Below are 69,389 nucleotides of genomic sequence, written 5' to 3' on the forward strand. Positions count from 1 at the left end.
TGCGGGCGCGCCGCCGTTTCCAAATCATTTCTTCGGCTAAACTCATTGTTTCATGCTGTCCATCATGTGTGGTATAGTTTACTTACTAGTAACTTAACATGTAAAAGTATATTGACCCGCATTAAACCTCCACTGGGTGATTAGTTTAAACCGTTATGTTCTTTTACGCGAACCGTTAGCGTTCAAAAATTCGAAACGAATGCATGTGTCGCGCTTTGCATAGCTTCAGGCGCTTAATGTGAACCAGCAGGAAGAGGAGAATCTAGCCCGGGGCCTCATTTACTCTTTTACCGGGGGGCTTCATTTGGGATTTTACCTATAATTTTCCCAGAAATTTCAACTTTTATTAATTTTTATTTTGGTAAAATCCGAAATGAGCCCCGCATCGTCGTTATTTTTTCCGTTTGCACCTGAAAGTTATCCAATAGATGGACATCAATTCAGATTGAATATTTTAACCTTTTTTAATATTTTTCCATGTTTGCGCCTGAAAGTTATGCAATAGACTTTCAGGCTCAAACGTGGAAAAATATGTCGACGCGAAGATGATGAGGCCTCATTTGAGATTTTCCAAAGAAGAGCCAAAATAGATGCATGGGTTGAAGGAACGGATTCGGATTCGGAGATCCGGATCACAGACCGGATTTGATTTGGATGATTTGAATACCCCTACATGGATTTGACTTTTCCACCACTAGTATACAAGTTCTGTCATCAAAAACGGCGCTTCAGCGAAAAACAGTCGTATCTTTTACCGCTTGTTTGTGCCTGGTGTGCTCCTGATGGTAGACGCTTGATGCAATTGAGAAACAGTTTGGTATTCTAATATTTCAGTTAAAATCATAGTCTGCAAATCGTCGCTTACAAGTAATTGTGTGTCGTAAAACTATGGCTGATGGTAAGTTGAAAAACGTTCCGCTGCTCACCGACGACGGTAGCGGCCGGCATTGTGAGGTTAGGAAGTGCATCAAACGTAAACCATATATATTTGTGATCCGTTCGTTCCGTTCAGCTACACCCGACGATTTGTGGACGCCGTACAAGTATCTGTTGAACAACATAGAAAACTACCTTCTACCGCCCAATGACTTCGCCGACACGACGCACGCCGTCAGCCTGGAGGGGCTACTACGGAAACACAAGCAGAACTTTATCTCTCTGCTGAAAAACCCGCCCAAGAATGCCAAATGCCGGGAAGCGATTAAACAAGGCATCACCGATGGCATAACGCTGCCCGACTTTGGTCACACAATGCTGTCGAAGGAGCTCGTCGACGAGAGTATTATTATTTCGGATATGTTCGACGTAAACGAGTACGTCGCACTGGAGCTCCTGTGCACATCGCAGCAGCAAACTGTCAATCACCCCGGGTTGACGCGTGGTTTGGTGGCTGTTTTACTGTACTACGATGGACGCAAGTCGCTCGTGGCAAGCCTGAAGCAGTTGTTCAAATCCCGAGCCGGCGTGTCTTGGTGTACGGATGCGACGCCGGACGTTACCCAGATCATCACCACGTTCACCGATGGACTCGTAGCCGATGGTGTGCTGGAGCGAATTATTGATCTTTTGCAGCAGCTGGACATTACGAAGGAATTGGACGTGCTCACGACAAACCGTGCCCTCGGACCACCGAAGCATCACCGGCAGGTGCTGGATTTGTTCGAGGAAATACGGCTTCTACTGGCGCAGTGCGTCTATTTCTGTGCTGCACAGGCCGGTTTGCCACGGAATGCTACGATGAAACTTATCCAGTACCTTCGGGGCTACAAGTTCGCTGAATCGGGTGGTGGCATTGACGATGTAACCGTGACGCTACAGATGAGTCTGCTGTACGCCCTGGATCTGAGCGTCCTGCAACGGCGGGAAGACGGAGAGGATCTCGTTAAACAACTTCCAATGATAAAAGATGAGCTGTACTTTGACTTCCTTCTCGATGCCCTTTCGAATGGATGGGAAAACGATGGCCTGCATGCGCTCTCACTGTTTGCATTCGGGCTATCGATAGCAACGCTCCGTCTGGCACCGCAAACACTAGTCCAAGATATGGCCAAATTCATCGACCAAGATGAGCTGCTCGTCAACGGGGCCCTGCAGGGGAAGGTGTTCGATTTCCTGTACTACACGTTCCTCGAGTCGGAGCTTATCTTCGAGACGGAATTTTTCTACCGTCGCATCCACACGCTGTACACGGACTTTATCGAGCTGATGCACTCGAAGGTCACGGAACTGCGAGGCCGAGCGGATGAGACGGCGCGCACGGTACAGCTCTATCAACAGCAGGGCATTGAGCCACCGGCGAACCTATGCCGTAACTTTGAAATGTTGCTGCTTTCGGTGGGTAAGTTCTACGGCAACGATCGACTCGCGCTGCACCTGAGCGTAGATTATTGGGGGCCAACGGAGCTAAGCCATACGCTGCAACCACGTTCCTCGTCACGATCGGTCTGCCTGTTCAAGTTCATACGACTTGCGGGGGAACTGTTGCCACCGACGCTTTTTGTGCCGTACCTCAAAATGCTCGCCGGACTGAGCTGCAACGCGCAGTCCGCCCGCAGTGCGTTCAACCTGCTTAAGCAGGGTAGTGCCTACTCGGGAAGCAACACCATCTCGTGGGAACACTTCTTCAACTCGCTCATCGCGTACTACCAAAACCTGCGGCAGGAGCAAAATCCCCACTCTGAGACCGTCTATCGAAACCGGATGATTAGCAAGAGCATCAGCCCACAGGAGATCCTAGGGTTGCAGGCCGTACTGCAGGTTGTACAGGCGGTCGCCAAGCACGACGAGTTGGCCCGGGTTGCTCTGTGCGAGCACGTCTCCTGGCTGCCGCTTAACGTACTGGTCGGGTTGATAAGTTGCTCCGTACCCATTCAGCTGAAGGCAGAGATCGTACACACGCTCGCGTCACTGGCTGGCTGCTACGAAAACGCCATCCAGCTGTGGCACAATCTGGAGGACTCGCAAATCATCAGCACCGTGCCGTCGACGAGCAACTTTCTGACGCGCGGCGTCAAGTCCGAGCTGGAGGAGGTCGAGAGCCGCAACGAAACGTTTCCGCTCACCCAAGCGATGCTCGACTTCCTCTACTCACTGATGCGCACCGCCGTGCCGGATAACTTGGGTGAAGGTACACGAGCGCCCGGCGTCCATCCGTACCTTTCGTACGTCGTCGATACGGTGCTGTTGCGGCTGTTCAACCGAAACTACAAGAATCCAGCGGAGAAGTGGCAGCTGGCACAGAAATGTCTTCTGATTGTGCATATGTTTGTGAAGCAATTCAACTGTAACTCGCCAGCGTTGACAAAGGAGCAGCAGAGCAGGGGACAGCCGGCCGATTACCGCATACTGCTCAATCTTAACACCAAGTCCGAGCTGTTACGCCTCATCTTGCACATCCTGGACGAGTCGGTCTCGTGCTTCGATGCGTACGCGCCCTTTCCGGGCAAGAGTGCCCTCGAAGCATCTTCGCTGCTATGCTTGCAGATCATCGTTCGAGCGCTCAACCTGCAGGAGGACTTTTTCAATGTACACCTCAATTCACCCAATCCGGTCATTTTGGTCGGCTTGAGCAAACTGCTGCTCGGCATGAATCCTCGCAGCGGTAAGGCGGACCATATGCTCAACATCATGAAGCACATCACCTACAGCACCTGGCTGCCGGAGAACAGTCTCGTCGCGCTGCGCATCCTCACGATCATCATGGCGCAGCCGGACGTAAACCAGCTCATCCTAAGCCTCGTCACCCAGAGCGAGTCACTGAAGAACGAAATAAGGCAGGGCTTCGTCGAGTGTTTGGAGGCGGATCTGAACGTTTCTGAGGAACCCGAGGCACCTACGATAGCGCCCCATACACTGCACACGACGTTGAACAGCAAAACAATACTGGCGGAAGATGACGCGACCGGCAGCGGTCAACAGCAGCAGCAGCGGGGATCTCACGAAACGTACGTGACGCTCTGTATCAAGAGTGCCGTGCTCCACCTGATTCAGGAATGTCTGCAGCAGCCGGTGACTCCGAATTTGGCGCACTATTTACTCGGGTTCGACCTGAGCAAGGATCTTCATCTGACGAACCTTCAGCAGCCAGGAATTATGAACTTCCCTAGCAACTGCTCCAAGTCGCTCATCACCCTACTAGATAAACATTTGGAGGTAATTTACACCGATGCATATTTATAGTATAGTAGAAATTCTAATCTTTAGACATTAATGAATCTCCTAACTTACATTCGAAGTGATTCATGAATCGTTATAATCCAAAAACATTCATGAATATTGTTAGCCTCATTATACTGCATGTAAGCATGGATTTGGTGATAAAAATACTACGCGAATATTTGAAGATTCATGAATCCCTCTTTCAAAGTTTCAGATTCATTGCAAAGAGATTAATTTAAATCTGAAACATTATACAGTTTCTATGAGCTTAGTAATTTTTTTGTCCCTGCTAATTCATTTTTTGCATCATTATTCAGATAGATTCAAGAGCACAACATTTATTATTCTATTATCTAAATGCAATTTGGTGCAGTGAAAGTATCTAGAGGATTTAATCACTATCTAATGCCATAAAAAACACTGTATGAGGGTTTTATTAACGTTTTTCTTAATTTCTCTTCTCCGTGTAACAGAATATCAAGTCCGGCAGTAGTCTTTCGACGAGCTATAGCAAATTGATGGAGTATGCGTACCGTTTACTGTACCACATTTGCCGCAACTTCCACACCTCGGAAGTGTTTCTGCGCTTTTTGCGCTCCTGTCAGGACTTCCTGTGTAGGCATACGGCCGCCTTGCCCTTCCCGAACGCTAAAAACCCGTACCAGCTGAACCAGATGACGTTCCTGCTAAAATCGATCGTGATCGAGCTGAAGCTCACGAGCGAACGGAGCCAAGCGACCCAGTTCGAAACGATCTGCAAAATATTGCTAAAAACAATCAACGCACCCGCGGTTGAAGCGGAATCGGCTGGAGCGGGCAATTTTTACACCAATACCACCACCGTAAACCAATCGCTCAACTCGAATGCGGACCTGTCCGCGATGACCGTGGTGGCGAAAGAGTCGAGCGAAACGGCCAAACGGCTTCTCTGCATGCTGCTGGACTGTGTGAACTTTGAAATAAAGTCGCTCGAGGAACCGAGCTGGAACTACTTCAACGGGCCGGGTTTACACGATCTGTTGCAGCACTGCGAGGTGAGTGTCTACCCGGACAGCCGGATGCGGTTGATCGATACGCGAAAGCTGCACTCCATTCTGCGCGACGAACTCGACTCGATACATACGCTCGCGTCGGGTCAGCGGGCTCACATCGTGCAAGAAATTCGCACGGTCCTCCAGTACGTGGTTCAGCTGAACGCTCAGCGAAGCTTGTGTAACGCCACGACCAAGTTCCTGGACGCCTGGGGTCAGGTGGCGGAGGTACTCGTTAGCGTCACGCCGACGCTGATCATGTCGCTCGAGACGAAACAGATCATCATCACCGAGATCCTGCAGATTCTGCTCAGCAAGGCCCTGCCGAACCAGGTCATGGCTGAGCTGGCCATCATTGCCTCCAGCACGATTTCGCTGCTGATGGTGAACCTGCGCAGCTGCTTCATGCTAAAGTCCGAGCAAATGTCACTGCAAGTGCTCTCGTCGAAGCGCACCGCGAATGGGAGCATCGGCGGTGGTGGCGGATCGCTCGTTGGTGGTGGACCGAACGAGGAGTTGAACGTGTCCGGCCTACATCATCAGCAACCGGGGACAACATACAGCTACCTCGAGCGGGCGAATGCGTTGAGTTTGAAGTTTATCCTCAAAAACATCCTCGATTGGCTGCTGATCAGTAGCGATGGGTCACCCCAGTTAAAGATGAACCTATACGTTGCGCTGCTCAACTACATGTACATCATCAAGGGGAATCAGGAGGGTTTGGAGCGCAGTCGGAAGTTGCAGAAAGACAACGACGAGTAAGTATTACATTAGTATTGTAGCTATGAATAGGAAAACTGACTTTTTTTCCTTTGTATCTATGAATAGTCAGTTCAGTTCGTACTAGGAACGAGTCAGTTTCTTTCAGGATTCGAATACATGCCGTCGAGGGTGCGCTTCTTGTTACCAATATTGTTGTGATTATTTATCAGCAAATTTCTATCTTGAAAATTTAGATTTTATTCCTTAGTTTACAATTTTTAATTTAAATTAACTTGAATTTGATTTGATTTTATTTGCATTAACAAATAACAGTAATTATACAGTCTATTGAAGCATCGCCAATTATGCGCAAAGCATCCGCAAACTTTAGAATACATTCTTAACAAAGCATAACATTATCTTAACCCCATAAAAGTTAGGGAATCTTTTCAAATGCAGTCACGTTAAACAATACAATATGCCTTTGAACAATAAGGCTGAGCAGCCAAATTCTACATTGTACAATATTTTGGTATGAGTTTGGAAAGTTCTACAATAGATAAGTTTTTTGCTTTTCTCGTGGTCCTTTTTCCTCGTGGTGATTAAACATTTTGTGCCGGTTTATGGTTTGAATTGTCGGTTAGTTCCGTGAATAGAATTCTATTGTTTCTTTCTATACCACAATTTATCTGTGGCCTTGAATTATTCTTTATTTGAAAGCTTAAAGGTTTTTCTGTCTTAACAAAACAATAACAATAAGTAGGTTGATAATCCTTACCTTTCGTGAAAGAGTGTAATGAATAAGCTTTTGTTATTTTGTTTCAGGAATGGATCATTTTTAAATACAACAATTACCGGCACCAGTCGAAAACTGTACAACGCGGAAACGGAGGACTCAAAGCAGCTCAAGATGATAATGGACATTTTTAACTCGTTCGGAGATAACTTGATCAACGTAATCTGCCAAGACTGCACAACAGGTCACGATATCTGCAAGATGCTTGCCATGTCCTGTCTCGACATGCTACTCAGCATGGATTCCTCGGTGAACATAGTGGAGTTTGTCGCGCGTCACGGCTATCTGTCACATATCGTCAACAGTCTCCTGAAGAACGACGGTGACCTCTGCCGAATACTGCAAACCACCCCGAGCAGCTTTCGGGCACTGTATGTGTACGAGTCGAAGATGGCCCTACTAAGCCGTCTCGCACGGTGTCAGGTAGGTGCCAGGTTGCTCCTCGAAGAGCGTATCCTCGGAGTGCTTGGAAGCATGAAGGTGTACGACATGCATCCGGACGTGCAACTTATGCACGGCAATTCACAGCAGCACACGTACGCCTCAGCCATGGCGGCGGCGGCTGCAGCCGCCTCGGCGACACTCTCGTCGTCCTTCATTCCCCCGGTCGAGGTGCGATTCCAGCAGATTCTGTTTCCCGCTCTCAACCTTTGCGATGCGATCCTATCCACGCTGGGGCAGGAAAACAACTCCGCCCTCAGCCAGATCATACACTTTTTCCTCTCGCACAGCGACATGATCGAGACGGTGCTACGCGTCGGCTCGCCGTTGATGAATTTGGGTCTGCTGAAGGAGCTAGCGGGTGTAACGAATTTGATCGCGCGTGCCGCCAACCAGGAAATCTACGAACTGACCGACCCGAATGCAAACCAAGCCTACAGTCAGCAGATGTTCCGGTTTCAAAAGTTCATGCTGGCGTTGCTGCCGCGCTTTATCGTGTCCGAGCAGACGCTAAAGGATCTACACCAGAGCAGCATGCTGGCGCAACCGTACGGTAGTGGAGGCGTCGGTATTGGTATCAGTAGCAGCGTTAACGCAACGCTCAACAACGGCGTCAATGGAAACGATCAGAAACATCGGTCGCAACATCTGAAGTACTTCCTCGAGGTTGCGGCAAACCTTGCGCTGTACGTGCGCAACTGCATTTCGAACCACGTGGTCGACCATCGGACGATCAACGTACTTTTTTCGCCGCACTACACTGGAAGCGAGGGAGCGTCGGCAATGGTGCCGGCACCACCGCGACCGGATGCTCTTCGATCCGCCACGGAAGCTTCCTCCTCCGACGTACCGCACAGTCTGTACGTCGTCATAACACAGCTTCGCTGTGCGGTGGAGTTTTACAACCACGAGCGCAATGTGCTGGAAAGTTTGCAGCAACAGCGCAACTCACTGCCAAGCATCGATTTAGACAAAAACAGTAAGTTTAGTTCATCCTCTGCTATATTGCAATTGCATATACACTTCTCTGATTTCTGATTCCGGTGGAATTCTTGTTCCATATTCCAGTTCAATTGCAACACAGCATGCTGACGGAGCGCGTCAATGAGAAGCAGGACGAATTGCAGCGAATCGTATTTATTATCGAGCACTATCTCTACATTCTGTGGGCCCACCTGGACTTTTTTATGCTTCGCTTAATGCCAGTCAATACACGCATCGGCAGCTCGACCTACTCGGGCCACAGTGAGTGCACCCACTTTTCAACTACGGAAATGGCGTTTTTTTTAATTTTTACTTTCTTCTGTTCTTGCAGATTTCCGAGCGGACAAACAAGAGTCTAGTTTCAGCGTATCGAACGAGGACATTGTGGCGCTCAAGAAAGCGCTAATCGGTGTATTTAATGAGACATTCTGCAAGCAATTGATCGAAATTGACCAGAAGCAAGCGGAGAAGGGATTCGTGGCTGCCTTTATCAGACGAATCAAACAGTCGATACAGTTCGTGCCGTTAAAGTGATGATACGGTGATGTGCAGTGTTCGACTCATGTGGGAAACTTATTACTGGAAAAACATGTTCCAGTTGACCGGTTTTTTTGTGGTAATAGAATGGTAGAGTGTCTATAACAAACCTAAAGCCTATAGGATAAAAAGCGAAACGAGTGTTACGATCATGAATGATAATGTATTACGTTCTAAATAAAACTGCCATTGTTTATAAGAGATATTTCAATTTAAATTTAAAGTCTACACGATATAATGCATGGTTTTCTCTCCCTTTCTCATGTCCCTGATAGAATATAATAATACTAACGATCGTTAGTATATTTTGATAAGTACAAAATCTTTTTTTTTTCAGCAAAACCTGAATACACCCCATTCTGTGCACCCGAAACTTCGAACTCTAGGGGTTTCTCTATCAGTTACATTCAGTTTTCTGGATATGTAGAATAGATGTGAAAATGAAGAAAAAAAACGCTGTTAGTCGTATAAAGTTTTTTTATTTGCAATGTTATTTAACCGTCACCCGTTCAACCGCCTACCCGGGTAGTTTTTGGAGTTTTGTTTTGTTCTAACTTTTGATTGGATTGACGTATCGGCATGAAATTTTTAGAATACCTAGAAAAATTCATTTTCGATCGTTTTGCTAAAGAAAAAAAAATTTCCAAGGAATTTAAATAATTTTTATTTGCGTTTTTCGATTGATACCCCTCAAACGTTCAACCGGACTACCCGGGTAGTCCATACATTTTGTATGGGAGACTCCGTTTTGCTGTACTTAAGACTTAATAACTTTTTATCTAGATGTCGGATCGGTTTGAAATTTTCAGTGAAGATACTTGAGGGTGTTTCCCAAAATATTGTGTAGTTTTTATAATTTTAAAAATTCATTAAGTATGTTAATTTGAGGTTCCAAAAAATTTCACCATTCACATCTACAACCATTTATCTGTGTAGTTCATATAATTTATATAGAAGTTTGCTTTTTCTGTATTTTAGTACTGATATATTTGCTCGTAGATACTTAACTACTTGAAATGTTTTGGAAAATTGCATAAAATATTGTAAAAATTAATAAACTCTCACTCGCTTCATGCTATCTTCATGCTTCAACTGGGAACAAAGTTTTGTCCGTTATTTAATTCTTTTTTCGTCAGAAATGCAGTTCCTAGTAATTCTTCTATAAGTCTGTTCGGTTTTATCTATTCAAAGAATTGAGTTTTTCCATAACGCTCACTTTTACTTAACTTTTGTTGTACTTTGAATCACACACATAGTCGACTAGAAACGGATTAATAAACGTGTTTGTGGCGCACATTTTCTGAACAAAATGATGTGTAGCATACTTGTGTTTAATATTAGACTAAGATTTTAATGCCTAAACGTAAGGCATAAATGTTTAAATTATCGGATTCGTGTTTTCGAATGAAACAATCCTACTTGAACATTTCTAAAACATGTTTAAACAAATTTAATAAATTTCTGAAAATTTCAAGTAATTAAGATTCAATGATTAAAGATACGTATACTGAAATACAGAAAATGCAAACTCTTATCTAAAATGTTGAAGCTACACAGGTTTCGGTCATAGATGTGAAGGGTGAAATTTTTTGGAACCTCAAATTAACATACTTAATGAATTTTTAAAATTATAAAAAACTACACAACATTGTGGGAAACACTCTCAAGTATCTTCACTGAAAATTTCAAATCGATCCGACGTCTAGATTAAAAGTTATTAAGTCTTAAGTACAGCAAAACGGAGTCTCCCATACAAAATGTATGGACTACCCGGGTAGTCCGGTTGAACGTCTACGTATGTAGGTTTGGTTGAACGGGTGACGGTTAAAAATGTTGCTCGAAGGAGCAAAAATTTTCAAACAAATGGGATAATTTTAGGAACAAGGTTATTTTAGCATAGCGATACATGCGGTAGAAGCTTTGTTGGAACAACCCTGTATGAAAACGTCAAGTCGTTGTGTCATCTTTGAGGTGAGGTTTGTTTTAGTGATGGGGAACCTGAATCCCTACAGGGATTCGAATCCTTCGATTCAAATCCATTCTGAGATCCGGGCCTTCGAATCCGAATCCCAATCCGTCATATCATGCATGCTCATCTAACTCGGGGTCCACACTACAGCGCGACGTCCCGTCACGAAACGCGACGTCACCTGACAGGCGGCCGAACTCCATACAAAAAAAATGTCGCACAAATCGCGCTAGTGAAGAAACAGCGAAAAACGCGACGTCACGCTAGTTCTTGTCAAATGTCAATTCGAAACAAAAACAAACCGACGCTGGACAAAACGTAAACAAACCGAAACACAAACGCCAACAAAACTAGCAATATTCTCCACAAAACATCGGATTTTTCGTTGTACTATTTATTTTTAGCCTTCACAAATGAAATTCAGTTATCAAACTCCGTTTTAATTGATATTTTTACCAACATTTTTTCGGGTGCCGAAACGTAAACAAACTGCTCTTCAACAAGGAGGAGATGACGGAGAAATATATACTTCCTACGGTGGGCCAAAATATCGTCGTTGTACGTTTAAGATTGTTTTCTCAGTGAATTTCTAATGTGGAAGCGCCAAACTCACTCAGGGTGCATAAAATACGTAGCTAAACAAATATCATGCATTACTACCTCAAAATTCAATAAAAAATATTAGCCGAGTTTGCGCCCCAATGTGATACATATTTCCACATACTCTCCTACCTCTGTCGCGCTTGGCTTGCGCGATTGTTCTGCCGAAACTGGGCTACTTTTGAAACGGGACGTCGCACTGCAGTGTGGACCCCGAGTAACACGCTTTCCAGACTGCACCGTCGCGTAACGCGACGTCGCCTGACAGGCGCTGAACTCCATGCAAAAAAAAATCTAGCGCGATTCGCGCGACATCACGCAAGGTTTTTTTTATATGGAGTTCAGCTCCTGTCAGGCGACGTCGCGCTGTAGTGTGGACCCCGGGTAATGCCGATTTTTCATATGATGTGTTCAATTCAATGAATAATTTACATAAGAATATCAGTATAGTTGAAATTATTCTTCTAATTGTATTCAAACGCCACGAACAATCTAGTCCTTTTTGGAATATGCAGACTAACTGATTTACCCGAGTTTATTCCAAGAAGAGTAGCATTTATTATGTTTCAAAAACAATTATGACAGCGTTATCATTCAAATTGAATACATCGTGGGTCACCGAAACAGGGAAGCAAGTCTTTTGTGATGTTTTTCCGCACTTTCCCGGCGGGGACTTTATCGCGGAACGAACATGTTTGATGTTCTGATAACATTCTTCACAAATAGAGCCTCAGATATGATTGATCAGATCGGGTCCGCGACAGCCGAGCGGTAGCGCCGGTTAGACAATCGGCCCATGAGCGCTGGGGCTCACCACCTTGACGGCGTGGGTTCGAATCCCAACCGAGACCGGACCCTCCCCTGTACGAGAGGACTTGTAAGCCCTTCACGGGGCAGGCATAACTAAGAGGTCGTCACGCCAAGAAGAAGAAGAAGAAGAAGAAGAAGAAGAAGAATTTAACTTAATAGAATGAATGAGTCTACATAGTTTTGAGACACGCGCGCGTAAATGAGGACAATTGGTGGTCATGGCTGTACGAAAAGAACTAATAGTATCTACACATCTCGCTGTAGTTGGGTCCCTTTCTGTTTTTGATAGTGGCACCACATTATCAACCAATGGTAATTGGCGGTGTGAACTACAAACAGAGCAGAAATACCCTTTTACACTCCGGAAGGTGGTGCCTCGTTACCTTGGGGGACTCGGCGATTTGCCTTTCGAGGTGATTGCTCGGGACCGTTGTATGCAAGGAACAAGATCAGGTCCCTTAAGTAGTACTGGTGGGTTTCACCACACTATCAACCATTGATAGCTGGCGGTGTTAACCAAATCTGTGTGAAAATACCTGCCCTACTCCGGAAAGTGGTCCCCTTTTGCTAGTTGGGAAATCTAAGATGTACCTCTTTGTGCAATTGATGGCGACCGTTGTATGAATGGAACAGAGTTGGATACGATTGTTCTGGAGAGTAATGCCCCAATGCCCCCTCTTGTTTGATAATTTACGAGAGATACTTTCGTCCCTCTCAAACCTATGTAGGGGTAAGCGGTAGGACTCATCATCATCATCATCATCATCATCATCATGTAAACAAATCAATGTCGGTCTGGAAATTGTTTATCGTAATCTGAATCCCCAGAATCCGATTCAGAATCCGGTAAAAATGGTTCGTGTAGCCGCGTTTTGCGGTATCAATGCTGTCGCCAGTCAATGCAAGCGCAAAGTTTCTGACAGTCTATGCACGCGTCAGTCTCTGCTGTTTTTGTTTTTGTTATTTCAGTTATCTCAAAAATCTTCCTTCAAAGCAAACAAGATCTTACTTCAGTTCACACAAAAAGTAAAAGATGGCTAATCTGTTGATGAGTGAAGTGTGGTTAACTACCCGACCGCGGGTCATCGTGTTGAGTTCCCAAAACTTGGAACAAACTTGGAAAATCCAACGGAAATGTAATTTAGTTTCATCACAGGGAAATACATCGCAAATAAGTTCATCTATAGTGAATTTATAATTTATATTCTAGCTATAAAATGACAAAATATTACCGTAGCTGCAAAATAAACACGTAAATTTATCACCGTATGTCCGTTTATTTTGTTTTTGAGATTTGTTATGTTTACATTTATTTCTTCTTCTTATTTTGGCGCATTTGAGTTTGCGGTTAGCTGCCAAAAACTTTGCGGGTGCAGTTTTCAGCTCACAAAGCTGAAAAGTTTTTGACGTAATCGTTTCGGCTGTTCCCCTCTTTGCGCCGCAAAGTTTTTGAGTTTGCGGCTCGTGTAGCGGGGTGGTTAGAATACGTCAAATGGGAACCAAATCCTTAGAATCTGTCAGATGGGATTCGAATCTTTAGAATCCGTCAAATGGGATTCGAATCTTTGGAATCCGTCTAGGAATCGAATCTTCGAATCTTCCGAATCCCGATTCTGCCAACACTAGTTTGTTTTGTTATTCTGAGGGTCGTGAGTTAGTTGCAAGTTAGTGGTTAAAGGTTCAGCCGAAATAGGTGCATCGCCGTCCAAGGTGATAATCTACAACCAATAATCAATTTCTGGCCATATTTAGCATCATCCGAGAAACGCATCGGGCAACAGTAAGCTATCTTTTTGACGTTGAGTCGAAACACAGCGGCGTCTGTGTCCAGGAAGGTTTTGCTTCCCTACGCCCAGGATGGCGTCAATTCACGACGGCAAAAAGTGAGGTGAAGTGCGAATATTGTGTCATTCCTACAGCAGTATTATTGGCTGTGGCTTCCAATAGGAGTAGTTGCCGGTGTGTTGCTGGTGGTTTTTGACTGGCCTCAAGCGTTGACGCCCGAGTACGCAAGTTACTCTGTTTTACCCCTGGCTTGCATTAGGCGGGGCAAAACGAGCGCTTCGCGATCCGCACAAGAACGACCACCAGCAAATACAGGAAAAACCGAAAAAATATACACGCGTGTGACCGTGGGAGTTGTGCAAAGCAATTGACCGTGATAAATTCTGTCGCCAAGGTAGCGGTGCGCTTGGTTGCGAAAGCAAATCTCTACTATCGCCGCAGCATCATCAGGAACGTGTGTGTGTGTGTGTGTGTCTGTGTGTGCGTCTTTGTATCTGCCTTCGTCTCGTGCATCAAGGAGTGTGATTGAAGGTGGCTTCGAGTTTTCCCGATTAAAAGATCTGTGGTTCCATTCTAGCGCTGTGCTCACGTAGTGGAAAATAAGCATTGAAATCCAAAAGGAGGAAAAAAATGATAGTGAATGCGGTGGCCGCACACGGTGTTATCGATTGTGTTTTCCGCACCTAAGGAGTGTTGTAATACCAGCCGCTGCTACGTGCAGCCATTATTCGATGCTCGCAGCAAGCATTGGTTGAGCGAAAATTCGCGAGTTCAAAACACTACACATCCCCAGATGAAATCGGTGCCGCCTGTGTCGGTATGCGCGATTGACCGGGAAAAAAGGGTAGCAAAAGTGAAAATTCAGTTTCATCGGGGTGGCGTAAATTCATAAATCCTCCGTCCCAAAGCGTGTGTCGGTGTGGTCCGGCAGTGTGACGTGCAGTGAAACGCGGTTCGCTAAATAGAAAAACCACCGAACGGGAAAAAGGTGGACAAGAAAAGAGGGGTGAAAAAATTGGAAAAAAGAAGCGCGTTTTTCGGGGGCAAATTAGCGAAACATACACATACACATACTCACTCCCAATAGTAGCAAACTTTTTCGTTATTTTTGTTGTTGCTGCGGCACTATGCAGTGCTTAACGGAACGTTCGCATTTCCACCGAAGAAGGCAACCGCGACAACAGGTACGATGGGCGCAACTTTTCCCTTACTATCTAATCGCAATCTTTTCATTGAGACCGGGTAGGGTTACAGCTGGCATGTGTGGGGTATGAATTACAGTAGGTATAGATGAACGCATATCATAATTAGGCAACTATAAGTCAACTCGTTTATCTTCAATCGTGGTGCAGTATTTTTCCAATCGTTGGCAAATAGAAAGAGTTACCATCGAAGACACATCCGGTGGCATGTAAGGTGTATCTTTACCTCTTACCCAGCATAAAATCAAACGGTTGTATGGTCTCCTTTGCCTCCCAAACGTACTCGTACGTATGCAAGTACGGAGTTTAATTGGAGAGCATGATTATGCCACCTGCAGCACTAGCAACGTAGGGCATGCTCGACTTAGCCATAACGCTGGAGGTGGTGATTGAGAGACAGTTTCACTTTTCTTTTCTCTGCCGCTGAAGCCATGCTGTTTTTCTTGTCACCGGAACAAAACGATCCGTTCGATAGTTAAAAACATTAAGTGGTGTTTTGGACGGGAAAAATTTGAGCAAAGTTGGCCTGAAGGTTGTAGTATGCCGCCTACAAAAAAGCACTTAAACCGTACCGTAGCATTTTCCTTTACACCATCGCTTTGAAAGTTGTTTAATTCCAACGCACTACATGTACATACACATTTACGATCTGTTCCATCATCCGGGGGTAATTCATAAACATGGGGGAAGTGTTTACATAATCCACCGATTGTGCTATGAGACGAGTAATCAGTATTTAATGATAAGCAGCTTTTGAGTCAGCGATTGATTAGAAATTCATCGCCATGCTTCCTGGAATGCCTTTTCTGGTGTCCCGATGGGAACTTCGTTTTGTTGTCTAGAATTTTACGCTGTTGTCAGAGGCTGGCATTCAGCCACCGAACAATTCACAACAAACAAAGCAACTTCTCAGAAGTTTGTCACGTTTCACAAGCAACCTCTTGATTTATTATCGTTTCATTCTTTAAATAAATTGAAATCTTTTGTATTGCGAAAATATTCGTTTTTCTTTGATTGGTTAACACTTTTTTTATGCTTGTCATTCTCATATGAATGCCAACTAACAATTGGATATTTTTTTAATGAGCATTCTTTGGAACAACTACAATTTCATATGCTTGGGAGCGAATATGGAGTTTTTCTCTTTTTAAATTAGCAGTATTATGAGATATAGGGATATACTACATCCAGTTTAAAGATTATTTGTTTCAATCATTTTTTTATAAATGAGCTGCACATAGCCCTTTCCTTCTATTTTTGATTTGATAACCCCTTTTTCCTATAACTATCATTTTCAATGCTAAGTAGGCTTGAAAATGAAAAATTTGCGATTAGAAGATTATCTTCTCCACCGAGTTATTACTTTTCCCTACTGTAGGCTGTAAGTCTCGGGCATGTTCTACGAAATTAAGCTGATAAGAAGCAAACGTGTCAGGTGCGTTCCGGTCCAACACAAGAATTCTTAGAACGATAACCCTTTGGAGAGTTTCGAAAGAATAAACAGTTTTGAGTCATATACTGGCTCAGTCAGTTTAAACTACGACCCGTGGTTGATAATTGAATGCGGCCGGGTTTTTTTTGCTGCGACGAGAACAACACCACTGGCAAACGAGGTAATTTTTATTGCTCCAGCGTCATCCATAAAGCCAACATCATCCCGTAGGTTTGGTCGCGAGAGGTCTCGTGAAGCGAACGATAGTAAGTGGTGTCGTTAACTGCGAAAGGGCAGCAAACAAGCTACAGTGTTGTTTGCCTTTGTTTGGCTACGGTCAGCTGGAGGCTTGGAGATAAGAACAATGTGCAAGGGTAGCACTAGCTGGCCTCCATCCTTTTGAACCCGCAACTTCATATCCTGACCGTGGTGCATCAACATGCAATAATTAAATCCGGTTGACGGTGAATCTACGGTGAGTTCTATAGTTTTGTTTGCTGGGCCTCAACACTCCCAGTTCTTCAAAAAACTGTTACTCTACTACCTCTTTTAACACGAGCCTCGAGTGTATCACAAATATCCGATCCACCTGACCGGGATGGGTTGTGTACAAGAATGGCCGAACAAGCCGGGCACACGACACTCTCATCAAAAGGGTAGGAAAATAACCGCCCGCTAGATAACATCGGCGGGTGTGTGTGTGTGTGTCCTCGTGCTCGGAGTGCGCAACAGTAAAAATTGCTACTCCCCATTCCTAAAAAATCCACGGCCGGAGGCGCCCTCTGTCTGTTGGAAAGTGTTAATTAAGTTTGCCCAAAGTTCAGAAGACGACCGGTCCCGATTTGGTTGCCTGCGACTGGAAGGTTTCGAAGGGTGGCTGGCTATGCCGTTCCTGTCCGCGTCCCTCCCCCCCTGTTGCAAACCACTCTTGTCCGGTGTGTCTCACTTTATTTGCCTAACTTGTTGAGTGTTGCAAAGAGGCAGCCACCGTCTGACCAGTTCGACACTGGGGATGTCCGAGTTTGTTTTTTAGTCTTTCCCGGTGCCGGAGAACTTCACTAGAGAGCTGGTAATTAAACCCACCGGAAAACGTCGGTTTATTTCGTCAAATTACCCTCCGTGACACCTTGGACGTGACATCCTAGGGAGCGTGATAGTGATTGCGAATGTCCAACTCTCAACACAAACTAGTACTACGAAAATGTTGGTGACTTTCACTAACCGTGCTACGGTTTGGGATGCCAAACGTTTGTTGGTGTGTATACACTAAGAACCAAGGGCAAACGAGGGGCGTGGGAGAAGTCTAACTGAAGGTAGGCAGGGGTTCAATTACCCAGCACACGCCGTCGCGTCGTGTTCTGCCGCAGTGCGGTGAGAAAATTGGACCATGAAAAGCTGGACGGGCGGTCGTTGAAGGAAAGGCCCAGAAAAATTCATTCTGGCGTCCAAAAATTTCATCACGACTCGCACACCAGGTAAGCGCAGTCAAGGCAGCATGGAAAACATGCAATCCTACGTGGTGCCTACCATCTCGTGGTGGACCGTTTTAGCTCCCCTTCACTAAGGCGAACCTTTATTTACTTCCTTGGATCCTTGGCTCCTTGGTCTAGCACGGTTTGGTTTGTCCCCGCGTGGAAGGTCGAAAACGAGCATAGAGCTCCCCCAAACACACAGACACACCTTTGTCGTGCCGTGCCACTGATCGACCTCGGTTGGGTAACATCAAAGGGCAGTCGGCAATCTTCCTTCGTAACAAAACACCACGTCCGTCACTCCCAGACGAAGCACCCCCCAGTGTGCCCCATTTTCATTTCTCTCCTTTCCGATGGCGCCAATGAACATCGACCGTAACGAAAATTGCTTCCCACCCCTCCTGTGGCAGACGGAGGATAGCATGAGTCGTCATGGTGGTGTCCTTACGCGTCCGCATCCTTCCTGAAACCACCGCTAGCTGCTCGCACTTGATCCTTGGGAAGGATGTCAGAATTATGTCGCGTTACATAATCCTTTCACTTCAATCGATTTAGCTTCGGTCGGCAGCGTAGTAGCAGCGTATCCGGTAGACCACTCGTTCGTTCGGCCGGATATTGGAACCCCGCTGCGTTGCACTATGCAGCTCTCCCCCCCTCCCCGCCCCCTACGTCGAGTTGGTGGAAGCCCACATCCAGCAGTAATAATCTTTAAGGAATGTAAAGGAAGGCGAGAATATGTACATATACCTAACGAAATTGTTTTATTTCTCTCAAAATACCACAAACGGTGGGCTTAGTCGGTCAAGTGTTTGGATAAAACTTATTGAGCCTAGAAAAATAATTAATTTTGAAAATGTCGCCAAAAGTCCAATCAAATCATGGTCTATTTTTTCCTTTGATTTGAGTTTAGTTTTGTTTGCACTGATGACTGCATACTAAAGAGGGAACAGGTGAACTAGAAATTTTATACACATTTTGGAATGAACAAATATAAGAATGTTATGGTAAAAACTCACATATCGCTATCAACAAGATGGATATAAACCACAAATTTCAACAACATTTTATAGTAACCATGTTTTTTGTAATGGATTTAAAAACCTTGCTTGGGTTCTTGATACCCATATTTTGCTTTGGTTTTTTTTGCCGCTTAGATTGTTTCTACAACAAAAAGCCACCCTACGTATCATTTGTTGCAGAATTGCTCAAAAACTGATATCTTTGATGACGCAAATTTGTCGCACATTTACGCCCAATTTTGGGTACGGAGAAAGGGATAAGTAACTAAATTTAATTCTGTTACGGCAACTACTGAATTTTTTATGTATTATTATTCTATTTTTATTTAGTATTTTAACTTCCCTTTAGTCAATTCCCTTATACAATGTTTAATCATACAAAACTGTTTTTTTTTGTATTTCAATGAAAAGTTTGATTTGGCGAAAAGGCTATTTTAGAAAAAACTAACAGTTAGATCCAGATTAAAAATGAAATAAAGTAATGTGCTGTTTATATTTAGGTTTTGGTTGCTATATTTACTATCTATGCTAATTACGGTTTAAAAAAAAGAAAAGCTTAACAAATAAAAATAGCAGTGGATAGGATATGGGTAAAAAGGGTATTTTTTTGTTTTATGAAACTACTTTGAAATTTATATAAAATACGTTTATAAATAGGAAAATAAACTGGTCAAGATCATTTCTTGGAACTAAAAAACAACCCTTCAACAACACTTTTGGTTGTTTTAGAAGATAAAATTATCTAATTCAAAAAGGTTTTATCAGTTAGCTGGGAAAAATAGGAAATCTTAATTGCATGTTTGGTATATTTCAGTAAAACAATCTTGAATAATAGTCAAGGATGTCTAAAAAACTCCGGATTGTCATTAATTTCGTGTGTGTTAGGATAGGATGTTTTGGTTATGAATGAAGTATGTCTTAGGTTCATGTTATTGGGTTCCAATTTTTCGGGAAAACCCGATGAGTTAAATATTTAATGCTCCTTTGCGGTATCCATTATTGAACACTTACTTGTTCTGGAATTCTCACAGACGTGCAAATCCTCTGCGATAAGACCTCACACGCCCATTAAGCGTATAATGCAGCCAAAATGTCAGAGATAAGCTACGGAAATAGAACCCGGCAGACACAATCCGGACCTGTTTCAACGATATGACGACTACTGATAACTCTCAAGCAATACGAATTTCTCTGCGTCGGCAACATTCCGCAGGGGAAGATAAACTGTCGATCGGTGGCCGCACAAAATTGCTCAGTCCCGAGGTCGAAGTTTACATTTGCCAAGTTTATTATCCTTCCCGGTTCGGTTCCTATACGGTCGTAAAATATGCTATCATTTCTATGTCAAGTGTTTTGTTGAGAAATCTGTCAGTGTAAACAAACCGGCGGCGTGCTTTATTTATTTGCCACCAACTCTTATCGGAACCCGGGAGAAGGTGGGAAGGCCAGTACCGCGTACTGGTATGGACCGGCGCTTCCCCATCAGGGGTTTCGCCTACGGCTTATCAGTCAGACTGGTGACATATCTTGACACCGATCGCTTCTCCCGGACAAGGCACAAAAGTGCATTCGCGTGGGACGACTTTGCGTTGCCTCCGGTGCAATCCGCCGAGTGTATGGATGAGCATGTTTTAATTGTGTCACAACTGCTCGAAGTGGTAGACCTCGCTGGTGCAATCTAGCAACATTTGGTTGAATATTATCTTTCTCTAGGCCGGCTAAAAGAAGCAGTTTGTACTCCTCATACTTCCATATTGCATAACGCATTATCATCAATCGAATGCAGTGCCGAGGTATCTACATTAACTGCAACTTAATTACACATAGTTCGAAACGCAAAGTAGTGTATGTGATTCTTTTGAATGCAATATCAATTACTTGACATTCGATACGTACGTCGTCCAGGGCCAGAAGTTGCACCTTCGTTGATGTATTCTAATCGCGGCGGCTGAACGCCTACCACCCGCACGCCTGGCACATAGGGCTGCTGCATTTAAATTGCATTCATCTTCGAGCGACACGAAACCGGGTCTGGGTTTATTTTTTCTCTACCCATTGCGTCCTCTGTCTCGGCCTGTAATTAACAGCGTCGTGTAATGAGAGTCGAGTGTTCTGTAGGTTGGTAATAGAAGCACATATATATGTAAGCTGGTATAAGCGATGAATACAAACAAGAGTGTGTAATAGATCTTGAATTTTAAGTAGTGCTGGTGACAAACACTTTTTTCCGTACCATGCGTAGAAGAAGAATGCTTGCTTTTATGATTGTATTTCGGACAACAAAACATTTTGAATATTTGAGAATATTGGGTCTTATGGAAATAAAAAGTTACCGAAAACTATTTTCCAATTGGCGTCAAGGAAAAAAATTTACTGCTTTGGTCGAACTTTTTATGTCAACAAACTGGGACGATAAAAAGTATTTGTTTTATGTATCGGTGATTATGAACACATTTTTGAAGTATTTTCTCCTATCTGGCAGTTGTGCTGTATTTCGTTGTTGTTTTTTTTAGCCACAAGTCTCAGTTTTGTGATGAACTTCGGCTTGATAATCCAACTAGAGCTACTCTAGAGTAGATTTGAAGCAAACATTGTTTTATTATTTCCTTTAACAACTGTTATCGCAGAACATTGTATTTGTTCCATATTTTTAACTTTTTGCACACTTGGCAAACTTTTCAATTCTTTTTCTTCTTCTTGGCGTAATGACCAGCTTCAGTCGTGCCTGCTCCAAGAGGGGCTTCTATACTTTTTTTACTTTGCGTACATGAATAGTCAGTCCTCTCGTACCGGGGAGGGTCTGGTCACGTTTGGGATTCGGGCTGATTTTCTAATCGGCGTATCCATACGGCTGTTGCGGGACTCATGTTTCCAACTGACTATTTTATGAAATTACTATAAACAAAAAATGATTTTAAAAATGTGTAGCTATGTTCCTTTCTTGTGTAAATGAGTATATTCCTTTTTTGTGTTCTTTAAAGTGTAGTTAAATGTTTTCTTGCAGAGTATCTGTTTTTGAAGATATTATCAAAATTCGCTAGGTTTTCAGCCAAGTTCATAAATATAGTTTAAAAATTGCCTCGTTTGTTGTTGAAATGTTAAATATAAAATAACTTTTAACTCAATTGATGGTGCTTAGTAAAATAAATTCCTGCAAAAGACAATTCAAGTTCACGGATTTAGAATATAATTCTATCTCGTGTAGGTAAAGTTTTTGAATGCAAAATCTTGCATCGTTGCTTAACAGAGTCCTATGACTTCATGGAATATGATATGTGGATCACCAGTCATAAATAACATATTGTAGCATTTCTGGTTATAATCTTCCAACCGGAACAGGCTGACAAAGTGATGATCGCCGCCTAACAAGTCCGTGTGCTTGCATGCTTGCAATAATTCGACCAAATCATATCACCACCGATCATCGCCGTCATATCGGCTATTTGTTCTTGCTCGAAACACTCGGGCCGGGGCGCGGGACTACATTCAAATCGCATTTCCCTAATGAGGCGAATGTGTAGCAACCGTCCACGTGTACTGCAGCCGACCAATAGCGCCACCATGGCTAGCCACACCACTCTCACCCACGTTTGGGAGTACACGGCACTTAATCCTTCCTGCCGATAGCCGAGCGTCAAACGGCGCCGCCATGCTGCCCACCGTGCGGACGCCTGACTTGTGTTAACACGCACCACAAATTTTCCGACATGCCGCCCCGTTCGTTTGTGCTCCGTTCTCCAGGGAAGAGGGGAAGAGAGCGGGACCCCACTTTACCGCGGGGTCGTTCGATGTCGTGATTGTGCCGCGTGTTGGTGATGGGGGGTGGTGGCATCCACCACAACTAATTTGGGCACTTAGTTGCGGTAAACGGGTGTCCTAAAAGGACCTGCCTGTAAGGTTTTTGTTACGCTCCGCCAGGGATCGCAAAGGGAGTGCGGTCCATAAAAAAACGATAGTACGTTTGGGAAAGGTTGTGGTTTGTGAACTGAGCGCTCTTTACATGAGAATTCAACTGCGTTTGAATTGAGCATGGAAAAGACACGTTTATTATGATAAAACATGTTATTGAATAAAAAAAAACTGATTAGCGCATGAAGAATGTGAAGAATGGTGTGCGTGTGTAACTTTTTAACGCGCTTTGCTTGGCGTGAGCTCAGGTGTTGGCGTACATGCCGAGCTATGCTGCACCCAAACACTCCCTGGTGTTTAGACCAGGGGTGGGCACACGTTTTAATATCTGAACCGCGAGTCAGATATTAAACCATTTTTAAACGGAGCGATTTAGGACAATAATTAAATTAAGTATAAGTTTTTGAAATCGAAACGAAACAAAATACTGATAGAAGGTAAAATATTTTTTTTTTAAATTTTCTTTTAATCATTAATTGTGATACTTATTTTCGTTAGATTTAAATCCTCACGAACAAATTTTGTAAATATTTTTTCATGTATATCCTTTGCAAAGATTAGATTTCCGAAAGAGTCCATAAGTAAGCAAAAGACTTTGCTTTTCATTTCACTCATTATTATAATTTTGCTGTGTAATTTGAATCTTTGAATAGAGTTCAAGACATCAATAAGACGATGAAAAGACATCAATAGTTGATACTAATCCTTATCCTAAATCATTTTACCTTAACGATGTTTTGAATATTGGTGGAATGCCTGGATCAGAACGGCCTGTTCGCCCGGGAGCAGTCGGGATATCCTGAAACATATTCCTGTGAAACTGCACTGAATCTGGTACTGAACCTGATGCTTGCGATATGGAAGGGGTTGATGGATAGTGGGGAACCGGAACTCCTATTCTCGTGGATCTAAAGCGGGCATTTGAAACAATGTCGAGACTCTTGTTCCTTACTCAGTTGGTTGAGTGATTATCTGGCAGGTAGAATACAGAGAGGGTCCGCGACAGCCGACCGCGAGTTCGCGTAGCGCCAGTTAGAAAATCGGCCCATGAGCACCGAGGCTCACCACCTAGACTGTACGAGAGGATTTACTATCCACGTACTCCAAGGCAAAAAGTCTTGTAAGCCCTTCAAGGGGCAGACATGACCAACAAGGTCGTTACGCCAAGAAGAAGAAGGACATAGAGGACAATTTTCAAAAAATCTGTCTCAGATCCTATTGAAAACGGCCTTGGGGTTCGTCTAGGTAGTGTTCTTGGACACTGTTATATTTACATGACACAGTAATATTTATATTGCGAAAGGACATGAAGCAGGCAGATTCCTTTTTGAAGGAAGACTTAAAGGCTCTGGATGGCCGACTGAAATACAAGAAACTCGCATTAAACATTGGTAAAACACACTATATGATAATGGCGACGATGGAGTGGATCGGGCAGGTCTCCATTCCTATCAACACGGAACCAGTTGACTGAGTCTCCCAGATTAAAAATCTGGCAGTTACTCTGGATGACGGGCTGACATTCAGTGCACACACTCATGGGGTCATCACCAAGAGTGGTGTGACATGTTTAAAAGAAATGTAATTTGGAAATTTGAAGATTATCTTTCTGTAGGAACTGCGGTTTGCTTAATTTGCCATTCTTGGAATGTGGTAACTCCTCTCCAAATGTTGGACAAGAGATCGGGTACACGAATTGCCTAGTTTATTGTATAGAAATAGCTTAAGCTAACTCCGCCATTCTCAAACCTATATTGGGGTAAGAGGTGGGACTGATTATCATATTGTGAATCCCTCCCCCCCCCCCCCACCCTCCCCCACACCCTATCCCCGTATGCAAAGGGAAAAAGTCTAGTAAGAACTAACTGTGCTAGAGACGTAGGACATTTCAGACGAGAGGTACGAGACAGGGAAATTTTAGAATGATCAATAGTAAAAATGCGATTGGATACTAGGAAATTGCTTGATATTGAACACGTCATAGGAATAAACAGTTACGATATTGTTGGTAAGTTGCATTAAAAATTCCATATAGCCCTGGTACAATCAGCCGGCGGGCCAGACTTTGTCGACCCCTGGGCTAGACACTCCCCGAGCCTTAGAGTTTATCGTGTAATCCCGTGTAGGCTCGGCTCATGTGGCTTGTCTGCTCTATCAATGTTGCCAATGTAGCTATTTTTTTTCAACGAGTGACATTTAATTTATCCTTCACTTTCCCCTTCCGATGCGGAAAAGCGCACGAACGGCCATGGGCCATCGGACGTTAGTCAATTATTCTACGAACCATTGATGGTGAAATTTGATAGGATGGCGTCGACTCACTTTTGGTAGGATGAATCATTTTTGATCAACCAAAAAATAAAAACATAACCTCTCGAGTCCAAAATCGCTGAAACTCCTCTGCTCCTCTTTGTACTATCGCCAAATGTACGGTGCAGCGGAATACGGGGCTAACTGAATCTCTCATTCTCCCGGTTTCGAGGTTCAGGGCACGAGTTTGCGTTGCGCTTTATCGCTAATTTTGTTTGTCTGTTGATATACAAAGCAAATGTTGACGCCCGTGTGCGCCAACAAGTTCCCCACTTACAGTACATGATTCTCTTTCGTTTTTTCTCACTTCTATTTCATGCTTCCCAATCGGACGACGTTATTTATTCTTGGCCACTGACATCGTCATACAGTATCCGTACGTTACCGTTCTATCGTCGTTCGACACTGCTACCATGGTGGAGGAGTGCCCTGAACGGCCGTAGGTAGTGTATCGAGCCCAGATCCGTCGTTTCCAGGTGTGTTCTGGAAACCACCCGAAGTAGTACCGCCAGCAAACGGGGAAAGGATAACCCCTGACACCGTCCTACCATTTCTTTGGCCTCGAAAATCATAGACTCGGTACACCCGGTTCGGGATCGAATTGACCCCTGAAGGAAGCGTCAGAGAACAGCACACGCATCTCCCCCATCCGGTCAGAGGCACAGCAGGGTCACCATAATTACAGCGACGGACGGCGGTTATCGCCGAGGAAGGCAAAAAGGGGAACCATGAGAACGAAACCATTCCTGGTGATACTGACGTGCGTGCTAATGACCACCTTTCTTCTGATCCTGTTCGGTTCCGCCGGTCAGCAGAACGACTCGCTGAAAAATATCGTCTCCCAGACGCATCAACATCTGCGTAATTTTAAGGTAAGCAAAACGAATATATTAATATCTTAATCCGGCAAGCCTTCAATGCAATAAAAAATACAATTCGTTTTATGTTTGTACAGCAAAACCTTCGCGAATCGAACTCCGACCGAAGACCCGAAATCGATCCGAAGTATCTGGCGCAGCTCGGGTTCACGCAGCCCCTGTACAATGGCACGCGGGCAAACTTCACCGTCGTCACGTACGCCCTGCCGGGTGAGCTAGCCTCGACGCTGCTGTTCGTGCAGAGCATGGCGTTCAAGCTGCCGACTCAGCCGCTGCTGGTGTACGATCTTGGGCTGGAGGAGTCGGACCTGCACACACTGCAGACGTTCTGCAACGGCTCATCGTCCGGTGCGCCGCACTGTTGTGCTGTGATAACGTACGATCTGAACAAGCTGCCGGCACACGTGGCAGACCGGAGTATGCACGCGTTCCGGCCGGTCATTATCCACGATGCGCTTGCCCGCTCGAAGATGATCCTGTTCACCGAGAACAACGTGCGGCTGAAGGGCAGCAATCCGGCGCGCGACATCGAGGACGTGCGGTTGCGGGCGGAAAACAGCAGCTCGGGCGTGCTGGGTTGCGCGACGAAGCAACCGGTCACCAGTCGGACGCATCCGAAAATGTTCGAGTACTTCGAGACCGGGGTGGACAACTTCTACTTCCTGCCGATGACGTCGCTCGAGTTCGTGTTCTTCCGCAACAGTGCGACAGTCAACGAGAAGGTGCTGTTGCCGTGGGTGCGTTGTGCACTGACGCTAGAGTGTCTACATCCGATCGGTAAGGCCCATTGGCTCTGCACTGGAATAGACGCGGGAATAGACTTATCACCACCAAACCCATTTTTATCACACACTTTCTTCATAATTTTCTGCAGGTGCACAGTCTGGTGGTTGTAAGTACAACAAGAAACCACTCTACCGGTACTCGGGTTGCCACGCGTACGATACGTGCGCGTTCAACATCATCCTCGGCATGACGTTCGGGTATGACGAAAGCAACTACTCCAACCAGGATTTGGCTAATCTCTACTACCTGGAAACGCTCGAGCAAGCAACGAAGATTCTCGAGAACCGACGGAAAAACATCAGCGACACGTCCGAGCATCCGTTCACGGAGGACTGAGTGAGACAGGCGAGCCCCGGTGGAGAAAAAGGTATGGCTTCGACCCAGCACCGCCCGTACGCTGGCCCGCGATTGATAGTATCCGTATCTTTTTCAGTTCGAATATTCGAAGCAACATCCTGTTAGCGTCCTGCGTGGGTTTTTTTTGTTTGACAAGGCTCATCAAGGTAAACACCATCCATCAACGTTCTACGGTCCCCCAATGAGACGTGTGTTAGCTTGACACACGGTCGTGCTTAAATTATAACTGAAATCCTTCGATATTAGCGGTCGTACATAATTAGTCTTCTAATTAAGCGGCGAATTCAATTTCCGGGCGATGAGATGACCATGCCGCATCCGGAAAGAGGAAGGAAAAAACCCGTCCGGTGCAGGGAAATTAAAAAAAAACGCAAGGGTTTACTTTGAATGGTTTTAACCAGTTTTTGGATCACGTTCAGAATGAAATTAATTTCATTTTCAGTTGCAGCCACAGAAACAATCGAAACAGAACTGGCAATTTGGGATTTTTTTTTGGTTCGCTGAACAAACCGTTAAAATTTACCACCATAAGCGATTGTTGAATGTTTGTTTTTTGATGATATGAAGTGATTTTTTAAAAATGAAAATGAACATTTAATGACCGAGGATAATCGTTTGCTTCTAACGTCGTTATTCGGGCATAAGCGTTCTAAATACGGCGAAGCACAACAGCATACAAATTATCATCATGATGCACATGAATTACATTAAAAGACAAATACAACAACACTTAGCTAGTTAGACGAGGTTTCTCTTCTAAGCCATTGCACCTGTTGCGTTCTGTTTTGTTCTGAAGCCCAGCTGTAACCAATTTTTTTGGTGATTTTTTTCCCCATTTATCCTTATTTATTGCGTGTAGAGGTGCGGTTGTCCTTGTAGTTCATCGGAGGTATGAAGAGGAAAACATAGAAACTTATAAAAAAAAAACAAACCTACTCTTGGATCGAGTCAGGATCGATAGAATTTGCCCAGTGAAGGGAATTGGCGAAAAGAAAAAAAGCCGCGACCGCAAAAAAGGCGAAAAATGGACGGTTTTGTTGCATGATGTGATCTATCAAATGGCCAAGGTTAATTAGATATAGGTATGGGTTATTTTTAACCTCTCCCTTCCTTTTGCCTTCCCTTCTCTATCATTTGCTCTTTTCTGTCTCTTTTTGCTCTGTATCCTGCTCCTCCTCCTTGAAATTATCGATGTATTTAGCATACGGGAATTTTGTTGTTTTTATATTATAATAATACTGTTGTATAGTACAGCTTGGTTCGCTACTAGTGATAGTGTTTGGTCACACGTATGCTTTGTATATAGTAAAAAATCCATCGTATCCGGCGGACCCACCCATGGTGGGGGTCGATATAAAGGACTTAACGGGCAGCACATAGTACGTAAGCGATTGAGTTTAAAAGATTGCACTAGTGTTTCAAGCATGAGACAGGCGCATGAATGATGAATGAATTAGAAATTGTAGGGTTAAAACAGGAAAATCTTTAAAAACATAAACTGCGGAACTGATAATTAGCTTACAGCCCCGAACGCTTTCTGTCGTTCCGTTCGCGAACAAAACAACAAGGATATGCCATGGTGTCATCTATTTGTTCAAAATTTATCGATGCATCGATGCATCAAAAACAACGCCAAACCGGAAGGAAGGGATCAAACTGAACACGCATGCATCATCGCCGCGCACAATGGTCCGTAGTTCCGATAAGCGGAGAATCGATGGAAGGTTTTCAAATCACCTTTATTATCGCTTGAACGATCGCAACCATGTTGCATATAACATTTACCTACCACTACCACCACAATGCAACACCCAGACCCACCTCACCACCCAGCATTAAGGTCGCGTTCCGGTACACCGATTAATTGACAATCATTTTCCACCTTCCGTTCCTGGTTGGTTGGGGTTTTAGTTTGTTTCACTCCAGCTGCGCATTAGTTCTTGTAGAGGCGTTAAGTGTTTTTTTTTTGCTTCTCGAATTTCAACTTCACCCTCTATTACTCGACCTCAAATACTCAAAGCCTTTTTGTACCAAGTGGGAGAGAATTTGCTTAGAGCTAGCTTAGCTGTAGTAAGGAAGAGCACGGTGACTAGAAACGGCGCTTTTATTTGGCTGGATTGGTTAAAACAAAAACATAATTTTTCGGCAACTTTTTGACAATCAATAGAAACACGCTGGGTTAGCTGTTTGGATTTGGGTTACGAAAGTTTAAGCATGAATTCTCATTTGGGGTGGGTTTAGTTGTTTATTTGTTACAGAATAGTTCCTTCATCGCATTCAAATTCAAGAACCTAGGAGACGGTAGTAACGAGCATTTGAGCTAGATTAGTCAGCAGTGGCGCAGTAAGGTATACTAAGGAGTAGGATGGCAGAAAAGAAGAATATGCGATGAAAAGGAATGACACGTGTGCGAGTGTTAGCATGGAGTCTGTTGTTGTTGTTTAGTTTTTCGTTCGTCGTTTAAAATACTACATCATCACACTACTATTTAACGTCTAGTCATGAACGCCCTACCCCGAGCAGTGGTAGGGGTGGGGCAGAGAATCCATTCCCCATTTCATTCTCGTTCCAGACTCTCGATTGCGACTCACAAAAACTGAGGTCCCCGACGGAACGGAACAGGTTTACCCGGTTTCCTGTGATAACATTGTAATGCTAGATAGGTACCGTCCAGCAACTTCCACTTGATTGGCGAGGTGGCAAGCAGTCAGAGCGCACAGAGTTGTCCCCTCTTGTGCCGGTTTACTTATGCGCACGAATGCCATGTTGCAGGCTCTTTTTTGTCATTCACGGAGCCTACGATTGCTCATTGCGGTATTGGAAAGATTTTGCGTCCCTATGTCTTTAGCACACAAAGAAAAAAAAGCTATATTGATCAGCTTCTGCAAACAATGGCGAAATTTATTTCATCCACATCCATTGTCATTTGAGAGAAGTTTATTCTCTCTTAGCCTAAGGGCTAAGGTAGAAGTTCAATGAGGTAACTCTGCTTCCATCAAAGCGAATACTCCGTGTCCCGTATCGGTCACCCGGCAAGCCAGCCAGTAGGCCCAAACCGGAGAGCAACGTTTTTGCGGCCAGCTGCTTAGTAGAAGAAAACCAAAATTGGATAAATAGATACCCGCCAACCATTACAGGAATAATAATTGAACATACATGATAATGGCATACATCACATCACATCCTCCCCCTCGGCACAAACATACCAACAAACATATCTACGAGTAAAACGTCTTCATTATAAGCAGCGTAATGAAAATAAAAAGTTAAAAACGTAAAGCAACAATTGACCCGACAAACTAAAACTAAATGGACAGAAGAGATTAACGTGCGTTTCGTTTGTAGTATTAGAAAAAAAAACGCTAAGGAATTTGCGGTCATACATTATGCAAGGCAGCACCGATATAGAGACGAAAAAACGGGAGGAAAATGAAAATATGAGATTGCTCCAGCTTTAACCGATATCCCATAAATACCAAGTAGCGGAGTACGCGAGAAAGTCTCCGTCGAAAGACAGACAGGTTAAATAGGGGCTAATGGCCTGCTTTCACGAATCAAACTTTGAACGCAAGTTGAATCATAAAATGGAACTGGCTAAGCGAAAAGCAGCTAGAGCAAGAGATTAGCGGCAGGAGCGGCTTGGAATGCTGGTGAACTTTATACTATACATTTGTAACGAAAGGAAAAGAACCATCAACGGACTTTGTGTTCAGTTGGACATTACCTAAATACTACTAGCATTAATACAGAAGAATCTCTTACAAAAAGTCTGGCGGAACGATCAAGAGATGATTCTTACTAAACAGAAGAAGGCGGTGAAGAGGAAAAAAAACATACAAACCGTATCGTGTTAAATTTTAGCTGTCTCTGAATAGGGCGAAATATTATTCTACCTTACCATATATACGTCACACACCACATACAATTTAGGACCACACGAGATTGTTATCGAAACCAAAAGAAAATGAAGTAAATCACAAGAGGGTGGGATAAGAAAAGAAAAAATCGTTTCGAATGAAGATAAAATTAATTGATTGAAAAAGAAAATTACTATAGATTTAAAGAAACGATGATTTGATGGGCGTCCATAGGGAAAACCATTTACTCTAATCGTAACGAAAGTAGAAATGCTACGCTGCTAGAAAGGCAGGAATAAGAAAGGCCAAAAAACCAAAGCGTGCCGGAGACCACAAGAAACGCCACCTGCTGTGGTGACACACGTGAGGTGTGAGGGGCAGGTTAATTGTGTTTTCCGGTGAGTAAAATTCACGTACAATAATTTCCATCAGGAATTTTTTCCCCGTGTCAAGCTAAGACGTAAAGATGAGGAGAGAATAAAACAACCCAGTATAAGAAATTAAACACCTCGAATGTAGCTTCCCGGGTATATTTTATTTCTTTGTCAATGCGCAACGCATCGAATGGGTCCGTTAAACCCATCGCGTAAGAAACAAACGTGGACGTCGGCAGCGATTAATTTCGTTGTCTCGTCAAACAATTTGCTAGAGGAAAATTTTTGCTTTGCTTCCCTTGAACGCCTGGAATGATGTCCTTGCCGGTCGGCTGCTATACGAACCAAATTCAAATGGGATCAAAAAGGAATGTTCGTTTCTGTCCATCAGCTATGTATATGGGGCTGTTTTTCCTTTCTACTGTCGGATTTGCCGATCCTCGTCGGATGTCGGTAGTATCGAAATCGGAAAACCATCGTCAACTTGTGTTGCCACCATAGCCGGTAGGAAGGGTACCGTAGTATTAAATCGAACAACACCGTATTCTAAGAGATGTGAAGGAAGGAAAGCATTTGCGTGATCAAACTGGGAATGAATCCCTGAGGGATAATGTATGTCAAACTACTGAAAAACCCCCCTTCACCTCCCCAGAGAGAAGAGGATGCGTTTCTTCGCGGTGGGGTTTAAAAACTATAAAGAAATAAGAAGCCCCCACCCACAAAGCAAACATTTAAATAAGCTTTTTGCCAATGTGCTGTTTTAAGCATATGAACCGAACAGAGAATTCAAACGAAACGAACCTGGCGGCGGATTACGATCCTCTCGAACATCACTCCCTATCCTACATGCTCGCGAAAACAGACGTAATACACTCAACATCAAGCATTAATTGGTGAAGTATATAGATTGAATTAAGTAAATTACAAAACCGAGAACCAACAAAACGGGAGCGAGCAAAAGGGTGGAAGTAAAATGCGCTATTTAATAAATTTAAATTACAATTTCTCATTGTGTTTTTTGTCTGTTAATAATTACAATCACTCCGTTTGCGTGCTATATCACACTTTATTCTTTTCAACTTGTATTTAACCTTCTCTTTTCAATCAGCTGGTCAACAACAACAAAATGGGAGAAGTTTCCGTTTATCGTCCTCTACGCATCGTTCGATACATCTGTGTTCCTTGGCGGGCCAGTTCGTCCGCACGCTCGTTTCCTGCGATGCCGCAGTGTGCATCGACGTGATTCCACTTGATCTCGATATCGCCAGAACTTAGCTCCCGTTCAAGCTCCTGAAAGTCAGTCTTGTTCTTAACCTCGCCGCCGCTTGCCAGCGTCCAGTTGCGCCGTTTCCAGCCCGGCAGCCACTTGGTGATGGAATTGATCAGGAACTGAGAGTCCGTATTGACCATAAGCCGACGGACGCCCTGTGCTCTGGCGAGTCGTATAGCCATCGAGGCAGCCTGTATTTCGCCGCAATTATTCGTCGCTCGGCCACTGACGGGCTGGGCGGTATTTCTAAAACAAAAAAACAATAAAAGTATGTGAAAAGAATACACAACTCTTAGCAGAGTAACTTACAAGGCATGACCTTCGCCGAAGTACACTCCTAAGCCGGCAGCAGCGTGCGCCTGTCCATTACCCTCGCACGATCCGTCCGTGTACACGTGAACAAATCCGTCATCATCCTGCGAAAAGTAGTGCAGCCCATATTTCACCATTTTGCTGACCGGCTTCGGTGCTTCATCGAGAAGGATAGTCTTTTTGAATTGTTTTTTAACCGGCTGCGTCGTATCCGCACCGGTGGTAAAACTTCGTTTTCCTACCGTGCTACCTCTGCCCCAGTTTGTACTCGACACAGCGCTAGATCCACCGCTATTTTGCTGAACAAAATTGTTCGCTTCCGATTCCGTGGCAAACTTTTTGAACCGAGCACCGGTGAATCCATTCACTTGTTGCTGGCACTCTGGCCTGAAAACGAGAGCGAGAGGATTTTCCAATAGATGATATCATCCTTTGGCCCAGTTTAATGAGACGCCGCTATGGCCTAAAACTTACCACGTGTTATAAATTCCAACCTGGCGTCCTTTGGCTACTGCATAGAACGGCATCTTTAGAATTCTGTCCAGCGACTGCCATAAAAACAACATCCAAGCAATGCTTTCCGTTGATCTGTCAGGATATCTACGAACGGCCGATCCGTTCGTGGAGGATCTGCAATTTTGCCCGAGAAACACTTTGTTTACGTTTGTTGGCTGACATTTCATAATGCAGCGCTTCTCAAGGTTTTTGAGACATTCACATCCCGCTAGGCAGCTCGAAATATCGTCCTCAAAACGTCCTCCGCGCGAACAAACGTCCTCCATTTTTGTATGGGGATGAAACAAAAGGAGAACGTTTTTCGAGCAATCGTCCTCCTTGTCCTCCTCACCATACAAAACTGCTCGATGTTTGTGTCATGGAGGACGTTTTTGAGGACGATTTGCTCGAAATTGCCTAGCGGGATTCAAGTCCATCTTGATAGTCGCACAACGGGTTTACCCCAATGTCTACCTACAAAGTGCTGGTACTTCTTGTTCCTAGTACCTTCCTTCTAGTTACGCTTTCGAGAGCGTATGCCACGGAAGGGAGAAAGGGAGTGTATATGGAAGGGTTTAAGATAGGAACAGATTGACCCTGTTCTTCTTCTTCTTTCGCTATGCGAGGGGTATATCCTCCTACGCTAAGTCGAACGTTTGTTCCCTTACTCGTAATCAGAGGCGTACCGACTCTGTCCGAACTCCTATAAAGGGGCTCGTCCTTTGGGACCGGCTATAAAAGCCATATGTCCACCCGCCGTCCACGGGAGAGATAATTCCTTCCGTTGTCAGGACACAAGAACTCGTGGTCCGCTTGATTGACTCAAACAGCACGAGATGTGGGGCAGCTAGGATTTGGATTGACCCTGTTGATTATTAACTGCAAACAAGGAGATTGGTAAGAACACTGTACCAATAGAGTTCAAGATGGATAATGATTTATAAACGTTTATTAAGCGTGCTAGCTTAAAAACTCGCTGATGGCTGCCTTATTGCATTATTTTCCATGAACCTCAGTTACCACAATGCTTACCAAATAAAAAGTTATCGCATGCCTTCGGACTGACCTCACTCCGTGAGCCATCGATTGCCCCGCCATGCGACACCGGACATATGTCCCATGCGCGAACCAGCCAATGTTTTAAAAAACAACCGTTTATGCTGACTATGGACGTTCACTACTGACTCAAAACAAATACGAACTTTTTTTTCTGAATCGAATTTTATTGGTTTAAAATGTGCACTTTACAATTTGGTATGATATTTAAGCATAGAGTATTTTACGTAATAGCGATAAACACTAAATTGAGTAAATGTGTAGGAATTGTTTGATAGTTTAATCGATCTCGCCTGCCTCCAAATCGGATGATATGTCATCGACACCTTCCAATTTAATTGAGACGGATTCCGACGACACATCGTCCGCTTCCTCCAGCTTGACGGTGTTTACTTTAATCTCTTCATTTGCAGCATGTTTGTCTGTTTGTGCCTCTACTGGAGCCTCAACATCAACGGAAACCGTCTGATCAACGGACGCGTTCTCTAGGCTGTCCTCCAATTCTTCCTGTTTAATATCGTGCGTGTCGATCGCGTCCGGTGAACATGATTTTCCGAAGTGCTCGTCTGAATCGGAAATATCTTCCAGCCCAAGGTCGTCATCCTCGGATAAGGAACTGTATTCGAACCCGGTTGGTCCCGTTTCTACCTTTCGGTCTGCAGTGGGGGGTTCGAGTTGTTCCGTTGGACTCTTACGTTCCTTGAGCGGACTCGGTTTAATATCCTCAAGAGAAGTATTATCAGTGGGTTTATCAAGTTTTACGTCCTCTTCTTCACTATTGATACTACTGCCGAACGAACCGTGTCGATTACGTTTTCTTTTACGCAGAGAAACACTACCCTCATCGCTGGAATGCGAAGCGTCGCTACTGGAACCGCTTCCGACGCTGCTCTTGCTGGATCTCGAGCTGCGATTCATTTGATACTGCTTTGGCAGGCGGGCCGACTCGGGCAGAAACACCGAAGCGTTCTTACGTTCGCGTTGCCTTTTCGCAGCCTCCTCTGCCGGATCGGAACGATGCTCCTCATCTTGTCGGTTGCCGTTGCTGGGTGAGTCAAGCTTTCTATCTCCCTGTTGCTCATCGTCATCATCTTCCATCGGTTCCATTCCATCACCCGCTCCCCCTCCTGTAGATGATGCGCCCATGCGAAGCCCCGCTGCCGATCGGGGAACCTTCTGCCGCTTCAAACTTTGCGCAATCACGCGCTTCTGGTGATCGAGCTGCGGAAACAGATCCTTGGAGTTTTCCAGCGCCTGCTTTGCCGCATTCATTTCCGCCTGCTGGATGCTATGCCCGTCGGCACAAGCGAGCCGCTTCCCGCGGAAGTACACCGCGACCGAGTAGACGCGCGTATTGGTTGGCCCGGTACACTCGATCACCTTGTATACCGGTATGTCCGGTTCGCCGCCATCCATTGTGCGCAGCGTTAGGCAGCACTGCTGCAGCTTCGACTTCGGATCGTTCCAGTCCTGGTTCATGATGAAGTCTTGCAGCCGCGGAAACAGACACACGTGGCAGAACGTTTCGCAGTACTCCAGCTTCTTGTCGACGTAGAGCGCACCGAGAAAGGCCTCCAGCAAATCGGCCCGATCCTTGGTTTTCAGGTCCGCCTTCGGGTTCGAGTAGACCGCGTACTGCGTCATGCCGAGATCGTCACAAACGACCGCCTGGGTGCGATTGTTTACCAGCGAGCTGCGCAGCAGCGACAGATGGCCCTCGTGGTGCTCCGGAAAGTGCCGGTACAGGTACTCCGAGCAGATCAACTGCAACACCGTGTCGCCCAGGAACTCGAGCCGCTGGTTGGACCCGAGCGTAAGATTTGTGAATCCAATCGAACGATCGGTGAACGCTCTCGCCAGCAGCCGGATGTGGTTGAAGCTAACCCCGATCGATTCCTCGAAGCGTGTCAACGTTTTGAGCATCTCGAAGGACTCGATGTGATGCCGATCGCCAAACGGTTCCTGTTCCTGCAACGGATGGCGCGGGTAGTTCACCCAGATGTCGCGCAACGATTCGTCCTCCTGGAAGAGGGCGTACGCAAACACCCGGTCGGCCACCTCGATTCCACCATCGAGCAGGAGCGCCCCCATAAGGGCTTCGAAACAGTTCGCTAGCGCATGCCGTAGCTCTAGCTCGTGGCAAAGATCCGAACCGTGTGCGTACAACATAAATTCCTCCAGGTGAAGCTTCTTTGCCAGCACGGCCAAATGTTGGTTCTGTACGATCGCGGCTCGGTACGTCGCGAGACCACCCTCCTCCAGGTCCGGAAACATATGGAACAGATGGATGGAGGTGATAAACTCCACCACGGCATCACCAAGAAACTCTAGCCGCTCGTTGTGTGTAATATTACTGTCCGTTTCATTCTCCTTCCCGAACCGCGACATTATGCTGATAAGCGTGTTGATGCCTCGCTTACGGGTGTTCATGTAGTGTATCTTCCGATCGCCGTACTCGGGTTGTCGGATGCCACAATTTGTCAGGCTGTTCCGTGCGTGGTCGGGATTCGTGCCAAAGTTTTCCTTGTACGATGGGTGTGTGAGGGCCAGCTGGAGCGTGTAACGGTTGGTGAACGTGTACCCGATGTACTTCTCGAGCACGTTCAGCGCTCGGTGAAAGCGCAGATGGCCGGTGAGAACTGGAATCAGCATCGCGTGCTGCACCATATCGCACATTATGCCCGTCCGGTGGAACGCCTTCGCACTGACCGCGATCGTAATGTTGCGCTTCATGCGTCCCTGCATGCGCATTTCTAGCAGACGATTTTCCTTCGCCTCCAGCTTGCGCTTGTCCTCGAACGATGGCTTGGACATGTTGGCAACCAGGTGGCGAAACTTGATGTACTCCCTCCAGGCCTTTTGGTACTCGGGATTGCCGGCGTAGCTCAGCTGCGGTGGCCTGATGCCGAAATGGACGATCACCGGGTGCATCAGGCCGTTTTCGTCCACTGCCGTCGCTTCCGGTACGTCACCTACGTTCCGATCGAGCTGGTCCACCCTGACCGAGCACGGTTTCATGCCCGGATTCGTCACCACCATGCCCTTCACGTAGTCCACGTAGTCCTGCCACTCGTTCTGGCTCATGTCCATCATTTCCTTGAGCATATCGGGCGGCACCAACGGGCCCGAATTGTCCAGCAGGTAGCGCAACACTTCGCTCATCGCAAGCACCTCCTTGCCATTGTCCGGCAAATCACGGACGAAGCGAGGCAAGAAGTGATAGCACGGGCAGGAGTTGTCCTCCGTCGAGCCGGACGGTTGCACGGTAAAGTCAACCAGTTCGAGCAGCTCCCGGAAGAGATAACGATCGAACAGGTCCAGCTCGCGGATGGTGAAGTTTTCCGGCATTTTCTCCTCAATGTAGAGGATGGTGTACTCGATGTTGAAGCGAATCACCTTGCATGTTGGCAACTCATCGATCGGTTCGTGTGCCAACAGAGAGAATCCTTCGAACAGGAACTCGTGCTGATCGTGCTTGATGATGGTGGGCGTTTTCGTAAGAAAATTCGTCGGGGGAGAAATAGTGATGCTAAAACGAAATAATTAACAAATGAAAAAGGTAAGTATTCGTTTTAAGTGGGTTATTTAATTCGACCGGTTTGTATTTTTCTCAGCTATCAGCTGTAACTTTAATATTTTTTAACGAGTTTTGAGTATCGATAATTTATTTTGGGATATTTGATATAACGAAATAAATGTTAAAAAAAAATTAAATAAACTCAGATTTTTCACTATTGGAATTGTAAAACAATTACTGTGGCACCAACACATGTGGTTATACCTATACAATAATAGTTGACATCGATTTCTTCAATCCTTACCGATAATGGTGCAACTTGTCCGCGTTGTTTGAGTTGGGTGCACATTTAGGGAATCCCTCTTCGCCCGGGTACTTTCCATGCCGTATACCCGTCCGCCTGGACCGCGCCGAACAGCGACACAGTGGGCCATCGTTCATTTCACCCGGATCGTTGTACCAGAGGTCCACGTGCAGGCGTAGTGGATGCTTTATCTTTGCCGTCAACTCCTCCATGCTACACTCATCCTCGAACTCAATCTCATCGTCGGAAGACTCGGATGAGGACGAACATTTGTCGTGCTTGTGGCGGCACATTTTCATCTTACGTTTACGCGGCGGCGGATTGTACGGCGGTTGCGTGGCACGGATCCGTTCGGCCCGCCGTATGAGCTCCTCGTCGAACAGGGTGCAAAGGGCATCCAGGCGTCCCGTCGATTGGACGACCCGATCCGAGACGCGTTTGTAGTATAGTTCCGCCGGCGATGAGCGTACCCAGAGCGTACGATCTTCATCGTTCGCCATCTCGACGAGCTTGCGGGCAATGTCCTCGGATGTTTCACAATAGTTACGGCACCATTTGGACAGGATTTCCGCACGTTCAGTGTCCTGAATCAGGTAAAAATATTTTGAACAAAATTGAATACATTTTTTTAAGTGAAATAATTGATTTTTTACTATCATACCACTTTGAACCGAGAATGACGAGTACTCCTCCGTTCCCCGGAAGAAGAACCGTGATCTTCCGACTCTCGTCTGCACGACGATGAACGATCTAGTCTGGATCGACTAGAGCGATCGACATTTGCGGGGACTGAGTGTGACCTTCCGCTGCCCATGGAATGGTGCTTCGAAGCAGATTGTCGAGCATACGAGGAGGAGGGCCTGTGAGATGACGAAGGATGAACATACCCACTGTTTCCGGCGCTACCAGAACTTGCATGAGGTGATTCTCCGTAGCGTCTCCCGGACGAATAGTTTGAGCCACCTCCCGAGTATCCATGGTGTTTATATGGTGGGTTATTTATTGATTGGTGGTACTGACCGGAACCTGTACTGTTCCCTGCTCTATCGCGATAGTATGGAGCTGGTGGTGGTGGGTTTCTTCCCGCATTAACGAAGTTCGGTGGAGGAATATTGAAATTAGGCAAAGAAAATCCTGCATTGCCCTGGGGATTCCCACTAACACTCGGTGGAGGAAGCGATGTGCCATGGCTGTACGGAGGTGGTCCCCTTTGAGCAGGATAATTGTTTTGTCTCGCAGAAGAATGATAATGTGGTTGACGTTGGTGGCTCATACTGTCCGCAGCGGTATTGGTTGTTTCTATTGTTCGAACACAGAAATGGCACTACTTATCATGGCCACCGGTATCAACACGAACAATATTTTTACATTCAAGAATTTGCCGGATTTTCACGGGTTTGGCAAATTCACTACAGTACGCCCGGTGGTGTCAACCAAAACAAACAAACACCTGTGAAAATGTTGCTTATAAGCAAGCCACATGCTCTCCACTATTTACGTTTTCATTTCATCGGGCATGCATTAGCCGTAGCTGTCAAAGTTCTCAATGACAATTCTCAACATCGTTTTGCAAAAAAGTCCGAAGGTTATACACGTAAATTAACTGAGCATTTCTTATCCAATAATACGGTAAATAAGGGTGTAAATCTGCAAAACTAGTAAAAATGTCCCTGCCATATAATCTACGAGTTCTCACACGACGCCTTCTGCTAAACAGGTGGTAAGTATCGCGCTCCAGTACCAATGAAACCTGCTCGCCGTATTTGTGTGCGCTAATCGGTCAAGTTTGTCCTTGCAGCTCCGCAACACAGTGGCGTACGTTTTCCAGTGAAACAGTCGAAACGAGTGGCCGGGCGAGTATCCTCGATGGGTCTACCGTCAATGTACCATCAAAGGCTATCGTGACCCCGTTGCCTCCGCTTTCGCAACCAATTCCAGATCTACCCCCCGTGCAGTACGCTCGGCCGGGAGATCAGAAAAACGTAACGCAAGTCACACGACTGAGTAATGGACTGCGGGTGGCATCGGAAAATCGATTCGGACAGTTTTGCACCGTCGGTGTGGTGATCGATTCTGGGCCACGCTATGAGCTGGCCTATCCGAGTGGCATTTCACACTTCCTGGAGAAGCTTGCCTTTCAGTCGACCTCCGAGTACGCCGAGCGTGACGTTATTTTTCGTGAGCTTGAACTGCACGGAGGTATTTGCGACTGTCAAAGCTCGCGGGACACGTTCGTGTACGCGGCCAGTGCCGACAGCCGTGGGCTGGAGTCGGTGACGAGGATCTTGTCGGAGGTTGTGCTTCGGCCGCGACTTTCCGTGGATGAGGTAGAGCTTGCCCGGCAAGCGGTACAGTTCGACCTGGAAACGCTCGGCATGCGCCCGGAACAGGAACCCATTGTGATGGATATGGTGCACGCCGCGGCATATCGTGATAATACGCTCGGATTCCCCAAGCTTTGCCCAACGGAAAACGTTCCGAAGATTGATCGTGATACGCTGCTGTCGTACCTTCGACTGCATCACTCCCCCGAGCGGATGGTGCTGGCCGGTGTAGGCGTTCCGCACGACGAGCTGGTCCGTTTGGCTGAACGCTACTTTGTCGAGGGTGCGGCCACCTGGGAGAGTGAAAAAAGTACCTCCCCGAACCCGAAAGGCGTTGACACATCGATCGCACAGTACACCGGTGGATCGAAGCTGGAAGAATGTGCCATCCCGGTGTACGCAGCAGTCGGACTGCCAGAGCTGGCGCATGTTGTAATCGGTCTACGGGGATGTTCGCACCAGGATAAGGATTTCATTGCCGCCTGTGTGCTCAACATGATGATGGGTGGGGGCGGATCGTTCTCCGCTGGTGGACCCGGGAAGGGTATGTATACACGACTGTACACGAACGTACTGAATCGATACCACTGGATGTACAGCGCGACGGCGTACAATCACGCTTATGCAGACACCGGTCTGTTTTGCATCCATGCTACCGCACCACCGACGCACGTGCGCAATTTGGTTGAGGTCATTACCCGGGAACTATTCACGATGCAATCCCGACCGGGAGATCAGGAACTGCGCCGAGCGAAAACGCAACTACAGTCCATGCTGCTTATGAACCTTGAAGCCCGACCGGTCGTGTTCGAGGACATCGGAAGGCAGGTGTTGGCCACTGGCGAACGTCGGCGCCCGGAGCATTTCATTCAGGAAATTGGTAAACATTTGATTCCTTTGACAAATTTCCCTAAAAGCATCATTGAGTAATTTCATATACCCTATTTTTTTTTGTAGAAAAAATCACCGCTGAAGATGTGCAAAACGTGGCCCGTAAAATGCTCTCATCTGCTCCGGCACTGGCCGCACGAGGCGAAATCAAGGGAATTCCTGAAGTAAAAGATATCCACATAGCACTAGCGAACGAAGGGCGTCTTCCCGGCAACCGCCGATTGACATTGTTCCGATAGACGAAGCGGCTGAAAAACGTAAGGGGACCGAGCAATTGCATCAGGTGCAGCACAAGAATTGTGCGGGCTATGAAAATACGTCTTTAGAACGATGAGCCTTGGGTGTTTTTCGTTTGTTTTTAGGACATTGTATGATGGATTAGAGATGTGACCATTTCGAAACTGTGTTTTTCTTTTGTAATGAATTTTAGATTAAAGGAAGATTAGAAACATGTCGAGTAGGAACCTAGGCACGTGTAGGCAAGTGAGGGAGTCCGAAAGGTGCTAAAAGCATTGGAAGGAGAGGGTATTGCGTCGAAACAGCTTGTGACGTCAAACCGAATAACTGCATTCAATATATTTCAAAAACCTACCGTCAATGGGGTGTCTTTCGTATTTGAATTAGTTTTATATTTTTTGTTTTTCTTATCAATGAGATAACACTTACGTTCATTTAACGATTTCTATTGATTCTGCATGGGGTATTCACATTGGGTAATCGTCAGTTGTGCTCGAAAATTTTGACATATTCCGTTTATTTTACCTACCGGGAGGTTATTCCATACTAAAACTATTGACTCAAAAAGTTGTTCTCATCTCTATAAAAAACGACCATATCATCGTCAATGTTGTTTTAAACTGTTGTCTATATTTTGCCATATTTGTTTATCCGTGATTCGAAGGTGGTTCACACTTTGCCCCCTTTCCTTTTCAGCCCTTCTCGTTCTTTCTCTTTTGGTGCCCTATGTGGTCGATTGCTTTCTCTAAATCGAAAATTAACATATTGCACTACGAAATAGCAACAAAAGGGAGGTTGATGACTTGTACATGTACGTCCCCGGGAGGGCGTGTAAATGGACGCCTTTGGCCTTATCTCGTTGGTTTTTGCGCGCTAAGGTGGGTGACTTTTAAACATTTCTTTAAAACCTTAATTTGCACAAAGAAATTGTTAAGAAACATTAAGCGTCCTCGGGGCAGTTGTTACTGAAATCAGAAGGTTACAATGTTTCTTACAGTAAAATTAAAAAATGTTTAAAGTGGGATAACCGATGCGAATAAAATGCTTCTAATGCCCAACCGTAGATGCCCAACGCATAAATGCTATCCCCGTAGAACGTAGAAAGTAAGAGCATGATTTTCAGTCGTTCGATGAATGAACCTCCTCCTTCGTAGATGGTGATACAGGATTATAATTTAAATTGCATATACTTTAACTATTTGTTTGGGGGCGAAACTCGTCAGAAGCGCCGTTTTCATCTGAAGTGCAACAAACACGGTTCTTCAATTCAAAGTTAAAGCACATCATTTTGCGCCTCCCGTTCTGTTTTCCGGTTCTATCATCTAGTGTATTGGTTAGCCGCACGCAATAATCGTGCAATATGACTCATTTACCCCAAAACTAGCTGCCAAACAGCTCAGTCACACGTGCAGAGATCTCGCAGACCCATAGCGACAAACGAACTACGGCTAGAGTGTTGTGTGTATGTGGATGAGTTTTGTTTTTTTATTCGATGGCTTTCTGTCCCCGCTGGCGGAACTGACTCCGATGAATTACTTTAGTCTAATCTGGTGTTGCGCGGTACTGCTCTGCCAGTTAAGTAATAATGTCCGTCTTTCTTCGCGTTTCGCCAAACAGGAACGAACAAACTCGATCGACGAAGAACGCAAGCAATAGGTCCGCTACCAGCACGGTTACAAGAATTCGTCGGTACTGTTTGGTGAAAAGATAGTCAACAATTGAAGTTAAGATGTGAGTACTACTGAAGAGCCAACTTCATACTTACATCCGGTTCGAAGTCAATCACCTCGAACGTGGACAGCAGATCGGGCACAATGCCCAACGCCAGACAGAACACGATCGCACTCGAGCTGAAGATCGCGTACGAAAGTAATCGGTTCTCGCGCAGACTCTCCATGAACGGGTGCCCCTTGTAGTTAACGGCGACCGTTGCGATTTGCATGGCAATGCCGATAATGTACACCGTGCTGTTGATGATGTTCGGTTCGAATTCCTGCTTCTCATCCGGCGCTAGGTCCACGTTGAGCTTCACTTTGCCTTCCCTGTGGGGACCATTTAGAAAACATAATTCCCAAGACAGAAGCAAAATTGAGCAGTTTCGGACTCACCTTGGAGGGGATCGTTCGGTTGCCTCGTGCACCAGGTAGATGAGGGCGGAGAAGTGCACCGCAAACTGGGCCAAAATCGTCGTCACGGAGTAGAGGTTAAAGATGTTTGGCAGTGGTGCCTGCTTCGAAAGGACTTTCAGCGGCTTCGAGCGGGTGATGAAGAGGAAGCTGGCCGCCGTTAGCAACCCGTGCAGGGTGAGCTGCGTGTCGCTGTGCTTCACACCGTCAATGTAGAGTACCGACTGGCAGTAGGCGGATATCAGTGCGTTGAGGGCCAAGATTTTGAACATTTGAAGCGTAGTAACCAGCGTGCAGCGTCCTTGCTTGATGATGTGACAAACTGCAAAAGTGAGAACGATAAAAAAAACATTAATTATTTCACTATCAATCAAAGAAGCCTTTTAAACTCTTATTTTTAGAGAAAGCTTCTAGTACTGCATGGAAACGAAAACTAGCTGTTCGAGAAGACAATTTTGAAGAAAGGTTAGATAAAAGTTTAGCATATCTACAGTAGGCCGCAAAATAGAACGTATAGCTAATAAAAAACTGTTTTTTCCATAATAACTCGAGGAAACATTTACATAATTCATATCTTTAAATGTACTTCTGTAACAAATTAAAGTGAAATTAAACATACAAATTGCTTTATTATATGTAAGTTGTTTAATCCCTTTCATACGAAACAAATATCTTGCCTTTTTTGTATTGTAAACTTGAGCGTACAGGTGCAACTTTACTAAACATAACTTGTCTTCTGGAACTTCTCCAACCTGTCGTCAGTTTTATTTGCCAAATTGGCACTTAATAGGGTACTGCAACGTGAATCCAGGTTATTGATATATGTTGCCATGTAAACTAGTTACGGAAAAGAGGACTGACTGTGCTATGGTCACGTCGTTTTAGCGCACAGAGGTGGCCAAGTGAAAAATAAAAGAACACTAAATGGATCCTAAAAAAGCATTCTACAACTGACCTAGAAACTACTTAACACCCTTAGAAGGTATGTTAGAGCTGATAACAAGCGTGTTATGTTTTATTAAATTGTATATCAATTTGTTCAATAGAGCAGAACATATAGAGAATATGTAAATATCAATTGAAATAATGAACTATCATTAAAGTATGAAAACCATATTCGAAGACCCGTAACAGTGGCATATGTTTTTTTTTATAGTTCTCCAGACAGATTAAACATCGTGAAATAGTAGTAAGTGTACGCTCAATTCTGCGGTCGACTGTATATAGACATTCTTTGAAAATTTAACATCCCCATTTAACATGCAAGTCCTTAATAAACAGAATTTGGATAAAGATTTAAGCTTAATTTTAAATACTTTCGGTAATTGCCATGTTAATGCATTTTGCAACGCTGATAAGGCATCAATTACTTACCGCAGTTTATAGACGAAAGCCGGCTTGTGAATGGTGCCGCAATGCTCGCATCACCGAGCTTCACAATCTGTACCTGGTCCTCGTCCATTTCCTTCAGCGCTTTCTGTAACCGCTCCTGGGCGGCACTTTGATTTTCCCTCGCCCGCATAATTGCACGCTCACGAGGAGTCAACTGTTTCCGGCTGGCTTCATCCGTCCCTACAGTACCGCTGCCAGCCGATGGTCCCTTAATGGCCTTCTTCTTTTCATCCTTTTCGTCCTGCTGTTGCACCTTCTTCGATCGGGATGGCATGTGGCTGAGCAGGGACACCCCGACGTGGGCGTGTTTCAGGGCACCGACGTCGTTGGTACCGTCACCACACATAAGCGTATAGTATCCGAGCTTCTTCAGTGTCGTGATGACGTACTCCTTCTGTTTCGGTGCGAATCGTGCGAATACGGTCGCGTAGGGAATCAACTGCTGGAGGTATGCATTCCGCTCCCGGTCGAGATACTGAAGACCCTCGCCAGTGATACAGAAATCGTACTCCCGGTAGAGTTCCTTCACGGTTTGCCCGTCCACTGGCACCTGTACATCCTGATTGATTGATTCCCAGTGCCACTCGGTGGTGACGGCTTTGTTACCATTCGAGGTTTCTTCCGGTGGTGTTAAGATTACGATCGTTCTACGGCTGAATCGAAGTTCCTTCGCCACGTGACACGCCGTCAATGGATTGTCTCCCGTGATCATCATGACCTTGTGCGAAGCCTGTATGATCTCCTTGATGGCATACTTCGAGTCTGGCTTGAGGGGACAGGAAATTATGATAAATCCAGCAAACTCCAGATCGCGCTCCACATCGTCCCGTTTAAGCTCCCGGACGGTGTTGGTGTCCAGCGTACCGAACGATTTGTAACCTAGCGCAAGCACACGGGCTCCACGGCGTGAATACTCCAGGTACGTGCGTTCGTAGTGTTCCGGAACGTGCTTGAGCATCTTAACGATAACTTCCGGGGCACCCTTGACCGTGCCAATGTAGCAGGTGTCGTTCGTGAACGGTATAAGGTAGCCCGCTAGCACGGACATGCGCTTCAGCGACGAGGAGAAATGGAACCGATGGTAGATCCGGAGTGCCTTGAACTTGCCACGCTTCGGCACGACCGATTCACCCTTGGTGAGGTTCCACTCGATCGCCGTCAGAGTGGCTTTTTCCAGCGGATCACCAACGAGACCCTCGTCGAGTTGGACGAGCGAATGGCACGAACCGAGCACGTGTGCAGTGGGTTCCGGTATGTCACCGATCGGTACGATCGATGTGTCCGCCTTCAATCCAGCGATTCCTTCCACGACTAGATTATCGCTTGTAAGGGTACCCGTCTTGTCGAAGCAACAAATCTGCACCTTGCCAGCGAACGGCATACGGAACGGTTCCGTGCAGTAAACGAACACTTTTGCCAGCTGAAGGAGGGACGTGTTCACGGCCAATGACAACTCGATCGGTAGATCGGGAGGAATGATCGACGTAAGAATCAGCGTACATTCCAGGAACAGTTTGTACCGGTTACGTTCGGGATCCTCGGTGCCCTTGATCCACACGTATGCAGCGGCTGCGATTGCGAACACCAGCAGGAACAGAATGAAGGCAAACGTTTCGAGATTGTTCTCCGTCACACGTTTCACACCGAACAGGATCGTACGAAGGAGTTTTCCCTGAGAGGTGTTGAAACCAGTACGCAGGACGTAACCGATGCATCCATTATCCGGGGAACGCATGGCGGACTTGCTCGGCGCGGAATGCTGCACCACCTTTGTGCCACGAAACAGAACGTGCAGCTTTCCGTCGGCCTCGATGTCTAGCACTTTGTCATGCTCGTCCGTGTTGTTCTCGAGTGATTCCTTCATTTGAGGCACAGATTCACCCGTCAGCATGCTTTCGTCCACGATACACGACCCCCGGATTAACAGTAGATCGCACGGGACAAGGTTTTCATCCTGAGATCTTGTCACTGACACGAGATCGCCAGGAACAAGCTTAGCGGAGCTGATTGGTCGCCAACGTCGGTTGCGGAACACATTGATCGGGTACGGTTTGTTGCCCATCTTGCGGATCTCGGAGAGACTACGGAGTTGCTGTTGCACTAGCACACACTCAAAGATCACGAGCATGCAAAGCGTGAAGAGGGAATAGTACATGTACTCATCGAGGCACCAAAGTAACACGGAGAAGATCTGAAACACAAAGAACGGTGCCGTAGCTCGCTCCTTGAATAGCTCGAAAAACTCCGGTACAACCATCTCCATCTCGTTGTCACCGTACGTTGCTTGCGCCAGTGCCACATCGGCGTCCTCCAGGTGGCCCTTGGATTCGTAGTACTCTTCGTAGGTGTTGTGAATTGGAAAATCTACGCTACGGAACAGTGCCTTGTTCGGGTCCCAGAAGTATTTTGCCTTCTGAAATAGGAACCAGTACTGCGGCTCGTTGTCGTCGCCTTTAAAGTCAACGTCCGTTTCACGTTTGGCTTGATGAATCCGTACCAACTCCGAGGCACCATTGTTTTCCGTCGGAACAACTTTCACAATCGCTCCGGCACAGGGGGCTTTCGTTTTTCGGCAGTTAAGAAACGTCTGCACATGGACGCTCCAGAAGCAGCATAGGCACACGAGGATCTGCGTGAATCCGATTCCGGCCAGAAAGAGCAGCCCGGCGTCCCGGTACTCGTCGATGCCGTACACGAACACCCAGAGATACAGCCAGAGGGCATAGATAAGCATAAAGGGCATAACCGACCCACTCAGTGCCACCGGAAGCGGGATGTGGATGGTCGCATACTGCACCAGGTCGTCAAGCGATCCGCTGCTGGACAGCTTCTTCGTATCGTACCCCATCGTCGGGCTGCTTCCGGTCTGATTATTTGTCGCTCGATCCCAACAGCTTCAGAGCCAGCTTCCGACCAGCGTACTCGTTGCGCTCGTGGAATAGCGGTGGGGTGGAGGATGGGGTTGGGCGATGTTTAAAATTCACAACCGAAGATTTAACTCCGGAGAGGCTGGTACGGCACACACGGTTGAACCTAAAATCGAACCATTTTAACTTCTTCCCTCGTCAAGCCCGTGACTGTTTTCCACCAACCGGGATCGTACGCGACACGTGACGGTAGACGAACGAACCGAATGGGCTTTTCACGGGAAATACGGAAAAATCGAAGAAAAGTCTTTTCTACCGATCGCCGAAGGTATAGTTTTCGGGTTTTCCGTAGACAGTAACCGCGAATTAGCTTTTTTCGCGAGGGAATCGTGGCAAAATTTTGGTCAGTCGAGAAGACAACAAGTGACGTGTAGTTTGACGTGAAAATGACGTTTGGTGTTTACATAGTGGTTGTACATGGTAGTATGCACCTTGGCCGAGTACTAAAAATGTGGAAGAAGGTCACGTCATAAACTTAATTTTATACGGTTTTCTAAAAAATGTGTGATTAGTCGCTTAGATAGCTCATTGCCGTATGTGATTCCATACTTATAGGTGTTGAAATTGTTTCGCAATTGATAACTGGATACGTAACAAATTAAATAGGTAAATTGATGGTACGATGAAGTACTGTTATTACCTGAAATTCAATCTCCTTGGTAATATTTGGATAAAATGTTCGTTTGGATATTTTTTAGCACTTATCATTTAATTTTATTTAAAGATCCATACATAATAAATAAACGAAATTTTTCAATTTATACGTTCACACGAAATATGATCTTCATCAAAAGAGCCGTTTTTTGCGGAAAAAAACCTATTGCCGATGTCTGGCATGAAACTAAACCTATGTAGCAACTGTACTAAATTTTGTTGACGTTTTGTTCCAGATAATGTTGTTTACATATTTCACAGAATAGTCCTGCTCGTCGAACGAAGAGACCGGGTGGGTAATTTTAAATTAAACAAAATAACAAATTTTCAACCTGGTCTTCCATATTGGGTTTATCAATAGTTAAAATGGAGAAAAGTTCACAAGAGTCTCCATTGAAAATGTTACTAAGTGGTACATCTAGGCCTCCGGGGTCCTCAGTACAATCGACGAAAGTAAGTGTTCTGTTTTCATCACTAGATAAATAATATTGGTTGTGTAGCATGATGCAATTCTCATCGTTTTCAACAGCCACCGCAGACTAGTATACAGATGCAAACACCCATGCAAACCGGCCCTCAGGAAGCAATCAATTCTGTTCTGGTTAGGTATGCGAAATACACGAAGTGAAATGAAGAGCAACCCAATCAAATTGTCGGTCTCTCTACACCCACAGGAACTGTGTAGCCACGGTTAGTGTTGGTTGTGAGCTGAATCTGAAAACGATCAACTTTCGGACCAGAAACTCCGAGTACAATCCTTCCCGATTTCATGGCGTCGTGATGCGGATACGTGATCCCCGCTGTACGGCGCTTATTTTCCGTTCGGGCAAAATCATCTGCACCGGGGCGAAAAATGAAACCGAGGCCAACCTGGGCTTAAGGAAGTTCGTTCGTATTATTCAAAAGCTTGGCAATAATGTAAAGTTTCTTGACTTTAAAGTGCAAAACCTAGTCGCGACGGCGGACCTGCGATTTCCGATTCGATTAGAAAATTTGAACCAAAATCATGGCCAGTTCAGCTCGTACGAGCCGGAACTTTTCCCGGGGCTCATCTATCGAATGGTTCATCCAAGGGTTGTTCTTTTGATATTTGTTAACGGTAAAATAGTGTTCACGGGCGCCAAAAATGTCAGGGAAATTAACGAGAGTTTGGAAAACATTTATCCAATTTTACAGAGCTATCGTAAAAACTAGGCCCTTGCAATCCGTGTCCATCCTTTTCATCCCCTGCTTCTTTGCGTAACGACCATCTTTGGTCATACCTGCCTGCTAAGGACTTACTAGACTGTTAGTCAGTCCTCCCGTACAGAGGAGGGTTCGGTCTCGGTTGCCGACAACGAATGAAAATCATTTTCATCATATGTCTTTATACAGCGATCTTCAGAGCATGGTATTTATAAAAAAAACTAGGATAATTAAAAGTAATTCTTAAGCGAATTTAAAATTAATTAAGCATTAAATATATGCATCTAGATGTACTGATTTGAGTACTTGACAAATTAACCAAATTTTCTTTAACTTTATATCTTTTTTCTCTGTGAATCCCATTTAATTGAGGTTTTCTAAATGTTCTGGCAAATTATTTATGATACGTTCGAAAAATACTTCATTTAGCTGGTGATGTTTACGGGATGAATAAAATGTATCATCGGTTCACGAAAAGTTCACTGGGAGAAACAAAATATATCATCGTAAAACACCAATCCCTATTGCTTGCATCGTGCCAGGTTTCGTATAAAAATAGAACTTATCCGATTGATGAGATAAGGCAGCCTCAGTTCGATACGAGGATGAGAGAATGAAACAAATTTCATACATCCGTTTTGGGTGGAAACACGTGCATGTTTTTTCCAACATGTGTTCTAACGTGTGCTTGTATTAGTACGGGTGGCCAAGTTTACCACTCCTATCTCCTATCGTCTACAGAATGCATTAAAACGCAGCAACAGCATAGTATCTGTTGAAAAATTCTCCCTTAACGGAATGGGGCGGATGGCTCCTGAATGTCTGAAATCGTGCAGTTGGGTGACGCTAAAGTTTCTTTATCGCCGTTATGAGCATGCGGGTCTAACACAAAGAAAAAAAAACAGCAAAAATAAACGATGTACAAAACTGCTACGAATATGGCCAAAGAGGATGTTTGAAGGATGTTTCCATACATGTGTTTGTGTGCTAGACTGTACTTGAGCTCATGATGACGATTTTCATCGCATAGTTCTACACCCCCTTTTCATTGCTTCAACATTTCTGCCATCGGCACGTGGTGGTTGGAAAATGTCCGTCGTTATGAAAAATACGGCCCGAACCGAGGAAAGTGTATCGTAAGTACAATGCAATGCAAAGAGCGAGAGAAGCACTGGTCGTGATTGCATATGCTTGCCCATTGATTTAAGGCTCGTCTTGGTATGGAAACGTTCATTGATTTATTTAGTTTTCCAACCCTTCTCAAACCAGTTGAGGCAAAACACAGGAGCAACGGTAAAGGTAGGCGAGTCAGTTTTATGTTTTAAAAATAGAATTTTCATTCGGAACAATGCCGTTTCGGAAGGAAAAATCAATGTCTTTCCCACTTGGCGGATATGTTGATAAATATTTCACGCCACCGTTCGCGGAAGTTGCATCGTTCCACTTCAGAGCACTTTTGAAACTGGTCGGCGACGTCCTGGTTCTCTTCGTTCTTCCACCAGGAGTTCATTGAACTTTGTGGGCACTTTCGGTTGCATAATGCATTTTTGTGCAGCAGTACAAAGAAAAAGCACGGGAAAGACGTAAGTTAGTAAGGGATATCTGCCGGATGCAATAAGCCATTGGAAAAGAGCAAGAAAAATGAAACTGGTTTTGCCTACGTAATGGAACGATGGAAAGCTTGACGGATAGAGGGATATACATTACATTGCACCAAACTGGGTCAACTCGAGGGTAAAAGCGATGGGTTTCGCGAACCTTCAAAGTGCCTGGGCAAGTCCTTGCTGAACGTTGGTAGATTAGTCAATTTTAGTGGTAATTTCGGTAGAGTCATCAAATCGACGTTATTTCCGAATAACCGGGGCAATGTGAGTCTATTGACGACTCGTTCACCGATTATTATTGTGAATAGTTGGTAGAAAAGGAAAAGCAAATCGTCTAGTAACGTGCACACTTTACGAAATTGGTATGTATTTTAGAAATATAGTGAAAATATGGCATACATATACATATACATTAAAAATAATCATATTTTACAATAGTAAACAAAATTTGTATGTTTGTAATGTAAACGAACTGCACAAATTTCATAATATTGTAAAATAGTTGTGCAGTTCCGTGTTTGATGAATTGGTTTGGCACAATTTGTGTTGCAGTACAAAGTTGCATTTTTGTTATATCCCTTTGCACAGGATAGAACTTGGCTCATGAAATCATTGCGTCGTAAGTTCGAATCTCAATAAAGCCTATACATAAATAAAGATGGATAGATAGGTAGATAGATAGATAGGTCGCTTCAATAGATAGATAGATAGATAGGATATAGGACTAGCAAGACATTATGGTTACGTTCAACTTGTGTTGGACAAGTGGATTTTAATGACAGCACACGAACAAGGAATAGTTTGTGCAAAAACATGAATCCTAAAAAAGCAATCCAATACTGGTTTAGGAATTACTTAACACTCTTAGAATGTACGTAGTTGTTAATACCATCAGGTGAATCGCTCACTTGAACAATCTTGGAGGTTTAATTGCCACGAATTTACAAAGATATATTACATGAAATTGTGATATGATAAATGATGTGGATACTTTTTACTATATTTGTCGCTATATTTTGGGTGCTCGGTGTTAAGTAAAAATTATCGTATATTTTGAAAAGGAAGCGACATGACTGCCCACAATAAACAGCCGGCACTTGGCACATACGTGAGCGATGCATGGCGTGTAAACGCTGAAGTGGAAAACACGTTTCACGTTGGAAAATTATGCGTGGGACACTAAGCAATCATGTTTGGCCTGGGGACGCTGCTAGTACAAACCAGTGCTTTTCCCTACATATTTGAAACGAGAACATGAAGCATACATGTCTGCCATTTGCAATTCGTTTTGTCCCAGTCGCATGTGCGTGGGATGGCATTTATACATACCCTTGATATAGGATGATTTCCTCATTGTGGTAACAGTCGTGGTTTCCACTGTTTCGTTGGTGATAAAGTCAACCAGACGGCCGTGTTGGATATTTGAATAATAAAAGCAAAAACTATAGCTGGCTGTTTATAAAACGGTTATAATGATATTGAGTAAAACATGTATTGATTCAAGTGCCCACGCTCCTTTTGTCCTGTTTTCCAACCCATCGATTGCTATTTTATCGGTATCGTTTACTTAGCCGACTGCGTCATTTCCCATGATCATCATCTTGTCATGCCGGGAAGGCACGGGCAACATCAATCAAAGCGCGGCGACAGCTAAAATTAAACGAAATACGCCCAACCTCGCGCGCTAATGAAAACCTACCACGGCCAGCAAGTTGGTGCTAGATCCTGTCTCGTATGCAGCAACAAGCGGTCGTTGGTGCCGATGCGTTCCGCCGTGTCTAGAGAGCAATATGATCGGATGATAAGCGAACCTTGACATAGCGTGGGCTACCGAAGTGCACCGGGGCGTGTAGGCGGCCATACCAAGTCGTCGACGGGCACTAATCTCCGTACGGCAATATACGCTACCGAAGGCAGTGGGTGTTTCGAGCTCTGTGCCGTACGTACGCCACGGATTTTCGCGGGGTTTACATACGGCTTTTCCGGAGCCGGACTGTTAAGCCATCTGCGTCCCGAGGAAACGCCGCCACAAATGAAAATGCTTCGAGGTTTTTCTTCCGCCGTATGAAGAAAGCAATAAAAAAGGCTTAGTTTCGTCGAGAGGCTAAGGAGCATTACGTTTCCGAGTGGGTCCGGTTAGCAGGACGCCAGTTTTTCTCCCCCAAGCCCCTGACAGTTTAGCGCAGCAAACGTTGGTTGATAAATTGTTTTCCTTCTGCTGCTCGATAGTGCGATAGAGTCTCGGGCGGAACGTGCAGTTAACGTTGCAGCAAACGGAATGCAAACCACGGTGGAGTTTGTTGGGGTTTTCCAACGCCCACTCGGTTTAGCTGGGCGCGCAAAGAACGATTGTGTGTGGGTTTTCTTCCATCCGGGCGTTCAAAAGCACCAAAGAAGCACCGGTTTCGCTCGTGTTGTTGTGGCACTTTCCTTCAAGAAGCAACTTATCCCGCAAAGCCCCTATTTTCACAGGTTGCTGTGTTGATTGTTTTTTTTTCGATCTGCTAGCCTCGAAAAAGGGAGATTTGTTAGCACTTTCGATTATCTAAGCACTGTAGCAAACCACTTAAATTATATATTTTTTTAAATTTTCTTCACGCTTCTATTGTTCTATGCTAGCATTATCTTTATCTTTTCCCTTATTTTTTTTTACAAACATTCCATCCTTTTTGTCTTACCAACCCGTTTGTTTTTTTCCCACGCGAATGGTTAATGCTTTTTCCGAGCTTGCGAGCTATCGTTTATTTTATTTTTTGTGTGTTTCTGTATTATGTTCCTCCCGTCCTCCTTACCCGGTTAGACCGTGTATTTTGAGTGTGTGCATTTGTATGTGTTTGTTTCAGCGGGCACAAGGATATTTTTCCCGCAACGACCGAAACACCTACGCGTTTTTCGGGCTGCGAAGCAGGTTCGACCTTTGACATTTAGCTATCGCCCGGGATCCTTGGTGGTTTTTCCGAGTCGCTACTGTTGGAGAAAACTGGTCCTTGGAGACGGCCTGGTGTTGGGGATGGAAGAATGATGTTGGTGGAGCATCGGTACGCTGCTTGTTGCTTCTGTAGCTGGTGGTGTTGCTGTTGGGATGGAGGGATGGTTGGATGGAATAATGGAATAACAGTCCATCGAAATCAAGCAGGTTAGAGAAACATCTTCAGCCGCGCCCGCAGCTTTTGATACTGGCCCTGTTGAGCTTGTTTGGTGTGCTCCCAACCGATTCGTTTAACTTGTACCATACTCCTTTTCCCTCCACGGCAAAGCCCTCTGAACTGTCCCTTCTTCCTTTTTTCTAGAGCGCTTTGAGGTGGTTAGTACAGGACGGACCCGCTCATCTTCAAGTCTTAAGCTGCAGCAATATCCAGTTCCAACGTGTTGTCAGTCACATGATAACTCTTCCATCTCGGCCGCTTGAGTCAGCGGCCACTCTTAGGGAGGGAATGGGAACGGCCGGAGGAGACCTTTGATATGTGGTACCAATTTTTTCACAATCACTTTAGCATCTTCGGTGCTCGGTGGAACAAAGTACGCATTAGAATTGTATCGCTCTCGAACATGACGTGGTACGTTCCAATGAAATGGGAAGGAATCGTTTTATACCGGCCGTAATAAACAGTAATAAATTTCAACTTAAACTATGGGAATGTAAACGTGAGTTGAGCTTAACCTCTTGAGGCAGGCGAAGTTAGAAAGACAACTAATCGATTACACATTTCAGGCTCCGTTAGTGCTCAATTTACTCATCCATGATGCTATTGCTTTTCTCGCGATAATGGCGTTATAGATCGTTCTTATGCTCCAATTTTATGCTCCAATGCTTTCCTACAATTTAACAGGTTTGATCCTGTTGTGACAATATCAGGAAAAACAAGCCTCATTAAATATTGGTAGAATAAACGATTGATGGCTCAAAGGAAAAATTTGATGACACTGCACAGTATATTTGTAAAAACAGAAAAAAACTCACACTTTTTTTAGATTTCATATCAGCAATTTTATATAGTAAAAGCATAATAAAGGAGCTAAATATTCCCCATAAATATTAATTTTTTATTATATTCATATCGACAGTTGCTTGACACCATGTACATGTTAAAATATTTGAAAGATGACAGATTTACTTCTATTTTATAAACTATATTGTAAAATATTCATACTTTAATCAAATTGGTGTTAAAAATGCGAATGATAAATATTCGAATATGTTATGTGTTTAAATTTGTTATGTATGTAACGTGTTAATGGTGTTTTATAAATAGTATTGATAAACTGTTTTGAACCAGAGACTAGGAAAAGGTAATTGAAGATGTTTGTTTTCTTACTGAAACACAAGTTTATATGTTTATTTGTTTCATTATGCGTAGAGAAGAAATTTTGGTGCAACTACATTCAGGCTGTTTGACGAATATGATTGATTTCCGGCAAACATTTTATAAGCTTAGATAGATGTAATTATGTATTTTTTTATGTCCATGTACGAATGTTGGGGCTTATTCCTGATTCCTGAGCTTATTGTTCATTCGAATCTTTATCAAAATTGGCTATCCCTTGTTCAATAATACTGATTATCCACGTGCTCTCTCGTAATCTAATAAGCCATAAACGAGAAAGGATAATGGAAGACGTTCGTTGAAACAAAGAATATGAAGGCTTCATATTCGTTCGTTCAATTCATACGAAATGTAATGTTGATAATAACTTATGTAGCTTTCAAGCTTTCTAGCAAAATTCGAGCCCATTTCAAGAATAACCACACTAGGACACCAGATGGTAAATAACAAACAAACAATACCGGCCGGATAAAAAAAATCTGCTGCAGTTATGATTTCGCGGAAAATTTTTTCTACGGTACACGGTAAATAGGAAACTCGCGGGTTGACATATGCCCTTTTCGATACAAATGATTGACATTGACACACTTGGATGTGTGTGTGCCTGTTTGTGTGTGTATATTTAATACCTCAATGCACTACGGGAGAGGAGCGCAAAAAACAACAACCATTTATCGAATGAATTCTGCGAAAAACGGAATGCCTGTTCGTTTTATTAACTGTTTAACTGCGTGCGTATTCGAACGCTTTTCCAGTTTTCGCGGAACAGGCGCGCGCGATGATGACAAATCAGCCGGGCTAGGACTTTATTGGACACCCGGTGCGAGACCGAGGTGAGGGAACAGGGGCGCATCTAGCGCTTCATTAGCTAACTCGGCGGTGGGAAAGTCCGTCGCAAGCTCAGCATTTTCGGGGCGGAGGAAAACGGAGCACAACTTGCGGGTGTGGAAAGGTACCTGGCGGAACCGAATGAACTCCCAGCGCGTTTTCGTGGCGCCGTATGTCGGCACTTGGTAATCACTAGGGCACGGCTCGGAACGTAGGTTATTTCTGCTCTGGATTTCCCGAAACTGGTAATGGAAATTTCCCAGAAACTGATTCACACATGTTAGCGGGGGTAGTGTTAGGTGTATTTTGGTTTTTTTTTCAGTCGTGTCATTAAAATGTCATATGTAGGAAGTATCCCAGCTGTTAAGAGCGTATACTACTTGACTAGATTAATCTTTCATAAAAGATTTAATACAGGGGAGCATGATGGTTGTTAATTAAATTGATACCTACGCACCGTATGAAAATCGATAACTAAGTATAACTTATATGGGAGATGGACACATATTAAAACAAATTAAATAGATTTTCACCCATTTCATTAAAAGGCTGTCAACAGCATTGGGATTTATTAAACCATGGTCCAGAGTGCAAATGCAGTAAACAATAGAGTGAATAAATAAATAAGTTTCACTTCTTGGCATGACAAAACAATTCAAGAAATAAATAGAAATACGTGTGGCATTTAGTTCTGTGGTAAAGAAAACTAGCACGACAGTTTAAGAGTACGCCTTTTTCGGTAGCAGTGCGCTGTTATTGCAACGTATGTTTCCCGCTTAACCATTAATGTTGCTTTGTGAAAAAGGGTCAGCCAGGCCAAGTGAGCGAAGATTCATAAGAGCTAATTATGAGTGATTCAAGAAATAGGTATTTGTTGTACAGGAGCGAATTTCCTTCACAGTAGTTTAGATTTTTTTCATTTTGTTTGTGTAGTTTCGACTAGATCGTCTAAAACATATTATCTTTATGAAAATAATTATGTTTGTTTTTTTTCACCTTTTTCATTTTATGTTGTTTACAATCTTACGGGTCGATAAAATGCGCACCGAGCTAAGGAATAAATAACAAACGAGTCTCGTGCGTAGTAACGAAGCCCCTTTTACAATTTTCACGTTTCTTTCCCAATCACGCACCGGAGAAAATCGAACATTTGTGGACAGCAGTGTCGCAGCTCCCTTCTCTCGGTAGCGTTCCGAATTGGTTGTCCCTTCCCGCGCCGGTTGGCTCCACCGGACACTCGCTCCCAGCGGTACGATTCCGCACCGATTCCGTGAATGCGAGCGGGCGCCTGGATAACATCTCGCAGTCACGTACATTCGACATGACAGCGCTGGTGAAGTTGATTGAAATATTACTTCTTGCCCAAGCGTGGCCACGCGCACGGTTACGCCGCTTTCCTTCCCCGCCGCTAACCCTTCGTCACCTTCGTGTGCGAACAACAGGCCGTCGAAGGATAAATGGTGAAAAATGGCCTCCCGGGTGGTGGTGGCAAGCTGGTACCGAGCCGGGTCCATTAGGACACGAGCCGGCCGGATGAACTGGGCCAGCTTAATGAGCATTCTGTATCTGTTGATTTCCTCTCCACGAACCGGGCTTTTCGGTACGATTGTCGGTAACTGCGCACAGCTTGGCTTGAGGGGCAGGTGTTATTTTTCCTCTTCCCCGGCAATACTTCCTTCGCGAAATAGTGCCAGCGTGGTCTCCGTGAGCAGAGGAAGAGTCGAACTTTGGAAGCTGCAACATTCAGCGAATGTCAAGAGGGAAAAACCATACCACACAGAAAATGAAAAGTGAAAAATTAGCTTTCCTCGACAGCAACAACAGTGAGTGAAAAGTGTGGTAAAAGTTTAAGCAATTTTTCTACAAACACTCGGTGTGTCGTGATGAAATCCTGCGAGAATGCTTCCAGCCAGCTTCTCAAGCTAAAGTGTGTGTGTGTGTGTGGTGGGTTTTAGAGTGTTTTGGAAAGCTTTTTCTTTTCAACAAAGAAGAGTTTATGTGGGGAAAAGTCTCAAGTCATCGGTTCGTTCCGTGGGGCATTGGTTCGTTTGTGTTTGGAGGAAAAGGTTTATTAAATGCCTCGGCTTAGGTTGGGGAAAGGATGGTTGAAGTGTGTAGATAACATTCCGCCCCGTTATTTAGCATGAGAAATTTCCGGCCGTTTCACCCACGTAGTTCCGCTCGACCATCTTTGTGATACCTTTGACCTTTCAGACGACGTGCAACAAGTTGATGGACGAGACAAATGCTCACATTGGGATTTTCTTTCAAATTACATTTTTACGAAATGAAACACATCAGAGTCCGCCTGTATATATGTATATAATATATATGTATATGTATATATTTGGGTTTATTTTATGTACAAAGCAGCAGATTCGGAGTAGTTCGTCTGGTTGATACTCACGATATAAATGTCGTAAATTTGGTTTAATTCATAGAGAGGATATGTACATTTGTAGAGTGTGTATGTGTGTTTTGTTTTTGCCTCTTTCACTTTTTGCGATGATTTGATTCCGATTTCATTCATTATATTTAGTATATTCTTTGGTTAGTTTCTTAGAGTTTTCATTCGCTTGCAATCGACAATGCCACATTCGGAAGTAATATATAACGCTCCATCGATCTATTGGGTTAGTTTAACTGCCCGTTGAATATTTTTATCATGGTTTTTGTTTGTACGATTCTATTTTGCTGGTGAAAAGGTGTTTTTTGATGTGGAATATTTGATCGTAAGTTTTTTACCGTCTCATGTTTTTCTTTCTTTCTTCGGAGTTTTATACTTTTTGTAGCTGTAACACTCGGAATTAAAATGTTTTTGCATTATCATTACCTCCACCACCTTCAAGTGGCAATCATTGTCTATGTTTGTTGTAGCATTTGTCTCCGATTTGATGGTTGAACCATTTGAAGGTTGGTACATTTCCCTACCCATTGGTATTTCCTTTTATACAACACGCAAACACTTGGTTACCTCGGAGGATGCGCAATCAACTCGCTGCGAATGGTAGCATCGCCTTAAGCTGGACCGAAATGCAGTCAAAGGATTCTGGCATATGCTTCCACGTCGATTCGAGTTGATGACTTGAATAGTTTGTGCAAGTAACAGCATTTGTAGGCTAGTGTTTTAGATTAGAGATCACTTCCGGTTTCCACTATGATTTATGAACATTGACTCGTCTTTATCAACTGTGAACGACGTACGTCGATCTGCTACGTACCTTTCCCTGCTGCAGCTTCAAACTTGCCAATCGTTGTGATAATTCTTCGGTTTAACCTCCCCACTGAGAGTGTAACTAATGCTGTAAGACTTGCGTATCGGTTGTATGCATTTGCACATAAGTTAGTTTCTTAAAAAATACGTCTATCTGCGTAAAAAATATAATGGAATATTTTGTTTCCTTCTCTGCTTCCATCTTGCTTAGTTAATTCGATTAAAATCTTTTGCATTGAACAGCGTATGAAAGATGTCTATGCTCTGTGACTATTAGAAAAGTTGGCACTATTTCAAGTATTCTGTTAATTGTTTACGGTTAGCATTTATCGCAATGAGTATGGGTTGTACTGTAAGCTGTTTTGTTTTTGGTTGGAATATGTAAAAGTTAAATAAAGCTTGAAACTGCGGCATGAAGGCTATTGAATGTAAGCAAGACTGTTAACGTTTTATAATAATTCAACATGTGACCAAAACTAATGTAACTGCAAAGTTGAGAACGAAAAGTGTTAAAAATTGTTCATCAAAACATTAAAAATCTAAACATATTTAAAAGTAAGAATATGTTGCGCTTTCCATTTTGTTAAAAGTACTGTGTACCACGTTGGCTCTCCTTTTTTGTTTACATTCGATTAATTTTTTTTCCCTGTCTGCCTACCTATAGCTCTACCTTCTACTTCTTTTCCACGGACAATCACACGCTTGCTCAATATTATCTACAGACAAATAGTTTGCTCTAAAAACGACTCAATATTTATTGTCAAATTTGTGTATGTGATCCTTTCAGTTTATGCTTTTCATCTTTGTAGTTTGTATCTTTCGTTAGTATTCTTGTTTGTGTGTAGGTGATTTTGTTTATCATAATAATTATTACATTTTAACATAATTTTCTCTCTTTTAATGCTGACCTTTGTGACATGGAGCCACAAAGTTTCACAGTTTCCCCATCTCGGCTGTTTGAGGCTTGAGCCTCTCTTTTGTCCACTGTTTTGTTTTTGTCTATTTTATGTTTTTCTTCACATCATTCCTCTGCTGCGAGGTGCATTGGATTTTTCCTTTTACATCTTCGTTTATCTACTTGCGCCTTCGAATTGGCTGAAGGAAACGCACTAAATGTTTCACCAAAACTCCCCCTTTCCCCGCACAACGGTATGACCACATAGCGGACCTTTTTTTCCTTGATCAGCCATTGGAAAGTTGTGGGGATAATTCCGGCCCCACTTGGAATTTTCCATCGCTTCCAACATTTCCCAAATATTGATGGCGATCATTTTGCGAACGTCATTTAGGTTCGTTATTTGTGACTTATTCGCTCTCGTTTTTTTATGCTTCATTTTATTCTCCACTTGCGGAGTGTCTGTGGATCCTACCGAATGGTTTCGTCGTGATCGAACAAAATTAAATCACCGTCAGCGCATAGCACAAGGATATGGTTCCTGTTTGTTATCCTTGCTCCATGTCGCCCAAACGGAGCCGGTCAGTCGCACTGGCAAGGGTTGAATGTACTTTCGCTTTTTTCCCATTAGCACGTGGCCAACCTGAGCTTTGGAATGAGGGTTGCATAGTTATGTCCACTACCCTGCTACGCTAAAGTACCCCCTCTGCCGCTGTACGCGCACTCTGTTCGATCCTAAGGAAACTATTCGTGACGCCATGGTTTCTGTACAAACTTTTGCATACGCAGCAGTCCTGCTCGGTTACTTTTGTTATACGGATACCTTTGATTGGATCCATAGTGCCGATCACATTACGTCTGTGCCGGACGTCTTGCGATCTGGCTGTGGCGTCGTTACTATTGATCATGTAACAAGATAGGCGAGATGATGAAGAAAAGCTCCAAGCTTTGTGGTCCTGTCCCTCGAAAGTAAGAAGCGAGGGAACTTTAGTCAAACTTCGAATGCGTTTCATACGCTGTTTGATCAAACATTGGCGGAGTTTGAAAGAATTCTTCAAATAGCTGGCATCAAAATAATTCAAGCTCGAGAAAGCTTTGTGCCGTACTCTTTCATTGTAGATTGTGATCGGTTTTAGTTTTGTAACTATACATTTATTTGCGGGACTGTGAATTGATTACTGTAGTAACTTCTGGATTGATTCTTTAGATGTCAGAATGGTCAGAATAGTTTTTACTGCCCATGGTGTTACAGGTGGCATTTTGTCGCTTAACATAGCTTAAGTACATCATTATGTGACACTCGTTTCGCGGAATGACCTTTCACACGTGTTCGCATTGTGTTGCGTGTAGAGGCGGATCATAGGGTCAGCAAACTAAGCAGCTGCTTGGGGTCCCGAGCTTTCCAGAGGCCTCGTCTTCTTGGCCCAATTTTTAAATTTTAAAATAGGAATTTTGTTTGTTATTTTGCTACAAAGTTGCTTGTTTAATGAAATGCATGATGAGGTTGTGAATTCACTTTTGAATGAAAGTAAATGAAGAATATGAAAATGTCAGAATGATCCAATCCACAATCTGAATTATGTTTAGATGCAGAACAGGTGTCGTGTATTTTGGTTAAAATATGATATTGATACAGAAAAATTAATTAAAGAGATCAGTGTAAAGATTTTACTAAAGGGGAGGAAAATTGTCAAAATAGTTTATGGATAATGGACATGGATTAGCAAAAGTAATGCCCTGCACATTTCCAAATATAGTAATTTTGCTAGACATTATTCGTGCTTTTCCTTTTTCAAACGATTGTCAATTTTAAATCGCCTTAAAAACTATTCAATTGAAAAGTAAAAGAAAAAATTAATTGTCAATGACTTGGTTCATAGAAAATGATATTCGTAAAAGATGATTCTCTCGGAAAGTTATGGATGGATTCGCATGAAATAAAGCTTTGCAAATCAGGCGTTTGACAATGAAAATTTTGCTTTGAAATAACATTAAGCAAACTAGTAAATTAATTTAAATTCGATTCGTTATTGAAAATATGTGGTTTAATCCAAATTGAAATTTTATACATTTTGAAGTATAAAATTGATAGGTATTGTATGTTTTTGGAGCCTTCAACTTAAAGCTGCTTGGGGCCCCTAGAACGCTTAATCCGCCTCTGGCTGCGTGTGTGATAAGGTGCGTGGTTGGTGAATGAAAAAAATTGGAGAAGTTAGTCAGATCATCAGATTATTTTCAGCACCAGCTGGTAAGAAGGCAGGTCAACAAACGGATAGCGAGGGAAAGAAGTGTTTGGTTATTGCAAATAGAAAAAGGAATATATTGCACGATGAGAGCATGACGTAGGTGTTGAAATGCTAAATACTTTCAGGCTGTTGAGTTAGAAGTGAAATGAACGAAATAGAATAAAAGTCTCTCATCTAAGAAAATGTTCGCACCGTCGCATTTCTGTTGCGTGCGTCACTGTACAGGTCCAACAAGACTCATCTGGGCCGTACGAGCCCGTACCGTATAGATTAGTTGATTCGTTAGCCTAAAAGTTAGGTAAGTCTGCAAACACATTTCCACACATATGCAGCCTTTGTAAAGCTCTCTTGCTGCACCTGGCGGAAGGCCAGAGTGCGGAAGCAATGCCATATGTAGTTTCGGGTAGCAGTGTGGTACATGAGTAAAACACGTATCTAGATTTGTTAATAGCTACATGCAGTCCATGTTCTCTGTATGTTTGACGATGTTATGCACGGCTGGTTTGAACCTACCAAGCCGTTCGCTAAATGCTGTTTTCTGATTAACAGAAGAGCCTATCTGAGCTGCTGAGCCAGTCTACTACAGCATCTGTTTTTTCATTGGTTTAGTCAAGCTAAGGGTGCAAGAAAGAAGGAGCAGGGCATTGAGAAACGATAACTCCTATCGGCTGTGCTTTGCTTAATTAGTGCACGCGTAATAAGCATATGTTTTATAAAGCTTGTGATACTTGATTGTTGATTAGGTACGCAGGACGTGTAAGGCTAGTTTGCAGTGAGCGGTATTTACAGAGGGCTAATTGAAGGTGGAAAGAGTGCTTGTAACTATTGAAAATCACATTGAAAAGGAAGAGAAAGTAGCAGTGGCTGTTTTATAAAGCGATTACCATAAAATTAACTCAAATGAATGAATCAACCTTATGTTGAAAGTGTATGAAATTTTGATAAAATGTTGTTCTGTTAATTGAATAGTAGAAAAATGAACCCAAAAGTTCATGATCAAAAATCATCTTTAGAAAGGTATCTAGCCTAGATATTTGTTAGACTGGACATTTGTTTTTTTTTTTATATTATTTATTATTTACAACTGTACATCTAGGGAAAAATCTTTGCTATACCTGTTTACCAAGCACTGTAGACTTTAATTTTCCCTTTTCCATGATAACGGCCTGTAAATAAATGTACCTAACTGCGCACTCTACTTTGCCCAAAACTGGATGTGCTGGGGACGTGGCCCGATCACAACCATGAGGTTACTGCATATCATTTTCCCCCCAACCCAGACCCCCCTCCCCTCCAACTTTTTGTAATCCTCATTAGGCGCTTTAGACCGGTTAGTTTAGTTTAGTGCGCCCAAGCAGCGACATTTGCGATTCCGGCTGCTCTGCCGGGTTTAAATATAATTCCATTTAGTTTTATCTAATGTTGTTTTTTGCCTTAGCTGGTAACTGTCAACCCAACAACTCGTCCGCAGCCACACCTACCACCATCACTCCACCCACACATGGCAAGAGTTAATCGCCTGGACAATCGGAGGAAGCGTTAAATTTTGGTCCAGCGCTTCATCCGCTCGACAAGACCGGATTACATCGGCAGCTACAACCCGGTTACGTTTGGCGAAGTAGTGGACCGTTCGCCCAGAGAACGGTGTCCTTAATTGCCGATGCGAGCGTTGGCCGGATGGTGGTGGTGGTGGTGTTGGTTGGGACGCGGTTTTCGAGCCGGTTCTGTGTTGTTTACTTAGGGCGCTAGCTGCCATTTGGAAGGGACTTTGCCCCAATCATTGCGCGTCCTTCAGTTGGTGTGGAATAGGCTTGTGTCTGGCTCTGTGTACGTGTGTGTGTGTTTTTTTTTGCTATTTTTAAAAGAGTCCCACCGCCTACTTGGTGGTAAACAAAAAAGCAATGAATTTCTGCCGTTTGTTTATCTTCACCAAACGGGTCGGCTTCTCACTTTTCCGTATTCCCGTGTTAAATGTTTGTTATCATATTTGGTATGATATACGCGAATTTGCTTTCCTGCTTTTCTCGTAGCAGTTTTAACCTTGCCATCGCACTTTACACATTTCTTGTGATAGAAATTGTTGATGAAACGTAAACAGCAGATAAGAATAGTAAAATATTGTTGGTGCAATTTATCGTTGGCGAAGAACCTTTTTTAAAAATATGTACCAACTGAGACACGGTTGGGACACTTTCTATATCGGAATCAGAAAAATACTGGCGAATTGACATGATGTTTAATTACTTCCTAGACGTCACGGACGGGCGTCATTGATCGGATGATCAACCGAAGTTTTATAGTAAATCGATAAAACGATAAATCCCGAGGGGACAGACCACCACGAAAGTAACAATTACATTTCGCACCCAGCGATGGCACCACTGTAAATCCCAACTTGCACAGTTGCGACCGATCGTTAGGTCGCGAAATGGTATGGTCACTTTCCGATCTCTCCAGCTCCCTCGGTTAGCAGATTTTACCGACCGCTTGTTCATTTAAAATCGTTAAAAATGAAGGAAAAACACAAAAAAGTCCAAGAAAAACGGAACTTCCTTCGCTCGATCATCTTCCCTTCATGTTCGACACCCACGGCGTTAATCACATATGTGTTATGTAAAAATGTATAACAATACTCCCAACTGGCACATTCGCTATGCGAACCAGTATATATTCTGCTGTATGCAGCCTGTATAGTGTGTGTACTACTCCATATTTACAAGTTTGTTTCAGTCTCAACCTTTGGTTTTTTTGTTTTCGTCGGTAAGCTATGGTAGTTTTCCGCAACAATTTTTCCGATCTCTTCTTCTAGGTGCCTCTAGCGGCTGTAGAGTGGATTCCTGGTTCACTTTCTTTTTACTATTAGATGCCATCGTTTGTTAAATGCAGCTTTTGTGCGGCACGGTGGAGGCCGTAACGTATCAGTTAAATGTTTGTGCCTATTTAGTCGAACTAAGGTACTTGAGCATTATGGTGGATGGGGTTTTAAGGAACATGTTTCGGGCAAAACCGTCACCATGTAGCTGTAGCAGCTCTTGGGTGGGGATGGTAATATTATGAAAAAGATGGAAACGTAACTGAATCCCTTGATTGCTATGACTCACGGAATACTTTGAAGTGGAATGCATCCAGCCTAGTGGTTTTTGTTGAAATGTTGATGGCCCTAAAAAGGGAGCTTAAGCCGACCGTTTCAGTCCATCCAGCTCCTGGACGAGCGATTCCTCGTTGGCCACGAACCGCTTGTGGATATGAGCTAGCTGTTTCTGGTGTTCTAACTGCTGGCGAAGCTCGGCATCCTAATGAGGAAGTGGAATGAAATATGCAAATATGTGTTAACTCAATTAAAATTGTATTAAAATATTCCAGTAGTTTTTATGTTTTTGATGTTTTGAATTGATACTATTTCGATCCTTACGATGACACTGTTAAAAACAACACTGAGAGAAATTAAATTTCATCTGTGTTTCTAAATTTTTGGGAGGACAAAACTATTCAATGTACAGGATTTTAATTCACGTGTCAGTCTTTTGAAACACTTTTCAACAATGTTTAATCGTGTTTTAAAATAATTATGTCACTATAGTATTTGATTTTTCAGTAAAATAGATTTTGAAACCATTTTAAAAATGTTTTAAAATGCCTTTAAAAAACATATTTTAAAGATTGATTGTAGAGATATTTTCTTATTGCAACTTATAAAATATATTCAAAAAGAATCAGCTCAGCTGCTACTAACCTCAATATTCTGCCGCATGTTGATCATGGCCTTGATGGTGTCGTAGATCTTGCTGGATTTGGATTGCTTGAGCTTGGTGGCGTTCTCTTCCGCCTTGTTGGTGGCGGCCTGCTGCGCCCGAGATTCGTCTACCGCGTTGATCAGCGTCGCGGCGAACAGGTTCCTCGGGTTGGTTGGTCTCGGCAGCACCACCTCCTTCTGCCCACTGCCGGACTTCGGTGCGGCTTGCTTGTCGGTCGGGCCCGGGGTGACGGTTGTGCTGGTTCCGGTGTGAGCAGGCTTCTTGGTCGTCGTCTTCGTTGTTGATGTTTTCAGCACTGAACGGGGCGTTGTGGTCTTGCTGGCGAAGGTCGCCTTCTTGGGCTGCACGTTGCGCTTGCGATCCCAGTGACTCCATGAGTCGTCGTACTCGGTGTCGTAGTCGTACGCGTTGTAGCTCGGACTGTCCTTCTGCCAGTTGTTGTCCACCGGCTCGCTGAACGCCGGCTGGTAGTCGCTGGACAGGGTGCGCAGCAGCTGCTGTTGTTTCTGTTCCCGCTCAAACTGGAGCTGCTGTTGCTGTTGCTTCTGTTCGCGCTCCAGTTGCAGCTGGCGTGCCTGTTGTTGTTGTTCCTCCTGCTCGCGCTGCTTCTGCTGAAGCAGCAGCTGCTCCTGCCTTTGCTGCTGCTGCTGATGCAGCAGCTTTTGCTGCTGTTGCAGCGACTGGAGCTGCTGCTTGGACTGTCGCTGCAGAAGCTGCTGCTGCTGTTGGAGTTGCTGCTGCTGCTGCTGCTGTTGGAGTTGCTGTTGTTGAAATTGCTTCTGGGAAGAGCTGGCTTGCGGACTCTGAACACTTTGCTGCGCCTTTAGGACGAATGGTGACATTTTGTCCACCAGCAGCGGTGGAAGTCGTTGGCTGTTCTGCTTCTGCTGATGGATCAGCGACTTCAACTCCTGCACCTCCTCATCCTCCTCGGCGATCTGGTTCTTGGCCATGCTATTGCGGAAGCTGTTCAGCTTGCTGAACGTGTTCCGGTTGTCCGGGGAACCACCGTAGCTCAAATCGCTCGGGTAACCGCCGACTGTCCCATAGTAGCTGTCATAGTTGCCCCGACCGTCGGTGGGCAACGGAAGGTCATACTCGTAGTCCACCTCCGGGTCGTCGTACTCCTCGAAGTCCTCCTCGTTGGACACGTCCAGCGGGGGCAGCTGGGGCTTGCCGCGTCCATTGCTGAACGCCTGCAGCTGCTGGTTGTAGAGGATCAGATTGCGCAGGAAGGCGGAATCCGGTCGCGACGGGCTCTCGTACCACTGCTCCTGCCCGACCGGATAGTAGTCCCGGGCCCGCTCCCGCTCGTCCTCCTGCAGCATCTCCTCGTGCAGGTCGTCCAGCGGATTACTCGACTCGTGATCGTCCGAGTAGCTGTAGCTTGGGCCGGGCGCATAGTAGTACGGTGTCGGCTTGTACTCGCCCCGGTACGTCGGCATCCCGTACGACGTGTAGCGCTCGTTGTTGCGCTGATAGCGCCGGTGTTGCGGTTGCGGCATGTAGTAGTAGCTCTTGCCCGCCTCCCCGTAGTACCCGGAGTCGTCGTAGTAGTCGCTGCTCGGGGCCTGGTACGGCGCGAACGGGAAGTATTGTGGAGGTACCTGCGTGTCGTAGTACCTCGCAGCGCTCGGCAGGTGGTACACCGGTGGCAGCGGTAGGCCACCAGCCTGGCTTCCGTAGTCGCCGGATGGAATGAGGTTAGAACGGGCGTACCGCTTGGTGCCGAACACGGCCGAGGAGGAGGCGGAGGAGCAGGCCACCTGAGCCGCAAGGGCCAACAGGCTGGCGAGTGCCACAGCCAAGGTCGGCATCATCCTGAGCTGGCGTGTGCTGTTTCGACGTCTCAAGAATGTCGCGGGAAGTATCTAAGAATAGCGCCAACGGGTGAGAGAGTAACAGGAAAAACGTTCATTTACGGGTTTGGAGAAAGAAAAGAAATGCTTGTAAAAAGTCCCCTGCCAGCGGAGGCAGCACAACACAATGGAGCACCACATCGAACGACGCTGTTGGTTGAAGTGATAATAAATGCGTCCCCATTTGCCGGTGTCGTCCTTGCGTGACAGCGGTGTTGACGCACGAACTTTCCCATGCCATACCGCAGGATCAAACCTCATCCGAATGGGGTGGTCGAAAGGAAAGGGGAAGCAAAAAGGAACACACCGAACCCCTCACCCTGGCCTGATTATCCGACTCTCGCCCTCTCCGTTAGCCCGGCTCAAGGATAACGAAGTCCTGACACAGCGCGCGCCCGGCAAGGGAGATAAAAGCCAGCGACGCGCGATCCCGGTGGCACCGGAAGTGCCGATGGGATGGAAACCAGACCACTGGTGGTGGCGCGAGGCGCGATTTGCGTCATCGGCGCTAGACAAAGACCGCCGGAAAATCCTACCCAACCGACTGCCAAACTTTCCGCGGCC

At 44.7% G+C, this 69,389-nt stretch overlaps 8 protein-coding genes across 8 annotated transcripts; 4 read left to right on the forward strand and 4 right to left on the reverse strand.

Moving 5' to 3' along the window:
- Positions 1–757: 757 nt before the first annotated feature.
- Positions 758–8,719, forward strand: LOC131282078 (nuclear pore complex protein Nup205). Its single transcript, XM_058311467.1, has 6 exons — positions 758–898; positions 1,013–4,152; positions 4,632–5,947; positions 6,717–8,107; positions 8,197–8,373; positions 8,444–8,719. The coding sequence occupies exons 1-6, from the start codon at positions 889–891 to the stop codon at positions 8,644–8,646; spliced, it is 6,237 nt and encodes a 2,078-aa protein (XP_058167450.1). The 5' UTR covers positions 758–888; the 3' UTR covers positions 8,647–8,719.
- Positions 8,720–14,444: 5,725 nt separating this feature from the next.
- Positions 14,445–27,182, forward strand: LOC131291362 (uncharacterized). Its single transcript, XM_058320565.1, has 4 exons — positions 14,445–14,997; positions 25,529–26,029; positions 26,113–26,812; positions 26,910–27,182. Exons 2-4 carry the CDS (start codon positions 25,886–25,888, stop codon positions 27,155–27,157), a joined length of 1,092 nt encoding a protein of 363 aa, XP_058176548.1. The 5' UTR covers positions 14,445–14,997; positions 25,529–25,885; the 3' UTR covers positions 27,158–27,182.
- A 5,281-nt stretch (positions 27,183–32,463) lies between these two features.
- Positions 32,464–33,557, reverse strand: LOC131293586 (ribonuclease H1). The gene is made up of 4 exons (XM_058321665.1): positions 33,466–33,557; positions 33,234–33,378; positions 32,989–33,095; positions 32,464–32,925 (listed from the first exon to the last, which is right to left on the reverse strand). The coding sequence occupies exons 1-4, from the start codon at positions 33,555–33,557 to the stop codon at positions 32,553–32,555; spliced, it is 717 nt and encodes a 238-aa protein (XP_058177648.1). The 3' UTR covers positions 32,464–32,552.
- A 1,191-nt stretch (positions 33,558–34,748) lies between these two features.
- On the reverse strand, positions 34,749–39,636 carry LOC131293587 (ribonuclease 3). The gene is made up of 3 exons (XM_058321666.1): positions 39,025–39,636; positions 38,364–38,947; positions 34,749–38,071 (listed from the first exon to the last, which is right to left on the reverse strand). Exons 1-3 carry the CDS (start codon positions 39,634–39,636, stop codon positions 34,822–34,824), a joined length of 4,446 nt encoding a protein of 1,481 aa, XP_058177649.1. The 3' UTR covers positions 34,749–34,821.
- Positions 39,637–39,941: 305 nt separating this feature from the next.
- Positions 39,942–41,915, forward strand: LOC131285893 (mitochondrial-processing peptidase subunit alpha). Its single transcript, XM_058314751.1, has 3 exons — positions 39,942–40,083; positions 40,162–41,567; positions 41,645–41,915. Exons 1-3 carry the CDS (start codon positions 40,028–40,030, stop codon positions 41,815–41,817), a joined length of 1,635 nt encoding a protein of 544 aa, XP_058170734.1. The 5' UTR covers positions 39,942–40,027; the 3' UTR covers positions 41,818–41,915.
- A 1,140-nt stretch (positions 41,916–43,055) lies between these two features.
- Positions 43,056–48,303, reverse strand: LOC131281683 (endoplasmic reticulum transmembrane helix translocase). The gene is made up of 4 exons (XM_058311031.1): positions 45,316–48,303; positions 43,924–44,263; positions 43,581–43,857; positions 43,056–43,507 (listed from the first exon to the last, which is right to left on the reverse strand). The coding sequence occupies exons 1-4, from the start codon at positions 48,179–48,181 to the stop codon at positions 43,391–43,393; spliced, it is 3,600 nt and encodes a 1,199-aa protein (XP_058167014.1). The 5' UTR covers positions 48,182–48,303; the 3' UTR covers positions 43,056–43,390.
- A 977-nt stretch (positions 48,304–49,280) lies between these two features.
- Positions 49,281–50,121, forward strand: LOC131281685 (TBP-related factor). The gene is made up of 3 exons (XM_058311032.1): positions 49,281–49,367; positions 49,444–49,520; positions 49,589–50,121. Exons 1-3 carry the CDS (start codon positions 49,281–49,283, stop codon positions 50,106–50,108), a joined length of 684 nt encoding a protein of 227 aa, XP_058167015.1. The 3' UTR covers positions 50,109–50,121.
- Positions 50,122–66,384: 16,263 nt separating this feature from the next.
- Positions 66,385–68,786, reverse strand: LOC131293588 (probable basic-leucine zipper transcription factor Q). Its single transcript, XM_058321667.1, has 2 exons — positions 66,945–68,786; positions 66,385–66,504 (listed from the first exon to the last, which is right to left on the reverse strand). The coding sequence occupies exons 1-2, from the start codon at positions 68,784–68,786 to the stop codon at positions 66,385–66,387; spliced, it is 1,962 nt and encodes a 653-aa protein (XP_058177650.1).
- Positions 68,787–69,389: the final 603 nt, after the last annotated feature.

This window comes from Anopheles ziemanni, chromosome 2, assembly GCF_943734765.1.
Source record: "Anopheles ziemanni chromosome 2, idAnoZiCoDA_A2_x.2, whole genome shotgun sequence".
Classification (NCBI taxonomy): Eukaryota; Metazoa; Arthropoda; class Insecta; order Diptera; family Culicidae; genus Anopheles; species Anopheles ziemanni.

Coding starts and splice junctions, on each gene's coding strand:
- LOC131291362 (XM_058320565.1), top strand. CDS start 25,886: ATGAGAACGAAACCATTCCTGGTGATACTGACGTGCGTGCTAATGACC. Junction 26,030..26,112: donor AACATCTGCGTAATTTTAAG/GTAAGCAAAACG, acceptor ATGTTTGTACAG/CAAAACCTTCGCGAATCGAA. Junction 26,813..26,909: donor AGAGTGTCTACATCCGATCG/GTAAGGCCCATT, acceptor AATTTTCTGCAG/GTGCACAGTCTGGTGGTTGT.
- LOC131293587 (XM_058321666.1), bottom strand. CDS start 39,636: ATGAGCCACCAACGTCAACCACATTATCATTCTTCTGCGAGACAAAAC. Junction 38,948..39,024: donor GTCATTCTCGGTTCAAAGTG/GTATGATAGTAA, acceptor TACCTGATTCAG/GACACTGAACGTGCGGAAAT. Junction 38,072..38,363: donor GACAAGTTGCACCATTATCG/GTAAGGATTGAA, acceptor ATTTCGTTTTAG/CATCACTATTTCTCCCCCGA.
- LOC131281685 (XM_058311032.1), top strand. CDS start 49,281: ATGGAGAAAAGTTCACAAGAGTCTCCATTGAAAATGTTACTAAGTGGT. Junction 49,368..49,443: donor CCTCAGTACAATCGACGAAA/GTAAGTGTTCTG, acceptor CGTTTTCAACAG/CCACCGCAGACTAGTATACA. Junction 49,521..49,588: donor ATCAATTCTGTTCTGGTTAG/GTATGCGAAATA, acceptor CTACACCCACAG/GAACTGTGTAGCCACGGTTA.
- LOC131282078 (XM_058311467.1), top strand. Junction 5,948..6,716: donor TTGCAGAAAGACAACGACGA/GTAAGTATTACA, acceptor ATTTTGTTTCAG/GAATGGATCATTTTTAAATA. Junction 8,374..8,443: donor CTCGACCTACTCGGGCCACA/GTGAGTGCACCC, acceptor CTGTTCTTGCAG/ATTTCCGAGCGGACAAACAA.
- LOC131293588 (XM_058321667.1), bottom strand. CDS start 68,786: ATGATGCCGACCTTGGCTGTGGCACTCGCCAGCCTGTTGGCCCTTGCG. Junction 66,505..66,944: donor ACATGCGGCAGAATATTGAG/GTTAGTAGCAGC, acceptor CTTCCTCATTAG/GATGCCGAGCTTCGCCAGCA.
- LOC131281683 (XM_058311031.1), bottom strand. CDS start 48,181: ATGGGGTACGATACGAAGAAGCTGTCCAGCAGCGGATCGCTTGACGAC. Junction 44,264..45,315: donor GCTTTCGTCTATAAACTGCG/GTAAGTAATTGA, acceptor TCACTTTTGCAG/TTTGTCACATCATCAAGCAA. Junction 43,858..43,923: donor ACCGAACGATCCCCTCCAAG/GTGAGTCCGAAA, acceptor TGGTCCCCACAG/GGAAGGCAAAGTGAAGCTCA.
- LOC131285893 (XM_058314751.1), top strand. CDS start 40,028: ATGTCCCTGCCATATAATCTACGAGTTCTCACACGACGCCTTCTGCTA. Junction 40,084..40,161: donor CGCCTTCTGCTAAACAGGTG/GTAAGTATCGCG, acceptor TTGTCCTTGCAG/CTCCGCAACACAGTGGCGTA. Junction 41,568..41,644: donor GCATTTCATTCAGGAAATTG/GTAAACATTTGA, acceptor TTTTTTTTGTAG/AAAAAATCACCGCTGAAGAT.
- LOC131293586 (XM_058321665.1), bottom strand. CDS start 33,557: ATGTTGTTTTTATGGCAGTCGCTGGACAGAATTCTAAAGATGCCGTTC. Junction 33,379..33,465: donor GTTGGAATTTATAACACGTG/GTAAGTTTTAGG, acceptor TCTCGTTTTCAG/GCCAGAGTGCCAGCAACAAG. Junction 33,096..33,233: donor ACTGGGGCAGAGGTAGCACG/GTAGGAAAACGA, acceptor TACTTTTCGCAG/GATGATGACGGATTTGTTCA.